This window comes from Nelumbo nucifera, chromosome 2, assembly GCF_055504915.1.
Source record: "Nelumbo nucifera cultivar China Antique chromosome 2, China Antique-T2T, whole genome shotgun sequence".
Lineage (NCBI taxonomy): Eukaryota > Viridiplantae > Streptophyta > Magnoliopsida > Proteales > Nelumbonaceae > Nelumbo > Nelumbo nucifera.
This window is the reverse complement of record NC_142650.1, coordinates 19840794-19912882: the sequence shown is the minus strand read 5'-3', so window position 1 is coordinate 19912882 and position 72089 is coordinate 19840794. Positions and strand designations below refer to the sequence as shown.

The 72089-nt window shown below is 36.7% G+C and overlaps 2 protein-coding genes across 9 annotated transcripts; both read right to left on the bottom strand.

Annotated features, from left to right (window-relative positions):
• Window positions 1-18335: 18335 nt before the first annotated feature.
• LOC104595074 (ruBisCO large subunit-binding protein subunit alpha) lies at window positions 18336-23819 on the bottom strand. Of its 2 annotated transcripts, none has more exons than XM_010255651.2 (8): window positions 23458-23819; window positions 22826-23000; window positions 22164-22285; window positions 20549-20756; window positions 20310-20455; window positions 19903-20209; window positions 19320-19771; window positions 18336-18974 (listed from the first exon to the last, which is right to left on the bottom strand). In XM_010255651.2, exons 1-8 carry the CDS (start codon window positions 23509-23511, stop codon window positions 18687-18689), a joined length of 1752 nt encoding a protein of 583 aa, XP_010253953.1. In that variant the 5' UTR covers window positions 23512-23819; the 3' UTR covers window positions 18336-18686. The 2 variants fall into 2 exon arrangements, with proteins under 2 accessions (XP_010253953.1, XP_010253951.1); XM_010255649.2 differs by having other exon boundaries at window positions 22826-23009; window positions 23458-23636.
• Window positions 23820-36912: 13093 nt separating this feature from the next.
• Window positions 36913-70639, bottom strand: LOC104595072 (OVARIAN TUMOR DOMAIN-containing deubiquitinating enzyme 12-like). Of its 7 annotated transcripts, XM_010255646.3 has the most exons (13): window positions 70383-70639; window positions 70223-70279; window positions 58932-59458; window positions 58667-58836; window positions 57536-57609; window positions 57292-57346; window positions 55008-55082; window positions 54801-54874; window positions 54644-54692; window positions 41216-41300; window positions 39285-39341; window positions 37301-37334; window positions 36913-37133 (listed from the first exon to the last, which is right to left on the bottom strand). In XM_010255646.3, exons 3-13 carry the CDS (start codon window positions 59266-59268, stop codon window positions 37088-37090), a joined length of 1056 nt encoding a protein of 351 aa, XP_010253948.1. In that variant the 5' UTR covers window positions 59269-59458; window positions 70223-70279; window positions 70383-70639; the 3' UTR covers window positions 36913-37087. The 7 variants fall into 7 exon arrangements, 5 of the variants coding, with proteins under 5 accessions (XP_010253948.1, XP_010253947.1, XP_010253950.1 ...); XM_010255645.3 differs by lacking the exon at window positions 70223-70279; XR_016082564.1 differs by lacking the exons at window positions 37301-37334; window positions 70223-70279 and having other exon boundaries at window positions 41216-41305.
• Between the last annotated feature and the right edge of the window lie 1450 nt (window positions 70640-72089).

Here is a 72089-nt window from a genome sequence, read left to right as displayed (position 1 = left end):
AGTGAAGGTTAAGGCCCTCTAAATATTCAGGTCAATGTTGACCACGGGTCGGATGGGTGAATGGTTCAACCACCCGGGTCAATTGGTCTTTGATTAAGTTAATGGTTTTTCTTAAAAATACATGTTTAACTGTCTGATTTAAATGATTTGAATTGTTCAACCGTCTGAATCAACATTAATTTCAAAGTATTGGTTTGAAAATAAGTGGCCCGGTGGTAACTTCAGGTCAGGCCGTGTCAGTCTGCCTTCTAATTCGGGTCACTAAACAAGGGACCCTAACCCGCTTTTGTGGTCGGGCTCCTGACATAATAAAGGTATATGGAGTTATGGACTTTGGGTTGTGAGGAATAGCTCGGGTTGGACTCTTTTAACAATTTTTCATATTGGGCCTAATTTAGTAATTTTAACCCAGATTGGAAGAACATGGAAGCTCATTAGTCAAACACTCAAAGTCTAGCCCAAACTTAACAAAATAAAGTAAACACGGTAATAAAAATATGTTAAAAGTCTAAAAGATCCAAAATCTATGGATGGCGATAATTGTTGTCGGATTCGGACCGGATAGAAGGAAACCAGAAAGCTGAATGGGTCATGGTCTGACCGGTTAATTGGCCAATTAGCTTGTTCAGACCGGGCGAAATGTTAAGTAACTAAGAACCGAAAAGTTCGTTGTTTGGTGCGGTCTATTTCTTCTAATCAGTGTTTATAAACCCGATTCAGAGGTTTGAACCGATTTTCCATCTCAATAGACAGGGCACTGGTTCATTCCTCTTAGCCAAGTGGTCAATCTATGGTGTCATGATAATAAAAAAACAAAAAAAGAAAACTGAAAACCCAATATTATCAGATGGAACAGGTTCTATTTTATCTTTTGAAAAGGGACGGAATAGGTCATTGATCCAAACTAAAACTGTAGCCGGAACATCGGGTCACTGGTCCAACCGATCAGGTTAATGGACAGGTTGAAAACACTAATATTAACCCATCACACTCAATCCACGAGCTTGAAAATTGATGAGAGAGAGAGATTCTCTCTTTGAAGGTCAAATATCCCTATCAAGTATATTCATTCATTGGTGATAAGGTGATGAATTAATAATAAAATAATGAAAGGGTTTTAATAGTTGAGTCCACCCCTAAAAATCTAGAGCTCAACTCTAGGGGTGGACTGAATCCTGACTATACATTAATGCTAAATTCATGAGTAAAATGCGATTTATAAAGAGGGACTGTAATATTTCAGATTTTTGAGAGAGATTGGAGTCCAAAAATCTCTAAAATGAATAGTTAAACTCACTGAATTTATGCATTAAATCCAGATCTCGTCCAATCATCTGAAAAATCGACTTACTTTTATTGATTCACTGTTCACATTTTATGAAATGGACAATACATGATTCACCATAGATTTTCCCTATGTCTCGCATCAAATAGGAATTGACCAATCATTTAATATGATTGTTAGAGGGGGCATTATGCGGTGCCTGTCCGCCTGATCCAAGAAAATGGCAATATGTGAGGGCCCTCACTAAAACAAAATCTATCTAATTTTAGAATTTTAGGAACATGGGGCTTCATTTAAGCCAAGCTCCTAAATACGACTGTTAAATGGGCTGGATATGGGTCCAATCCGATCTCGTTCAGTATGAATTCATTGTAGATGGATCTGGATCAGGTGCAATTCAATTTGATGAATACTGAAAGTTTTGGACTATTCAAACTGTTTACATTGGTTTAATAATTTTAATTTAGATTGTGTCAATGGACTGGATATTGGTTCAATTCGATTCAGTCCAATATAGACCCATTACAAATGCTTCAGGTTCATTCCAATCCAATATATATACTTTGGATCATACATTAAATCTGGACTGGTCCAATCCAATATATCTTATTGGTCTATCCAATTCATTCAAATTATTGATTTGAACGGACCAACCCAAACCCGGTCCACTGACATCCCTACTCCTAAGCTCAGTACTCTGTGGGTAGCCTAGGCTATAAAGTGGACAAAAACTTCATTAATTGGCATTTGGCAATCCTAACCAAAACCTATCAGCCAGATAAAACAACAAAATAAAATCCTTGTTCAGTATAAAAAGATGAAATCAAGGTTCAAAGTATCAATACGTATTGGCATGTATTGGCCGATATGTATCATTCTGGGACCCCTCCGATATGCCTTTTACAGTGGGTGTATCGGAGGTCTGACCGGTTTAGGGGGTAGAGGAGACCTAAACTGGCCCCCCTGAACCGGTTGCGGAAAAAAAAAGGCCTGAAAAACTGTATCGATTCGCCCGATACGCCCACGCACGCACCAAAAATGCATTATAGGTGTATCGGGCGTATCGATATTTTGAATCGGCGTATCAGGCATATCAGGCCTGAAAAAAAAATAAGAAAAAGGCCTGAAAAAAAAAGAAAAAGGCCTGAAAAATAAAAAACCGACGTATCGATATTTTGAACCTTGAATGAAATGGAAAAACTATTATAGGTGTCATTCTATAATACACACACACTAAAAATGCATTTACATGAACTAAAAAATCGACTTTCCAGTAAAGCTATTTTTAATAGTTTCTCCAAAATGAATCAATGAATGCAGCTTAATGAACACTATGGTTTTGAAAACTGGACCGGATCGGACAGTCAGACTAGTTGACCTGGGAAATGATAAGGTGACGATTCTGTTTCACCCTAAAACCGCTATTGGCCGAAAACCATTTTCAAAACCATAGTGTTCCCTGGGAACTGGCCGAAAACCATTTATTTGTTCAATGACCCGTTGACTCCTGCAGTTGAACAGTTAATCCGTCAACCCGGAAATCAGAACATACCATCCATTCCAACTGGACAGTTGGACCACTTGACCCAAGAACCGGTCCCGAGAATGGTTCCCGTATCCGATCTGATTTTAAAAGCTTTGATGAACACTGAAACCCTTAAAGAGGACTTTGTTATGCACGAAAATTTGCTCTTTCGTGAAGCAATCAGAGTTAAAAGAAAAAGAGGAAGAAGCAGGAAGCAATAAACACAATCCCATTTGCCTGCTTTTGTGGAGAAATTCAAAGTCTCAAACCGTGCACTAGGTAGAGTTTGAGGGGACTCATTTTTGTCCAAGCAAAGTCAAACTCAGTTTATATCTCAATATCAATCGTGGCTTCGTGAGTTATGGTCGATCGATATTCCAGAAGCCCAGAAAAAAAAAAAAAAAAAACAAAGTCAATTATGAAAAGCAGTCAGCATTATGAAACTAGCTGTCACATTGGTTTCCTTGTATTGGGCGCTGTGTTCCAACCTTCCAATCTACTTATAATGTACTTGGCGGAAAGAAATACAAATTCAGCTTTTCTTGGGTTGTGTTGGGATAAACTTCAGGATTAGACGATTTGTACTTTCAAAGGCCAAAAGCACAGGGTTTTGTGCTTGAATGTCTAAAAGTGTTTTCATTTCAGATTATCTATTCTATATGGAAAAATGGAAATTCTGTGCTGCCGGAAATATATTGTATCGAATCCATTTTATATACTTATTAGAGGCAAAGAAAAATAATCTGGTTATAGCCGCAAACCAAACCAAATTTACTCCCTTACTACTAACCAGATTTTAATTCTTTGATTAGGCAGGAGTTCAAAGTAGCAAACCAAACAATCTGGTTATAGAATGACTTGGCAGAAAACACCCTACATTTATTATATGTATAGAAAGTGATTACTTTTTTAAAGACTAATTAATTCTTTACTTTACAAACACTAAAGGGGATTCGGATTTAATATTAATCAGATTGGATTCAGATTTGATTGGATCTGGTTTAAATTTGACCTGATTATAGCTGTAGGTTTACCAGAAACATTGGCATCACTTCTTTAGAAAACTTTATCTCCTTAATTTCATTTTAAATTTGTTTGATTTTTTAGAGAATTAAAATGTTTTATTCATGATATTCTTTTAATTTTCTTTTCCCCAAATAATATGGGCATACTACAGAAGCAACAAAGTAACTTCATAAAATTGTTTTGTACTAATTATGTATGTGAACTGATCAAAACACTTGCTAGCATATATGCCGAAAAATTGTATGCTCTAGATTTTTTCACCAACCATAAATTAAGACTTTCCCTTTCAATAAATAAATAAACTACATGTTTCATAAAAACAAGAACATGCATGACTAAATAAAAACATATACTTGCCAGGTAACGTAGGTAATGTATGAAGCCAAGGAGTTTGATTCGTCCTACCCTACCAATAGTCGTTGAACTATGCTCTATCACCAACCCCAAATTAATGCATTCCTTTCAATAAATAATATTTCATATTATAATTGTCCAATAATGAGGTAAATGGCTTACATTAAACTGGATTTTTTTGTTAAAAGAAATCGAGAACATGCAAGACTAAATAAACACATGAACTTACCAAGTAATGCCTAAAGCCAATGGACTTGATTCGTCTTATCCAACCAATAGTCGTTGAAATGTATCCTAACATTGCTAATGGCGCTTGATTAGTGTTAAACAACCATCAATATATAGTAGAATAGTAAAAAATAAAACTAAATAGAAAGTAAACTTACCGAGTAATGGTTGAAGCCAAGCTGATGGGTCAGAGTCGTCCTTTCCAGCCAATAGTCTTGAACTGAGATTTACTGTCTCAATGGTGTTTGATTGATTTGTCCAGTCCTCTCACTGCCATGATACTCAAACCAGAGGAACACTTTGCAGTTCATCTCTGCCAAATGCCAAAAAAACAGCAAATAATTTTTTGCTGATTCCTTCAGACCTTCTGCATTTCTTCTATACTCAAACGAATGTTTAGGGGAAATAAGAAAGGGCAAAGAGGGAATGTTCAAAAGGAACCACCCTGTGAGGGGCGTGTTAAAAAGGGACAATCCTATAAATATAAAATGAGGATGTCTTGACCATTTCAAGCATTTCATCCATTTTCATTTTTATAAATGGGTAAGAAAATGCAGTTATGGACATCAACTTATCCCCCCCCCCCTCTCTCTCTCTTCTACCGCTTTAGAATTTTTTTCTTGATTTTTAACAAATTAAATAAAATTTAAACATGGGGCTGTTTAAACTAAGGGTGTCAATTGGACTGGATTTGGTCCAGTCCAATGTGAGTCCATTACAAATGGACCTAGTCCAATCCAGTCCAATGAATATTTTGGACCATTTTGGACTGGTTTAAAGACTGTCCAATTTATTCAAATTCCTGTTAATTTAGATTGGTTTCAAATCAAACCTGGTCCATGACACCTATGTCCTTATCTTCTATCAATGGACCAGAGATTGGCTCAATCCAATATAAATTCATTATAGACAGACCAGGTCCAGTCCAATATGTCACATTGGTCCATCTAGTTCGTCCAAATTCAATATGTCTTATTCGTCCGTCCAATCCGTCCAAATGGATTTTGATTTGGACGGAGTCAACCCAAAACCGGTCCATTGGCACCCCTCGTTTAAACTTGCCCACAACTAATTCATTTTATTTTTATTGGAAAACTGAATGCAATTACTCTCTTATAGAATATCAGAATGTTCCTTTTAACACTATCTCTTGCATTACATGGGTCTCTTCTCGTAATATTCTTGAAAGCAACTCTTATCAAATGCTTAAAATACCTTTTAGCCCCGTTCACTTTTCGGTAAGTTACTTACCCGGGTAAATGCAATTATCTGGGTAAGTTTTTCTTGGGAAACACTTACCCGGATAAGTGCATTTATCCATGTTCTTTTATTTCCCAGATAAATAAGGTAATGACCATTTTAACCATAGAAATCCATTATTAAAATGGGTATTTTTGTCCCATTCACGTGTTGGTAACTTTCCTTATGTGGGGAACTTATTTATCCACCTAGAAGATGGGTATCACTTTCCTTGATCCCCACATAAATCTGAAAAAAGAACATGAAATTCTTGATCAATGGGAACCAAAATCCCATTGACCAACTTTCCCCCATCTCAAAATCTACAAAAAAAAAAAAACACCCTTAGTTTAACTTTATTTCCTATGTGATATCCACGAATTAGGCCATTTGATCAACATTTAAAAAATAGTAAAAATGTATATATACTTAGACTGTGATGCTGCTATACAAACTATTGTTATTTTAAAAAATAATTTATTAATTAGGTAACAAGCCAAATTCTTGAAAACGAAGAATATATTGTTAAAATAATATTAAAATGTCAATGACGATTACAAGTAGCAACAATATATTTGTCTAGAAAACTAACAAATTAGGCCGTTTTTCAAAAAAACGGCGTTACGTCGGATCCACATAGGCATTTCAACAAACATCCATGTATCTCATTGTTTGGTTCAGCCGATTATTAAAAAATCGGGCATGCCTCAAAAATCGGGACCCCACAGATGCATGAAACGCTAAATTTGATGTTTCATGCATCGGTGAACCGTTTCCCCCAACGGTTGACTGATGTATATCCTGTGTGGTACTTACCTGTCAGTACATACATGAAAAACGGTGATGAAAATCACTTTACCATACAGCATAGTGTTGCTCACTACCTATCTGGCAAAAACATTTTTTTTTTAAAAACGAATCTAAAAAACATGAACATTTTTTCTTGAAAATCGATCCTAAAAAACACCCACGCTTTAAGAGTTCAGATATACTACCCACAGCCACAAGACACTGCCCATACCCTATCCACAAGACACAGGGAACATCTCCACCTTGTATGTTGACATTTGCAAATTAATTAAGGCTCCATTTTTCTAATGTTATTTTATTTAACAAAAAATTCTATTGTTATATTACTAAACAATAGAATTGTTAGTATTACTAATGACATTATAGTGTCATCATCAACACTAATAGATTATAATTAAGAATAATATAAGTATTTGGTTGATAAGATATTAAGGAAATGAGCAAAAATATGAAAGCTGATAAAGATATAGTATATTTTATGGGTTCCTATATACTTTGACTTGGGTCAAGCCCTCTAGCTGTCTTCTCATCTATGGTCTTATTCTTTTGCTAATCGCTCCCTTGGGGTTGTTATTAACTTTGTCATATTGTTTGCTAAGCTTGTTATTATTGACTTTGAATGTGTCAAAAGGAATTGGCCACTTGAGAGAACAGGTTAAATACTGTTTATTTAAACACACTTAAAGATGCACTAATTTATTTAATCTTATATAAATACTGTTTTAAATTATTTAGAAAATAAAAGGTTAAGATACTTTCTAATGAGAACAGGTGAGCATTTTTTATGGTCCATACTTCTTAATAGTTGTTCTAACACATACCCTTCTAATATGATTTAACATCATACATCTCACCAATAAGACTGTAACCCATCACTATAAAAGTGGGGCCATATATGAAATGTGCAATGTTAAATCACTAAAGGGTGTTGGACTGTATTTTGTTGGTAGGAGATTTAGACATTATATTGTATTGTACAATATGTATAGATTTTAAGTATCATCAAAATATTAAAGACTGGGAGTCGGGGCTGCTTAATCGATTTAAACATTAATACCCATCCTAACATATGTATTTATTAATCTACTTTAGAGTAAATTTAAGACCAATGTAATGCTTTATTTGATCAATAGAAGAAGTTTTGATCCAATTAGTTTGCTACTGATCATAGATCTTGTCTTGAAATTTCTATTTTTATCTTGCTAAATCATAGTCTTTAATGCCTAATTTCTGAAGGATAATCAAGGTCGTTAGCGGATCGGGTCTGGGTCGAGTTTAAGTAGAACCAGTCCTGAACCAATTATTAATTGGGACAAAATCACAAATCCAAAACTATCTTGGTTAATAATCGAATCCGATAGATCCAAATATACTAGAAATTATATTTGTTTATTTAAATAATAACTTAAAACTTAAAATTTGATAATATAATCTTAATAAAAATGAGAAAAATACTAAACTATTTTACTAATAAACTAGACGTTTTTAAATAATACTATCTTATTTATTTAAAACATAAAATGATAAAAATTAGGGTTTCTAGCATATAAGGGCAACTTTTGGGGTTTAATATCAATAAAAGTAATATATTTAAAAAAATTTCAAAAATAGATTAACTTTTTAAAAATAATATCAATAAAGGGCAAAACATTGTTCATCTTCATCTTCTTGCCATTTGTTCACCAGAGCCGCCGCCACCTCCGCCTCCGCCTCCGGCAACATTGTCGGGCCGGAGGCGGAGGCGGAGGTAGAGGTGGCAGCGACAGCGGTGGTGGTCATTCCTCTGCCCGCCGCCGCCGCCACCTCTGTCTCCATCCATCTCTGGCAACATTGTCGAAGGCGGAGGTGGTGGCGTTGGACAGAGAAACCACTAGCGCCGCCACCGCCACCTCTGGCAATGTTGTCGGAGGCGGAGGTGGAGGTGGGCGGAAGCGGCGACGGGTCTGGTGAACAAATGGCAAAAAGAAGAAGATGAATAGTGTTTTTGCCCTTTATTGATATTATTTTTAAAAAGTTAACATATTTTTTACTTTTTTTAAATATATTACTTTTATTGATATTAAACCCCAAAAGTTGCCCTTATATGCTATTAACCCTAAAAATTATAAGAAAAATAAGAAAAGATTATTTATATATAACAAAATAATTGATTTTAAATTTAAATAAATTGAAGAGAAATAAGAAACAAAACCAATCTAATTGTTAATTGAGACAAAATCCTGAAACTGTTATAATCGATTGGGATCCATTGGATAGACACAATGTGACAACCCAGGGTAACTAAAGCAAGAATTTAGGCCTCATTTGGCATGTCTTTCCATGCGATCTTTCAGCTGTTTATAAACTAGGCAGGCTACGCCATGGTCTTTTTCTGTTTGGTTCATAATAGATCTATTTGCTAAAAATCGGTGTGCCAAAAAGAAACGAAAAACTCATCTTAGGCTGATTTTGAAAAATTTTAAATAAAAATTTTCAAATCTTTCTCACTTGTGCGAAAAGACAGGAAAAGAAATACGATAATCAAACTACTTGAATCTTCATACAAAAACTCAATATGTCTTTTAACAATCAGAAATTTGAAAAGATGATTAATTAATTAATTAGTAAGTAGATGATTACTTAATTAAGCCACCCTTGAGTACGTGGCTTGAGTAAACAACAAATTAATCCAGATGATTAATTAATTAATAAGTAGATGATATTGATATACATAGGCATAACTTCTTTCAAAAAAATATATACGTAGGCATAACATAGCTGCTGGGGAATTTGGGGGGTGGGGACCAATCGAATGTGGTGGGTCCCAATCCGCTTCCCTTTTAGACATTCCTCGAGCTTGTTGTTTGGCTCTTCTCCCTCCTAGTATTATTAAAACCGCAGGTTTCAACATTTTCTCCATGTGCTAGGCACTAGGCAGCCTAGGCTTACAAAAACCGCAAGTAAGCCACCCCCGAAGCATTCAATAGGAAATGGCCCTTGTATATAACGAAATTACGAATGAACCATTGGACCGGTCACAGTCTCGGCTCTTGACGATGACCGATTATGTCCTCCGTCTACAGTGGGGTGTGAACCCACGTGTACCAGGGAGGCTGTACTTTGACGACATGTGCACCGTCCGATCCCATCAAATCGTCGCGGCGTTTTGGCGAATCAGTCAATTCATTCTGACAACGAGTTCGGAGTTGGACACGGTCTGTGGGCCCATTGAGTCTCTGCCGTTAACTTTTGCTGTTCGGTTAATCCATTGCAGAAATAGTCAAAGGTTGCAAAATCAAATGAAGGCAAAATGACAGGATGGTGTTCGTGTCATCATATTAAGGTGCTCCATCAATGAGAAGTCACGATTGAATAATGGAATCGGCAATTTGTTCAGATTTAGGGCCCACCGCACGTGGATGGTGATTGGGTCAGGCTTGGTCGAGGAAGGGCAAGCCCATCCGGTCCGGTTCAGCTGATCTGATTCAACTGGCCCAATTGTTACAATTATAGCCGTTGGAGGATTTCAAGATACGATCAATTCAAGCCCTTTCTTGTTGTCTAAATCTAAACGTCCCCATTCCAAAATTCGACCCTTGAGCACTATCCTATTTAGTTTTGATTCTACCAATGTGTCTGTCTAGTCAAAGTTCATCTGATACTTCTTTTTCTTTCCTTTGTTTAGTCAAGTAGGTGAGTCTGATACCAGTAAGGAAAGTATACATTCCCAACCTACCCCATAAATTGAGAAAGAAAGAATTCTTTTTCCAACTAGAAAGAAAAAATTATGTATTAATGACATTGGAATCTTGGAGATGGTGGCAATACATGTAATGGGTATTGCTGTGCTTTCATGGAGACCATGAAGATTTAGAGAATCCATGAAAGAACCCATAGTTTCATGGATTTCCTAAAACTTATCCTATAGTTTGCGTTTTATTAAAATACCCCCTTTATAGTTAGCAATTGACTTATTTAATCAACTTTTCATTAGATGATAGTGAACATGAAATTTTTGACTCTAATGTCCATTTGAATTAATTTAATAAAAAAATACAAATAAAAATACCACTTTTTCTCTTAATAATATATAGCCAATCACTCTATTTGGTCAATTTTGTTTTCAATACAAAAAAAAAAGTATTAAGAACAATTTTGGAATAAACAATAATGAATCCATGTCCTTGAACATTTTCCACATCATGTTATTATTTTCAGATAACAAAATAAACACTTCTTAATGAAAGATTGATTAAGTAAATAAGTTGTAAAATATGATAGGTTTATGTAAACCCAGGGGGTGTTCTACTAAAAGACCCTTTTTATTATATGGCTAAAAGATTGATTCCAATTGTAAAGTTTGGGGCTAAAAAAAAAGATCGATTCCAATTTCCAATATCAACATTGATTTCCATCTTGTTAATTCGAATCTCTTTGTGCCTCCCAATTTTCTTTTCTTTTTGAAATTTCTTCTGGAATTTCTGTATGGGTGTCGGTCTAACCCTTTAAAGTTTCATTCTTATTAGAAAGTCAAATGAGGCCCGATTTGGAATAAATACGTTGTGTCCCGTGGTATACACTTTGTAGTTTTTTTCATTGAATTGAACGGCTGGCCTACCCATGAAGGTTCCAGTTTTGGGTTCAGACTTGCAAATAAAGTAGCTTTTGGACTTCACAAAAAAGTTAGAGCAGAGAATTTGAGGAAAATGATGGATGAGAAAAGCAGCAGGTCTCCTATCCTATGAATGGATTGTAAACCGTCGAATTTGCGCTACAAAGAGAATTCAATCATTCTTGCTCAAGATCAAGAAAACTCTACGCTCAATTCAATGTAGTTGTTTTGTTTCTTTGGGAGGGATTAATTTTATGGGAATACGTGGATGTGTGGGAGAGTTAAATGGATTCGAATCTGATGCCTGGTTTTACAGCTAGATGGCTCTTTTTCCCGTCTAGAGTCTAGACGTTCTTTTTGAATTTGTGCGTGGGGACTAAAGTCAGGGAGTGTGCGGACTGGACTACAAGTAGGTAACACATGCGCTTAATATTTAAGCCATAGATATTAATTCCTCTATTCAGTATTCTTTCATTTATTCTATAAAAAAGAGCACTTTAACATAATTAAAATATTGATATATTTTATATCTTTAAGTGGGTATTGGTGTATATTGATACGTTGTGTTTTTTTTTTTATTTTTTATATATATATATATATATATATTAAGGAGTTTATTCATCATTTTAAAGTTTTACTTAAAAATACCTGTATCAATGTATTAAGTACATCAATACCATTATGATACATCTAATACGGGATGCATCATATTAATATTTTATTCCTTGTCCATAATCATTTCGTAAGGTTGGAAGATATTATCAATGGGCTAAGCCTTTAGGCTGCATTTGGAAGTGCAAAAATCGATATAAGATTTATATCAGTTTATAAGTGTTTGGAAAGAGCATGTAATTTTGATTGACGTAAAATTTTATTCCGGTATAGATTTATTGACATTTGAACGAAGTGGAATTTTATAAAGTTTTACATCCATAATTAGTGTAGAAACTACATCCATACTATTGATGTAAAACTTTACACTTTTGTATACTAATTTTCAAAATGTAACTGTCACCTATATATACGATTCAGTGTAATTGTGTAAAACATCATCTGTGTACTTATGCACTGGTGAGTTTTACAATGGATCCAAACGAAGCCTTAAGAATGCATAGAGAGAATTCAAAGTAAATTACAAGGTTGGAAGGCATCATAAATGCCAGAGGAAAGACCGAGTCCAATACATTCTTGGTTTATCTAGAGGAATTTTCTATTGTGTAAAATCAAGAGCTTTGGTGAAAAGTACGGCAGATTAGTTGCATTTGATGGCTGTTTTTGGTGCGGTATAAGGAATAATATCACCAGCGGCAGTGTTTTTAAATCATTGTTGATCTAGACGGCTGGACTGTTTGGCCCAGTAATAGTTAAGGTAATCAGTTTCATTTCATTCTTTAACTTGGTTTTTGGCCAAAAATGGTTGATATGATCAGTAATCTACTGATTCGGATGATTGAACTGTCAATTCATTCAACAGTTATGGCTGTTTTTTATTTTAATTTTATTATTTTTAAGTTAGTACAAAATATCCATTCAAACCAACCGTCAAACCATCAACCTAAAAACCAATGGTCAGAATGGTTATAATTCCAAATCGGTTTTTAAAGCTTTGATTATCGGTTACACAAAGTTCAGCTAATGATCAGCTCTTTGTAGGAATGACAGTGATGCAGGGCAGGGCTGATTTTTGCCTATCCTATCCCTGCATTGTACCTCAGCAACGTAGGAAATCCCAGCCCCATTCCCATCCCTGCAAGGACCGGGGATCCCTGAATTTGCCCTAACCTACCCTGTCCATTCATACTTGAAAACCTGTTTTTTTTTTTTTTTGAGAAAAACATTTTATACACATATTATAATATATTTTATACATTATGTAATGTAATATAAGACGTTATATATTATGTATTATTGATTTTATATATAAAATATAAAACAATTGAAATAACATATTATATATTAGGGTGGGTTCAGGGTAGGGTGGACAACTACCACCCCGTCCTGTCCCCCGTCATTAAAGTTCCGGGTTCCATCAACAGCCACCATGAACCTGGCCACCAGTCAAAAACCCTGCACCAACCCTAGCTCTTTGGTGCATGGAAATATGTGTATTTGTCAAGTAATAAATGAGAACTGGGTGTGAAAAATGATGAAAATGTGGCAAAGTTAGAATGAAGAATCTTGACTAATCAACAAAATTTATGGAAAAGAAAACCCACCAAAAATACTTCCTGACATGGAAAGGTATATTGCATTACTAGTTTTAGTAGTAATGCAATATAAAATGTTAGCATGCGCCAACTCAAATTGTATTTCTGATCATGTGGAAACCTTAACCCAAGAAATCGCGTGGCAGGTGGTAATGGACAACAAATCATTTTATTAAACATAAAAGCATAATATGTGAAAAACAAATTAATGAAATAAATAAATTTTAATGTGGTTGGTTGAGATATAGATTTAATATATTGCAGTATTAAGGTTCGTTTGATTCACAATTAGAATTAGAATGGTCTATTTCCTCCACCTGTTTGGTTCAGATTGAGAATAGAATCGGAATTAGAGCTGATTGAAATGATTTCTCATGGAGGAATGTCATTCCACCAGGAATAGAAATCGGATTCCGATTCCACCCAACCAAAAGGTTGAAACTGAAATATCGATTTCCCACAAACCAAACAAACCCTGATAAATGCAGCGTAGTTGAACTCCTAATAATTTCCAATTTATTGTAATTTCTAAGATGTTTTGCTTGACGATGCAGCACTGTATTGTAATGTTTCACATTGTGTACTTGCAATATTCAATATTGTGCTGTAATGCTGTATCCACCTCAAGCTGCAGCAATGCATTGTTCACTGTACGAGGATAGCTCAAGGGTGCATTTTTGCACTAGTGACACTCAAAATCTTTTTTTTTTTTTTTTAGAATAAGGAGGAACTATACAAGCCTAGGGTTACCTGGGCCCCAATTTAAAATGCAACATTTTTTTTTATATGAGAAAAATGTGCTACACAAGATGGGGGAAGCACAACCCATAAGTCACTAAATAAAATAAAGGTCCCTAGGAAGATTACAAGAATTAAAAGAAAAAACAGATTGAGGAGAAGACATGGCCCTGTGAGTGAGCTAATCCGAAACATATACCTCTCTCCAACGACTCCTTCAGCTCAGCTTTAAAAGGGAAAAATATGCAACATTTAACATCTCATTTGTTTAGCTTTGAGCCGATATATAATCAATCCAACCGGATACTAAATTCTACCCTACCCCCTGTTTGTTTTCTTTATTTTTTTCACTTAAAAATGGAATTTGGAGTAGGGATAGATTTTGGGATTTTACAACTCATTCAAATATGGATAGGGTGTGATATTAGGGTAAACCCGACCATCCTGACCTGTATATTGTTAGAAGGCATATGAACTTATGTCTTAGGTATTGAATTTAAAAATATTTTGAACTTTGTGTGAATGATAATTGATGATTTATGTGATTTTTACATGTTTTGATAAAATAATTGGAAATTTTGATGTTTGATCATATTATATTTATTTATTGTTTATATATAACATAAAAAAAATTAAAAAATTAGATGTAGTTTTTACCCAAACCATCAACTCAACCTGCCCTACCCTCAAATGTGATGAGGGTTTTGCATTTTCATGTACAGAACAAAAGAATTTAGGTTCTGAAAATCAGAACAACTATGAGTTTTGGAAAGGATATAGTCATAAAGATTGAAAGTCTAAGAAAGACAAGTAGGGTCTAGAGGTAAAATGCTCCATCAACCCGCCCAATTGCCACCCCTACTTAATTTCCATTGATTCGATGAAAATAGAATGGCTAGAGATGCTAGTCAATACTTAGGGGTGAGTAAAAATAAAATGAAAAATCGAACCGACCAAAAATGAATTGAAAAATCAGTTAATTGAACCGGTCAGTTCGGTTTCGGTTTGATATTCTTAAAAAACCAAAAATTTCGGTTTGGTTTCGGTTAACCTTGTACAAAAACTAGCGATTAACCGAACTGACCGGTGTATATATACAATAATATATTTTATAATGCATATATTATATATTATATTTTTATTTTTATTTTTTAAAATCAAATAAACCTTACCTGACGTGCGTCTATCACTCTGTCCGCTTGGCGCCTTTTCAGTTTTCCCAGTTTCCCCTTCTTGAAAACCTAAACCAGTAAATGTAATAGGCAGTAGGCTAACCCTTGGCTTTCTCACTCTCTCAGTCTCTCTTGTCTCTTTACTCTCTTCGTCTTCCCTAATCCCCAATTTTTCCTTTGGCGCCAGTCGTCCTCCGACCGATGGCCTCTCAAGTCTCACCTAGTGGCCAGTTTTCCTCTTGCTTCGATGTTTCCCTGTGCCTCTTTCTCTCCTTGTCGCTGGTCATCTCTGTCTCTGTCGTGCCAACCATCAAACAGACAAGCACGCAACCACACAGCAACACCGGTTGCCGCCTTGCCAAACAAGCAGCAAGCCAACTTAGCCAGCCCTAGCTACAACAACCAACCAAGACATCGGTCGTCGCCTCAATTCCACCAGGACCGCCACCTCCTAGGCTCTGTCTCTGTTTCTCTCATCTCTCATCTCTGCAGCTCCGCCACCTCTCAGGCTTTCACTTCAGGCGACAACAACCACCAACCAGTCCGGCACGAGTAAATCATTGGCCAACACATATTGGATTGGACCAATCTGGTTCAAAATATTTATTAGATCGGATTGGACCTGGCCTGTCCGTAAAAAAAATATATTAGATTGGGTTGGATTAAGCCAATATTTGGTCCATTGATATAAGATAAGAATATATGTGTCAATGAACCGGGTTTGGATCAAAACCAATCTAAATCAAAATGAATTTGAACAGATCGGACGGCTCAAACACTGAATTGGACTGGTCCAAATTGACCCAAAACATTCATTGGATTGGACCTGACTTAAACCATTTATAATGGACTCACTTTGGACTGGATCGGATTGGACCAAATCCAGTCCAATTGACACCCCTAGTCAAGACCCAACACTGCTTTCCTGCTTCTGACCCACCCACAAGAAAGTAATCAGGCTTCTTGTATTGAGTTCGGATCATCTGCCAACAAAACACGTTCCAACTTAAACTCCCTTGATTTGTAATATGGCATGCCCAGGTTTGGGATTTTGAGCTTTACATTCCACAATCAAATAAAAATAAAAAGTTCAGAAAAGTAATTGCTGACAAAAGCCAACGATATTATGAAGCCACTGATTTGTCGTACACCAAGCGTGGGGTGCTGGGATCTTAAACAACAAGGGCTTGATGTCTAGACTGCAGAGATAAAAGAAAGAAAATCTCTCTCTCACTCTCTCTCCATCTGGGCACTACACAGAGCCGTACTTGGTCTGGCCCCTGGGCCGACCCTTTAGGACCAGTCCCTGCTCCTAAACTTGGCCATATGCGAGTACATATAACTGTTTATGGGCCTGTCACGCTTAAGTTGGGCCCGATCCCAACTGCAATACCCATGTTCTGTAGCAAAGACATGTACTGTACTTTGCCAGCAATTTGAATTTATTCCTGAGTTTGCTCAATACTGCATGGCCCGGCTCCTATCAAGTGTCAACCTTAGCAAGGGGCAAAGACATCAGAAACTGAGTGATCCTGCCCCAGTCTCAGGTTGAATGCCAAATCAACTAAGGGTGAATGGGTGATCATTTCAATTTTCAAGCTTGACCTGTAAAGCCCACAACTTTCGTGTTAAGGCCCATTATGGACCTGAATAAAGCCCACAAATTTTCAGGCGAGCTTGGGCCCAATACTTCAGGCCTATCCCCAGCGCATATAAAAACACAGGACCAGGATCCAGGCCAGGCCTGGATTGGGCCCAAGCTATAGCACTTATCATAGGTGCTAAGCCGGGCCGGTCCATGATAATTCCTATTACTGACCAAGATGGCCAGCGGCAAGTATTGAATGCTGATCATGCAGTGATATTTAATATTTAATATTAAAGAAAGAAAAGGGAATCAAGAGAGAATGTTGCGCAGAAAATAAGTAACATGATTAAATAGAAGGAATGGTGGAATAGGATTCATGTTGCCCACCCCATCCCATATAGTTGGGATATAAGGCTTTGATGATGAGTTTCAACACTTCTAGTAGTTATGGCCCAAACTTACCTTTGAGAGCTTTTTGGAAGTCTTTTTAGAAGACCTTTCAGGATTTTTAAAGATTGTTAGACCAAAAAACAGTTTTTTTTTTTTTTAATCATTTGGCAATGACACATTGGAAACCAAAGAAAACCGTGTCCCATAAAAGCTCAGGAAAGTCCAAAATGACCAAAATATAGGAAACTTCCCCTTTTTTCACCTAAAATCTTTCATTTAACAGCCCAATAGACCATGGTAGACTGATATTTACCAAACAGTTTTGAAATTTAAAGGCAAGACCTCAAAACCTCAATACATTTTTTGCATTTTGACTGTCAAAAGATCTTTCTAAAAGACCAGCAAAGGCACCTTAATAACTCAAGAATTGTTAATTTTCTTATCCCTATAAATAAAAAGAGTTATTTTAAATATCTATAAATGAAAAAGCACATTGATTGTTTACCTCTGTAAAAGATATATGTACTTCTGCCAGATGCGTTTGTGTAAGTATTTATCTCCGTAAATGAAAGACAACTAGGTTGATTTTCGTTTTTCTCTTTTTATCTCTGTAAAATAGATTGAATTGGGTACTAAAAGCTACACTTATTTTTTTAATATTTGTAAAACAGATCAAACAGGTAATCGTTTGTTTTGTAAGTTCTTATCTCTATAAAGGGCATACCCTCTTGTTATCTCATGGTAAATGAAAACAAAAAACATGGGTAATCATTTGTCTTGTTTGATCAGAACAGGGTATAACAAATCATATCTGTACATCTGTAAAACAGATGGTTTCTTTACCTTTAATTGTAAATCTGAGGCCTTTAGATCAGAATCTTGTGCATGTGCATCATGTCCATGCATGCAAATCAGGAACAAAAAACCTCATGTGCATCATGGGCCATCTCGAACAGATGGCCCATTCTGACAAATTTAAAAAATAAAAAATAAATAAAAAAACCAAAAGATAGGTTATTGACCAATTCAACAGTTTTAATGGAACCAATTCAACAGTTTTAATGGAACCAATTACCTGAACGATTCCCAAACTAAACAGTCCAACCATCCGGGTCAACAGCAATTAAAAAACATTGGTTTGCAGTGTAAATTTTACACTGGTGTAAATGCACAAGTGGAAAGTGAATGCAAATTTTGGTTTACTTTTAACTCAGATTTGGAGAACACATAAATTGGTTCAAGATATCGACATGATCGATGATGCATCATATCCGTATCCAAAACCATATATCATTTGGAAAAAGAAAAAAAGTTACAGGCTTCAAATCGATGGCAATTGGAGAGAAGAAGCTCTAGAAGGTTGATTTTTATCCAGTTATTTTATCTTTGGCAACCTGGTTTTCATACAAAAATTCCCGCACGAATATGAAATTCCATGCCACATTCAACCAGAAGTGGCTGCCCTCAATAACCCTCAGCCTAATAATGCATGCTGCCTCTGGCTCTGACGTTTAACCAAAAAAAAGAGTGGAATTATACAGTGAGACCTTGAGGAGGTGCAGCGACGGGAGCCTTGGGCTTGGGCTTCTCCACCACGATGGCCTGAGTGGTAAGTACCATTCCTGCCACGGACGCAGAATTCTGAAGTGCACACCTCGTAACCTTAGCCGGGTCAATAACCCCTGCCTCCATCAAGTTGTCGTATTTATCTGTCATGGCATTGTATCCCACCTCCCACTCCGCTTCCTTGATCTTCTCTACAACTACTTCACCCTCCACCCCTGCATTGTGGGCTATCAAGGAAGCAGGTGCTACCAAAGCCTGCAAAACACATTCACATCAGAACCCACCAAGGAAAGAGAATTAAATCAAGCAAATGCCCGTCTCACAAGGACAATGGCATGATGGAAGTTCTTGATTGCCTACCGTCTCCAATATATATAGTATCTAGCTTTGGGTGCCTAATGGAAAGCTCACTTAAAAGGCTTCATTTGGGAAGAGTTCAAATACAAATATCCTCGGTGCAAAACCTTGTATATGGTCCATATATATAAACCTTGTATTTGCACTCTTCCCTTGAGGTTCTATTCCAACCCTAACAAAGCAGTTCCTCGTTAAGCAATACAGTATAGAGATGAAATCTTCTGTTCTCTGTCATATATTTACCTTCTGGACAATGTCTGCACCTAGCCGTTCATCAGCGTCTTCAATTTTGCCCTTAATTGCAGGGACATGTGTTGAGAGGTGAACCAATGCTGCGCCTCCTCCTGGTACAATCCCTTCCTCTATGGCTGCAAAAGTGGCATTCTTGGCATCCTCAATTCGAAGCTTGCGATCTTCAAGCTCGGTCTCAGTTGCAGCTCCAACCTTTATAACAGCAACTCCACCAGACAGCTTGGCAATTCTCTCAGCCAATTTCTCAGAGTCATAAACAGAGTCTGTCTCGGCCAATTCCTTTTTTAATTGTGCAACTCTAGCTTGAATCTCATCCTTGGATGCAGCATCAGCAATAATGGTGGTTGAGTCCTTGGTGATGGTCACCTTTCTTGCCACACCAAGTTGCTCAACAGAGGTATTCTCAACAAGTAACCCCAGATCACTAGCTTGGTACTCACCTCCTTAAGGTGGGAAAAACAAGGATTGCTAAATCAGTACTGATTATATATAAATGCATCACATTTCAACAGCCATTTAAGAAAATACCAAACTTCACTTCCTAAGTATTCCACACTGGAAGAGAAACAAGTACCTGTTACAATTGCAATATCTTGAAGGAGAGCCTTACGCCTCTCACCAAAACCAGGTGCTTTAATAGCAGCTACATTAAGAATACCACGTAGCTTATTTACAACAAGAGTAGCCAAGGCTTCCCCAGTGACATCTTCAGCTATAACGAGTAGAGGAGCTCTTAGCTGTGTAGTCTTCTCCAACAGAGGAATTATGTCCTTTATTGTTGAAATCTTCTGATCAGTCACCAAGACCTTTGCATTCTCAAATTCAACAATCATTTTCTCAGGGTTTGTGACAAACTGTGGTGAAATGTAACCACGGTCAATCTGCAGACAAGTCCAAAAAGCAACATCAAGGGGAAACCCCACATGCATCATATAATTAACAGAGACAAATGGAGCTTGGAACACGCTAAAAGATACAGACCCCCATTCCTTCTTCCACCTCTATAGTTGTCTCAAAGGATGATGAAGATTCAATGGATAAAACACCATCAGGTCCAACCTTATCAATTGCATCAGCAACCATAGTCCCAATGGTATCATCATTGCCAGCAGAGATGGAAGCAACAGCTGAAGAAATAAAAACAAATATTTGGTATAAGAATGAATCAGACAACATTAGAAAATGCAAAATAACTTGAAGAAATAAAAAATAGCAATTACCTTTAATATCATCACGCCCCTTAACAGGCCTAGCTTTCTTCTCCAACTCATCCACCAGGCCTTGTACTGTCTTGTCAATCCCTCTCTTGATTGAGACAGGGTTTGCACCAGAAGTAACACTCAATAAGCCTAGTTTGATAATTTCACGTGCAAGAACTGATGCTGTTGTTGTCCCATCACCAGCAGAGTCATTAGTTTTACTTGCAACCTTCAACCCAGAATAAACAGTATCAATACAGAGATCATCCGTAGGCTCCAAATCTCCAATAGTTATAGCATCCAACAATTTAGTTATGCCATTCAAGTTTGTTTCAACCACTACTAAAAGAAGCTCAGGATGCATCTGGATATCACCTTTAATAAAACTTAAATAACATCAAGAAAAGGAGCATTAATACAATTTTGCATAGATAAAAGTATGAAAACAGAATTAGACACGGACTCAATGACCAAAATTCTGTTGTGAAAAGCATTTGATGACTCTTATGCTTTCCTACTTCTAAATAAATACAACTTCAACCTTAATCTTTCCATTATGGGACTGCTCTCCCACCTGTAAATCAAGAATAATCAGATTTTGTTCCATTCTTATACCAACCCCTTCATTGTCCAAGTTGTCAGACTAACCAAATATCTGTTAATGTTCTTGCTTTCCTTTTTAATTGGCTTGGACCCACATGAATAGCCTGGGGAAATGAGGTGGAAATAACGACAGAAAAACAAGGTTGTCTAATTTTCAAAAAATCAGTTTCCAGTAAATTGGACAACCTTTTCTTTACCATAAATCAATTATCCAGGAAGAGTTGCAGAGGTGAACCCTATCTCTCTTTCTTGTCTTGATAAATCCCTTTTCACTCCCTACAAATAAAACAACCTTCTAAATGGCTCATTCCTTGCTGCCCCACCCACCTGTTGTACAAGCAACAGATTACAATGAACAAGGTGGTATCACATCAAAGTTTACCTCAACCTCAAATCAACAAAAAATGCAGGTTATCTGGGTAATCCAGTAGTTTCAAATTAGGCCGTTGTCAGGTAATGCCAATACGAAACCAACCTGCCTTAAACCAAGAAATGCTACACATTCCCAGAACCACCAAGTTGTTCACTTGACATTCTGATCCATTAACAACAGAAATATTTTAAGTTTTTAACTCCATTCAGAAACTCGACAGAATGATAAGGCAGAGTATCAGACATTATATGCCACTAAAAAAACATTTAAAACTATAAAATATTACATACAGTAAAAACACAACATAACATTTTAGAAAATAAAACAGTTTCCAACTAATACACTTGAAATTTTTCTTTAAGTAATCATCAAGTGGTATAAAAAATCAATTTTTAACTTGTCCTATTTTGATGGCTGCCACCAATGAACTTAAAAGGCAAGGTAGCGTTTATATTGTGTCTGATGAATATGAAGGAAATACATTTAAATCCTGCACAGCCCATCAGTCAATATGCATGAGATATGGACAAAACAACAGGCACACTTGGGCCAACCCCTGCCAATATTGTCTTTACATTCATTATAATAAAAAAAGTCGCTTATTACAAGTCATTGCCCAATGCAACATCTGCAAAGAAAAATAAACTGAAGAGACCATACCTCCCTTATGAGAGCGGCACCAGCATTTTCCATGGCATCCGCAAGCTCAATAGCCCGAGCAATTGTTACCCCATCATTCACTACTTTAGGGCTCCCAAACTCATCCAAGACCACATTCCTTCCTTCAAAAGTCAAAACATAACAAAAAAAACAGTAGTTTAATCCAACTGCAATATCACTGTCAAATACCATAAGGCTAAATAAGAAGGGCAAGCCACCCCACCATGAACAGACATAAAAAACTCAAACTACAGAGTTACAGAAATATCCATAGTTCCATACAAGATACCGTATACATCAATCCGCTATTAATAATAAAGATGGAACCTTACTATTGATAGTTTTATTAACCAATGCATAAACGACGAAATGCATCATCTGGAGAAAGAAGCAAAATCATGGACCTAGAATGGCAAGAACTTTCATCCGAGATAATATCATGCTTGCACATCAAACTAACCTATCCAAATAAAAGGGAGAAAGCATCAACCCCTCCAACGGGTAATCCACTCAAGTGCACCTAGCTCAATTAGCAATATATTTACAAAGTACTATGGTTTGCTAACCACCCTCGGTCCCACGCCCAAAATAAATAATTTTAGGGTAAATAAGACGATGAAACAGAGATTTGAGAACAAATAAAAACAGAATATAAAGAATACCTCTAGGACCAAGAGTAACTCCCACAGCATCAGCAAGCTTATCAATACCGGCTTGAAGTGCTGTCCTTGAACTTTGATCATAAGCAACTTCCTTTGCAGCACGCACAACAAATCTACGGTTACCCGGCTTGTAGTTCGACTTTAGCCCCTGATTCACCCTCCTCCTCAAGCTCTCCTGCATCAACTTAACATAAGTAAACAAAGATACATTTTTGTAAATATCAAGTGACACCATGAACAATTAAACAGCATTCCAAACTCCAAAGCGAAGCAAATAGAACCACAAAAGCTACTTAAGAAGGCCAAGCAACAGGACCCATATAAATGAGAATTGAATACATTCCCAACGTTCTTTCAAGACACTAAAAAAAGCCCCGAACCAAAATATCTCGTAGCTTCAACGTTTAATCAAAACCAAACATCTTAGAGGGTTTTCCATGCCAAAACTAAACTAAAGAACGATAAAATTCCTAAAAAAATTTGCAAATGTTAAGTCAGAAAGATAAGTTCAACGCGAAAAAATTTGCAAATGTTAAGTCACAACAATTATATCCACAACTAAGGTACAGAATTCGTGCTAAATCATTTGCAGAGGGAAAGAAAAGGAGATAAACGTGTTAGAGATGGAATACCTGTTTAGGAGAACCAAGAACTGATGCAGTCGAGATGGCATTTGCTGACGCCATTATCACTGAATCAATATCTCAGAAACGGGAGGAAATTAGGAAGGAGAAGGCTTATGAAGGTTTCTTCAGCTCAGGAGCTGGTGAGTTGTGTATGCTTGATAGGAGTGTGGATAAGAAATGCAGGCTTTCGTATTAGGGCTTTTATATCGCGACGACGGAGTTTCCAGAAGATTCCTCGCCGTCGATACTTCGAGAACCGTTCACCAGTCACCACACCACTACACTACCAAATCTGCGCCCTTATGTTCTCTCTTTTGCTAAACTGCGCATATGTTGTGATCTTAACTTTCAACGCACGCCATTTACCTTGCTTGTTTTTGGTTTTTAATTAGGCTTCGTTTGGATCCGGTGTACTGATCACGTTTTACATTCAATCGTATATATAGGTGCACATGGTTTTCAAAACCGAACTGGACCAGACAGTTGGATCGGAAAAATTGGGAATCGGTCAGGTCCGTTTTACCCTATAATCGTTATTTCCCTAAAAATTGTAGATTTGGTCAGCAAACCATTGATTTGGACGGTTTGAACTGTTCAACGATTTGGTCAGCTTTTATTTATTTTTTTTTAATTTTTTATTTTTTTTGTTAGAATGGAACGTCCATTCGATTCGAACAGTTGGACCATCCGACCCAAGAACTAGACCCCTGACCAGTTCGTTGTCCGGTTCGGTTTTAAAAACCTTGGGTGACCATTTCATTTTAAAAGCCGTGATAAAAAGTGTAAAGTTTTACATCAATAAAATTGATGTAGTATTTATTAGAGGAAATATCTTAGTAAATATTTTCTATACATTCTACAATCAATTGTAATCCCTTGTAATTAGTTGTAATCCCTTAACTTTAGGTAATCTTCCCATTATCTTTGTAATTTGGATAACTAACCAATACTCACTCCCGTGTATATATTTCTCACGTAATCAAAGAGAAAGCCAAGCCATTATTTCTTCCTCTCTGTATTCTCAATCTCAACATGGTATCAAGAGCCTAACTTCATCCTTGGGCCGTCTCCCCTCTTTTTTCAGAAAACCTTGCCTTCATCCTTTTTCTTTCTTAATGGCGTCCGACATGTCTTCCTCCTTCACCAATGATCCCATCACCATCCAAAACACTCAAGATCCTCAACATCTCTTGCTCACCATCAATCTTTCCAACATCACCAAACTTTCTTCTACAAACTACCTCACATGGAGTCTTCAAATTCAATCCCTTCTACAGGGGTATGATCTTCATCACTTTATCGATGGCTCGCAACCGACTCCACCGCCTACCATCACCGTCAATGATGTTTCAACCCCAAATCCAGCACATACCACTTGGAAACGTCGAGATCGCTTAATCTTTAGTGCTCTCCTTGGTGCTATTTCTGTTCCCCTGCAGCCACTCATTGCCCGAACCACTTCATCACGTGAAGCATGGACTACCTCGGCCACCACATATGCAACACCATCTCGTGGCCACATCAAACAATTAAAGGAACAATTGAAAAGATGCACCAAGGACTCCAAATCCATTAATGAATATATGCAAGCTATCAAGACTCGACCCGATGAACTTGCTTTACTCGGTAAACCGCTTGATGATGAGGACCTTGTTGATCGGGTTCTTGACGAACTTGGTGATGAATACAAGTCCATTGCAGATGTTGTCAATGCACGTGAGACTCCTATCTCCTTCGCTGAACTCCACGAAAAACTACTCAATAAGGAAGCCTCTCTTCAGTCTCAGCAATCTGCTTCTTTTTCCCTTCCGGTAACGGCAAATCCAACGGCATAGAGGAATCGTCACAATTGGCTCCCCAACTTGTCATCTTCCAGTTCCCCACAATATTCCACCACCACTGATCAACGCCAACCCAAGCCTTATCTTGGTCGTTGTCAAGCCTGTGGTGTTCAAGGACACACTACCAAGCGCTGCCCCATGTTTCGGCTCGTATCCCATCAACCATCACTGGCTCCCCATCCACAAGGCCACCAAGGACCTCACCCATCCATTCCATGGCAACCACGTGCCAATCATGCTGTTCTTGGCACCGACCCTACTCCTACTTGGCTGCTGGATAGTGGAGCATCTCACCATGTGACTTCCGACCTGAGTAATCTCTCTTTGCACAGCCCATACCAAGGCACTGATGACGTCATGATCGGCGATGGCTCGGGTCTTCAAATCACCTACACCGGTTCCACTACTATACCTACTTCATCTCGTACCATTACATTACATAATGTCCTTTGTGTTCCCTCCATGAAAAAGAACTTAATTTCTATTTATCAACTTTGTATCAGTAATCATGTTTCCATTGAATTCTCGCCCTCTACTTTTCATGTGAAGGATCTCAACACGGGGGCAATCCTACTGACGGGTCAACCTAAAGATGGCGTATATGAGTGGCCGGCTTCGTCTTCCTCTTCCTCACCATTACTTGCATTCTCCAGTGTCAAGACCACTTCGTCCGAGTGGCACTCTAGATTAGGACATCCATCGTTTGATATTATGAAAAACATTGTCTCTAAGTTTTCTTTACCACTATCAAATTCATTTTCCTCTCCAAGCAATTGTATTGTTTGTTCATGCAATAAAAGTCATAAATTCCCGTTTCATTCTTCAACCTTAACCTCTTCTCATCCTCTTGAAATTATCTTCTCCGATGTATGGACTTCCCCTATTTATTCTGTTGATGGTTTCAAATATTATGTTATTTTTGTTGACCATTATACACGATACACGTAGTATTATCCACTCAAACAAAAATCCGGTGTGTATGATGTGTTCATACGCTTCAAAGCATTAGTTGAAAACCAATTCAAACATCGGATTGTCACCCTCTACTCCGATAATGGTGGTGAATATCAAGCTCTTAAAAACTTTCTCTCCACCAACGGCATCTCACATCTCACCACGCCACCACATACACCGGAACACAATGGTATCTCCGAACGTTATCATCGTCACATTGTTGAAACCGGTCTATCTCTCCTCACTCATGCATCCATGCCTCTGTCTTACTGGACCTATGCCTTTGCCACTGTTGTTTATCTCATCAATCGTATGCCCACACCCACTTTAAATCTCTCTTCTCCCTTTGAGACAATCTTCGGCTCTCCACCCAACTACACCAAACTTCAAGTATTCGGTTGTTTGTGTTATCCTTGGCTTCGCCCTTACTCTCAACATAAACTTGATTCTCGTTCCACTCCGTATGTTTTTCTTGGCTACTCTCTCACACAAAGTGCCTATATCTATCACGACCTGTCTACCTCTAAAACATACATTTCCCATCATGTCAAATTCATTGAACAATCCTTTCCCTTTGCCTCTCATCAATCCCATCTCCCGCATCCCACACAAGATGATCTATCACAATGGCTTCCACCGGTCACAATTTTTCCCACGACAAGACGCTCACTTATTACGCCATCCCCTGCGGATTCCCCGTGCAACAACCCATCTTCCCACACCAGAACAGTCAACCGTCCCCACTCACCTATAACAGTTGATCGCTCTTCCCCTGAACCAAACACCATTCCGCCCTCTCATTCTTCTACTATCCTTCCCTCTCAACCTGCCCACCAAAACACACATCCCATGATCACTAGAGCCAAAAACAACATTCAAAAACCCCTCACCAAAATGAACCTTTCTACTATTCTTCATCAATCCTCTACCCTTGAACCTTGTACCATTACCCAAGCCCTCAAAGATACTAAATGGCGACAAGCTATGTATGATGAGTTTGATGCTCTTGTTCGAAATGGCACCTAGAAGCTTGTTCCTCCTACTTCTGTGCAGAATCTTGTAGGATGTAAGTGGGTTTTTCGTACTAAACGACTTCTGGATGGTTCTGTTGACAGGTACAAAGCCAGATTAGTTGCCAAAGGATTTCATCAGCGCCCTGGAGTAGATTATCATGACACCTTCAGTCCAGTTGTCAAACCTACTACAATCCGTCTAGTCCTAAGCTTGGCTGTCAGTCGTGGCTGGTCGTTACGACAGTTGGATGTTAATAATGCCTTTCTTCAGGGTCATCTTTTGGAAGATGTCTACATGGCTCAACCTCCAGGATTTATTGATCAAGACAATCCCACGCATGTCTGCAAATTAAAGAAGGCCATCTATGGACTTAAGCAAGTTCCACGGGCGTGGTACTATGAACTTTGTCAATTTCTCCTTCAGTCTGGGTTCATAAACTCATTGCTATCAGCTCTCTGTTTTTTCTCCATTCCGGTGACTACTATATTTCTCCTTGTTTATGTGGATGGCATTATTGTCACAGGTAACAGTCATCATTCTATTCAATGCTTCGTTGATCTACTGGCACAACGGTTTCCGATGAAGGATCTTGGTGCCTTATCATACTTTCTGGGTATTGAGGTTCTCACTACTTCTTTTGGTATGGTTCTTACTCAACGTCGCTATATCACTGACCTTCTTGCTAGGACAAATATGTCCGGTGCAAAACCTGTGGCTACACCTCTTGCTACAGATGGTACTCTATCTCTTTACTCCGGTACAACTCTCATTGATCCCACTGAATACAGGAATATTGTTGGCAGTCTCCAGTACCTTTGTTTAACGCGCCCAGACATTGCCTATGCTGTCAACAAGCTTTCCCAATTTATGCATTGTCCAACGTCTAAACACTGGAATGCTGTAAAATGATTGCTTCGCTATTTGTGTGGCACATTGACTCATGGATTATTTCTTCCTAAGGAAAATTCACTATCTTTGCATGCCTTCTCCGATGCTGACTGAGCTGGCAACAAAGATGACTATACTTCTACAAGCGCTTACATTGTTTATCTTGGTCGTCACCCCATTTCTTGGTCATCCAAGAAACAACGTACAGTTGCCCGATCGTCAATCGAAGCTGAATATCGATCAGTTGCTGCTACTGCTTCTGAAATTAATTGGATTTGTTCTCTTCTTACGGAACTTGGTGTTACTCTTCCCACCTCCCCGATCATCTATTGTGACAATGTGGGAGCTACTTACCTCTGCTCCAATCCAGTCTTTCACTCACGAATGAAGCATGTAGCAATTGACTATCATTTCATTCGGGATCAGGTACAATCAGGTGCCCTTCGAGTTGCTCATGTCTCCTCTGAAGATCAATTTGCTGACGCCCTTACAAAACCGCTTGCTCGTAAGCGCTTCAATATGCTTCGGGTCAAGATTGGTGTCTCCTCCGGAGCTCCATCTTGAGGGGGCATATTAGAGGAAAGATCTCAGTAAATATTTTCTATATGTTCTACAATCAATTGCAATCCCTTGTAATTAGTTGTAATCCCTTAACTTTAGGTAATCTTCTCATTATCTTTGTAATTTGGGTAACTAACCAATACTCACTCCCGTGTATATATTTCTCACGTAATCAAAGAGAAAGTCAAGCCATTATTTCTTCCTCTCTATATTCTCAATCTCAACAGTATTTCCATCGATTATCGATGTAAAACTTTATGCTTGATGAGGTTTTACATTGATTCACGATGTAAAACTCCACTCCATCCAAACGCACGCAAAATTGAACCAAAGTGGAGTTTTATGTCAATCATAATCACACTCTCCTTCCAAATGCCTACAAAACCAAACCAATGTAAATTTTACATTGGTTCTTGATTTACATCGCATCCAAATGTAGCCTGAGGGGTGCACCTTGAGCCTTTTTTTTTCAAATTGAACTGGTAGTATCGATTTTTGGAAAACCGGTAATCAAAGTCGAACTAAAGTTGATCGGTTTCGGTTAACCATCAATTTGATTCGTCAATTTTTCAATTTTTTTTTATTTTCATAAATAATATAATAAATATAAAATATTATATTATAAATAATAAATAATATATTATAAATCTATATAATGCATATATATTCATTTATAATATATAGATAATATAAAATATATATTATACATATATAATATAAATATATGTATATTGGTCGGTTCGGTTAACTGTCGGTTTTTTATATTGGTTAACTAAAACCGGATCGGTATCTTCAATTTTCAAAAATACTGAACCGATTTGTTCGATTAACTGGAATTTTCAGTTTGATCTTGTCAGTTTGATTCAATTTTTCAGTTTTACATGATCACCCCTAGACTTACTAACCCACATTGTTTAGAAATTGCCTCAAAATACTCCAAGTTTTCTGATAATTGACTAAATTCGCCCCTACCACTAACCTTTATTAATGAAAAGATGGAGAAGACTATTTTGTGTATCGTTGTTTTTATATTTTCAAAATGAAACTTTTGAATAAACTTGCAACATTTAAATAACACCTTGTTGGTCTTGATTTAATAATAACACTTTGCTAGTTTTCTCCTAATGGAAAACTTTCTCTATTGGCAATGATTTCCAATGGATAAAAATGTCCAATGAAACCATCTACAACCCAAAAATTAGATAGAATCATCTTTCTTTTTTGTTGTTGCAAAGACCTCTGAACAGGTGAACATGAGGGGTCATCTCCCACCTAAAAACTGGATTTTGAGAATGTCATCTTAGCTCTAATTACTAGCAACATGTGCATCTGCTTCAATATTACAAGAAACTGTGGAAAAATTCCCTTCAACTGAGTAAAGGTTTAATGTTGTGTTCTTGTTTTAAAGGTGAATGTTGAGTTTTATTTTGAAATTTTGAAGAATAATGGAGGGAAAAATCGACCACCACAGAGAGTAATATTGGGTTTTAAAAAATTTTGAATGGATTGTGATGGAATGTTAACAAACAATAATAGCAGGGGAGGATTTAATTAATTATCATAAAACTTAAGGGTACTTTAAGACAATTTCTAAATAATAGGAGTAAAGTTAGTTAATTTCCTAAAACTTAGTGGTGCTTTAAAAGATTTTCCCTTCTATTTATTCATTTCTAACAATAGGGATCGAGTTGACCTCAACTCGAATCAGGTCCAAGGTTCGAAGTGTCAATATGATGTCGAACATATCATAGTGTATCTTTAGGTCTCAAAACAATTATTATAAAGGATTTTAATATTTTGGCTTTATAACATTTTAATGTGTGGTTTTACAAGTCTCTTATCAAATTATTAAAACAATTATAATTTTATTGAGCCAAAAGTTTCAAATTTTGCATACTTTGAACCATGATTAAACTCCCAATCCTAACCCTAATGTTCTCTTTGGTTTGGATTTAGCACGTTTTTTTTGTTAAGATCTTACTTCTTGGATTGAAAATTTGTAATTTGAAATTAAAGCTCACTTTGCCTCATCAGGCTTCAATAAAAGAAAGAAAAACAAAATAAAATAAAACTCACTTCATCATCATTGCATGTAAATGAATGGCACATATTAAGGAGAAACAAAAGCTAAATAGCAAAGATGGAAAAATCTATGATACCAGAAAGACATGATACTAGAAGAGCTTTGATCAATCAAAGCATCCTATAAATTTTGATGAATACCACTTGATTGATCATCTCTTTTATGATACTAATTGATTGCCTATAAATTTTTCCCGCATCATATCTTTTTGATATTATAAGAAGATCTAAGTAAAGATATATAGATATATAAAGATATAGTTTCAGGTGTTATAAGAGTATATACCATATACAAGATTGGGAAGAATGGAAATACAAATATATACCATATACAAGGTTTTGCACTATAGATGTATTTGCATTCTTCCCAAATTGAACTTTAAGTCAAAATTGTTAATATATAAGATACATGCATTCAATTGCATATGTACCTACATACATATACATAGATATGCACACTTATATGATTTTTATATACACAAAGATATATATATATATATATATATATATATATATATATATATATGCCTACATATTGTCGGGGGTATACAGACCTGGTGAACATGTGAAACTCATGTACATTCCTTCTTTCCGGGAGACCAACCCATCCTCTGTATTGACTTTTGACTTTTGAACCCATACAAAACTTTATGTCAATTGTCAAAAAATTCAATCATCAAATTCAGATCAGTTTCAATATCGCCTTACTTATGATCTAACACCGAAATGAATTCCAATCAGTTCAGCGTCCCGTGGAATCAATGATGAAGTGGCCAGTATTAAATTTATGAGCCCCACTGTAAAAGGAGTCCCCATCTCTTGCCCACGAGAAATCTACCCACATTTATCGTAACCATAAATGGAGACTATCTTATCCTCTGCATAGTATTATGTAGGGGGAGATGTTCCTAATTCACAGGGTGTAGTGTATTGTAGGTAGGTGTGGGCAAAAGACCCGGAATCTTATAGGAGATGTGAATCCCAGGTATTTAATATTAGCTTGGAATCTTATCATTGGTTACACAACTCGCTAAATAGTTAAAGCTTTCAGCTAAACTTTGTTCTTTATAGGGGTGTAAATGATTAGATTCGAGATCCGATCCTATTTGATTGAATTTGGATTACCCCTGATTGGATTTTCGAATGAGATTGGATACAGATCACCCATATCCAATCCAAGAAGATCTGATCTGATGTATCATATATTTATAAATATAAATATATTTGTTATTTATTTATTTATAAATATATTATTTATATTATATTTTTATAAATTTGTTATATTATTTATTTTTTATAAAAAACATGTATATATATAATGAAAATAATTAAAAAATACTTATATTTTTTGTTTTTTCTTTATTTAAATTGGTATGTTTTATTTTTTCTTTTAATAATTTATTAATTTAAAAAAAAACAAGTCATATCAAATAAAATCCGATATGATTCAAATTCAGATCAAGTCCTATCAAATCTGATTGAATCTTCAGATCAGATCAGATCCAACATGAACAATATCAGATCGAATTTGAACATACCCTTTTTTAAATCTGATCCGATCCGTTTACATCCCTAGCTCGCTCAAGATACTTATGAAGCTAAATGACATGCCTTGAGAGCAGACTATCAGAAAGACAAGAGGAGGAGGAAGATAAACAGTTTTGTATATGTTATTAGACGTGTGGAGAATGGTGCAGCTTGTATACACTCAGGATTTCCTACCCACTGTGAATTGAAGCCATACGTCTCTATTATGAATTGAGAGATGTATGACTCCAATTCACTAGGGATAAAAAGTGGGTAAGAAAAATGAGTAAGAAATCTGGGCTCGCTTGTATAAATAGGAAGAATACAAGCTCTTAGTCAGAGAAGATAAAACTAGATGAAGCTTAGAAAATATTTAAATTCTATCATAAACGTGATATAATGTAAACAGGTTTATGAATGTTTTGGCACACCGTATAGCGTACTGCATATTCAGTATTTCATGAGGGAAACGTTGGACAGTTTCAGCTCATTCACGAGGGTATGGATGTAAACTTGTTTCAGAATATAATTTTTCGTTTTTCGTTTGATCGTTTGAATCCAAATTTGAGAAAACGGTCATGCTTTACAACAATTCTCGGATCTAATGATGCCAGTGCGTAGTAAATTTGGAAGAATCCTCAACTCTATTTGTTCTCTTTTGTTTGTAGATTCTTATAAATTTTAACTCTTTTTTCTTAATTTTTTTTTTTTGGAATTGACAACAAGACGATGAAGCAATATCTCATTGAACAACGTTCCCTTCAGACATGCTGTACAACAATTTCTTCTTAAAACTTGGGTAATTCATCTTTAAAAAAAAAAAAAAAACAAAGTTAGATTTATTCATTAATTCATATTTGGGATACTAATCCAAGGGGTCAAATACACAGTAGAACCTGAACTAACGACAAGAGAAATATAGCCATTACTGTAAATAACATTGATCTAATCATCCAATCGACTATTACATTTGATACAATTATATATGGCCGAATTATAGTAAGCTATTTTTTATGACTACTAGTGGAATGGCCCGTGCAATGCACAGGATATTTGATAGTAATGGTAATGTTTGACTATGCTTTTACATCTCGGGCATAAATGAAAGTCCACATACCATTCAAGTCCTAAGACAATTATATAATACATAAAAAAGACTATTCTCACAAAATGCCAAGATATGAATTTTATAATTATAAAATGTTGGTTGCAAATGCATCAGATTGAAACATTAATGCACCAAATCAATTATAAAATTACATTCAACAACATTATATATAGATAAAGTTCATCTCAATGAAACACATAATTTATGGAGAATAAGAGATGCCACTCTTAACCGATCTCCTGTTTTGTAATAACTTAAAACCTAAGAAAATAATTACTATTAATGGTTAGAAGTAAACTAAGCTATTATGTTAATTTATTCAATTAACTATTGAATAGCAGAAGTCATTATCTAAGATTACTAATAAATAACTTACATTTAAGCCTAAAAACATTTTCTTCTTACATTTTAACTAAAAATGAAATAAAGAAATTAGTTGGAAGCAAAACTTATCAACCAACCACTAGAGTAACATGTATGCAAACACCTTTTAGGCACGTTGATCACGTCCGCACATTTGTCCAAGAATAAAACAATTGGACGATTCATAATGTGTCACAGTGTTACATACGACTGAGGAAATGAGTTGCAGGCCCTACTTAACAACCACACACATGATAACATATAGTCCCCGTGGCCAAATGCCCTTATAAGACGTGGGCCCAACTGACAAACATGTTTAGGGCCCATGGAATGAATTTTGTTTTGTATTTTTGTGTAATTTCTGTTATTTTTCATCAATTTTTATGATTTTCTAATTTTTTTGTGTATTTCTTTGTTTTTTGTAATTTATATTATTTTCCTCATTTTCTATGTTTTGTATAATTATTTTGCATTTTTTATTTTTTCTTTAATTTATGTTATTTTCTACATTTTCTATCTTTATTTGTATATTATGTATTATTTATAGTTATACTTTTCAAGAATTTATGTATTATGTGAAAATTTAATGGGTTGGGCAGGTTGGGTTGGGTTGAACCCAAAATGGGTCATGCACCCCTCATATAAAATTGGGATATGTTGGAAAAACAAAAAAACTAAAGGGTAGAATTGGTATGGAAAACCAAAAAACTACTATCATGCACCCCTCATATAAAATTGGGATATGTTGGAAAAACCAAAAAACTAAAGGGTAGAATTGGTATGAAAAATCAAGGTCTTTCGACCACACTAATTGAATCATTCTCATTTTTTATATATGGTAGTAGATATAAATTCTTATTTTTATTCTACAATTTTGGTTCATTTTTCTGTAATTTATGGTTTTTCTTTTTTTTTTGTGATTTATGCTTTGTTCTTCAATTTCTATGATTTTTTATATTTTTTTTGTAAATTTCTCTATGTTTCTTTGTTTTTATATATGGCAGTAGATATAAATTCTTATTTTTATTCTACAATTTTGGTTCATTTTTCTGTAATTTATGGTTTTTCTTTTTTTTTTTTGTAATTTATGCTTTGTTCTTCAATTTCTATGATTTTTTAAATTTTTTTTGTAAATTTCTCTATGTTTCTTTGTTTTTATGTAATTTATATTATTTTCTTCATTTTTTTGTGTTTTTTCACAATTATTTTGCAATGACAATATATGCAATGAGAAAAAAATAGAAAGTTGAGGGTAAAGTTGGAAGGTAAAATCAGGGTTTTTTGACCAAACCAATTACAACATTCTCATTTTTCGGTATGGTATAGATTTGTAATTTATGTTATTTTTCTTCAATTTTTATGATTTTCTTTATTTTTTGTAAATTTTCTATGTATTTCCTTGTCTTTTGTAATTTATATTATTTTTCATTTTATGTGATTTTTATAATTATTTTGCAATGACATATATATAATGGGAAAAAAAAGAAAGTTGAGGGTAAAGTTGAAAAGTAAAATCAGGGTGTTTTGACCAAACCAATTGCAACATTCTCATTTTTTTAGTACGGTACAGAAATTTCTATGAATTTTTATATTTTTTTAGTAAATTTTCCATGCATTTCTTTGTTTTTTTGTAATTTATATTATTTTCTTCATTTTTTGTTCTTCATAGTTATTTTGCATTGGCAATATATACAATGGGAAAAAATAGAAAGGTGAGGGTAAAGTTCAAAAATAAAATCAAGATTTTTAAAACCGAACCAAACAATGAACCAATCAAGGGTCTAGTTCTTGGATCGAACGATCCAACCGTTCAAACCGAACGAACGACCCATTCTAACAAAAAAAGAAAAATTTAAAAACAAAAACAAAAACCGACCAAACCATTGAACAGTTTGAACCGGTCAATTGGTTTGCAATTGACCAAACTAATTGCAACATTCTCATTTTTTAGTACTAAATTAATATTAATATTAATTCAATAAGAGGTGTCTTTTGTATTCTTTTCAAGTTTTAGTGTTTAGATGATTTCACATGCACTATGTTAATCCTATGTGAGGTTCATGAATTTTTACTTTTTATTCTAAATATCTGAGTGAATTTATAAAATAATTGACATATATATGATTGCAACAAAAACATAAATAACGACAGATTATTGGTTATGGGATCTCCAATTACCATTTAGCAGTCCTTATATTTCATGTGTAATTGATGAGAATTTATGAATGATTGCAATGAGTTAGTTGAAAATAGCATGTAGCAACAAGGTCAGCACCGGAGAGTGCATGTGGCCATTAATGATAAGATCAAATACTTGAATGATCAAAAAAGAAAACTGGAAAACAAAAATTATTGAGGGTAAAGATGAAAAGTAAAATCAAGATACAACCATGTTACCAGTTTGCATTTTCATTTTTTATCATTGGAAAAAGTTTGATGGGCAGCGTATGGCCTCATGAATCATGATAGTTAAATAAATTACTTGAAAAACAAAAAGTATAAAGGGTAAAAAGGGAAAATAAAATCAGGCCTTTTTACTAAAAATTAGCATACGGCCTCGGGAATCATGATAGTTAAATATATTACTAAAAAAACAAATATCATAAAGGGTAAAAAGGAAAAGTAAAATCAGGCTTTTTGACTAAAAATTGTTACCATCCTCATTTTTATAAATGGTATATAATAGATAGAAATTATAATAAGCAATTTTTGGCTTTCAATATTATCCCATCTAGATATCCCAATAATATAAACATTTCAAGGGTGCTAAATTCAGGTTTTACAAAAGTTTATCTGTTCAGCCTCAACCAAGAGGGCCACGATTTTATTTCTAGGAGCTGGAAAGAAATAATAAGATACATATTAGAAATCGACAAGAAATTGCAATGAGCCCAGCCAAAAACACAAAATCGTCAGTAACTAAGATTCTTAAATAAGGGAAAATCTATGATGCAGAAAAGATATGATAATGGAAAGAGTTTTGACCTTTATTTAAATAATCTAACCTTTATTTAATAACCCCCACCTAGGAGACATGAAAAATGCCACTGGCATGCAAAAATAAAAGCGTGCGTCAAGCAGGGAACAAAGAACAATAATAGGTGATGAGGTAACATTCTCACAAAGGGCGGGAAAAAATTGATAATTGCACTAGAAACCAGATAGATAAGAGTTTTACATTAAAAAGAATATAGAAAAAATAAAGTATAGTAGTCTACAAGGAGGTGACATGTACAAAGCAAGACAGCCAAACCGCAGAATAGTGGTCAGCAAGCAAATTAGTTGTGTGCCTGATCCGTCACATTACAGAACAGTCAGACTGCATCTGCTCCAGAAAATTCACCCTGAGATAAACCCAAGTAGTTGAATGTCAACACAGAACTGAAGCTTCTTCCACAGGCAACACATAAAAGTGGAACACAGAAGAGGAGAAATTGGTCTTATCCAGAACCATCATTCATTATTGCAACTCATCAATTCATCCTAATGTTTATTTCTAAAGATCCACCACCTTTTCTTCTTCTTAGTCTCGAATACAGGCACATCTGTAACCAAATCACAAGAAAAAAAAGGTGAAATATTACGACTACGAATCAAAGTAAAATGATGTCTCTAATTTGACAAGTAGTTCTTGCACTCTACAGGTTCAGTGAGAACCAAACAGCAGTGGATTCCGCCAATATTTTAAAACCTAACCAAACTGAAAGAAAACGGGCAAGTGAACCAGGTTCTTTAGGTTTGACCTGTTTAACTAATATTTATGTCAATTATGGTATATATACTTGCCCTGTTTCTGGTTTTTTATAGCATGTTATGGTGCGACTGATTGCATACAACACAGCATCACTTAAATAGTCAAACGAATACTAGTCACTTGGAATGTGTTGCACATACAATCAGAGAGAGTGAGCGAGAGAGTTGGTTAGACACAACTTAGATCATCATTTACATTTTCTCCAGAAACCATAACCCTCAAGAGTTCAAAATCTATCTTTGTTATCAGAAAAGCTGTATATTTTTCATTTACACAAGGAAAAGAAGAAAATAATATTATCTTTTTTTGTATTTTTCCTCGTATCAATGAAACAGGTCTGAATGTCCAGCCCCAGTTTAACCAAGTCAGACCGTCTCCTGTCTGGTCTGGGTTCTAGCTCTGGATCATTTATCATAACATATCTAAACCAAGGCACAGAACTGACAAGGGAACCAGGCCAATTTAAACTTAGTTCAATTTTTGTGTTTTCCAGATATGACACAAGCCGTCTTAGTTTGAGAGGATGATCTTTTTCCATTTCATGAATCAAGTGTGTCAACCTATTTCAAATCCAGATATTGGCTGCCTATTTATATTGATACGTGAGATGTATAGATGGATGGACAAGTTGGGTCTTTTGGGTTAAAGAATCTAAAAGACCCAACAATACTTCTATGTAGTCCAAATGGGACTCAATGTTCCTATAGCCTCCCTATACGCACAGTAAATTTCAGATTGAAATCCCTTGCCATATGGCCAAGATAAGCCCTTGATTGTAGTTCTGTTTTCAATTATATGGGGAAACTTGTCATAAAACCAAAAGACTATCAAGAGAGGTAGAGGCAACTTTTTTTTTTGAGGTACTACTTTCGAGTTTCGAGTGTGTTAACAGGACAGTAAATGCAATGCCTGATCCCTTAGCAAAACAAGGGGTCGCAAGGGAGAAACTATTTTGGGCCAATTTGTACTCATAAGTCTTATGTGGGTTGTCTCGGTTCATGAGCCTTGTACTATTTAATTTTCTAAGTTAATGCAAGTTACTAGTAACCAATCAATAAAAAATTGGTCATAAAACCAAGGAGTGTGCATATAAAGTCATGAGACCTAAATGCCCCTGAAAAGTTATAGCTTATCAGTCCAAAGAACAAAATCTGGGTGGATAGGTCAGTTGACAGAAAATAACCCACTTCTCTCCCATCTCTACCTCCTACAATCTGACTGACCAATCTGAGTGGAGAACTACTGGAGAACCCGAAGCAGATCCATCATTTGGTCCACTACCTGGTCGTTTAAGTGCCTTCTCAAGGTCAGGTTCCAAGAAATCACACTTTAACGAAAGCCTCCCTATTTTATGCCACCAAGAAAAAGGTCGGGTATGCAACCATTAGGGCTTGCTGTCCACACCACCTATCCACCCAGAATTTGGTTCTATTTCCCTAACCCACCTTGTAATAAATTCCTTGAGAAAGGTGGGAATACACCTTTTCAATACCTTTCCAAACTAATGTTCCAAACAATCGAAAGCTTCCCAGTCCATCAAATACAAAATTTACACTAAAAATTGAGTATCAGAGACGACAGAGAACTCATGTATAGGTATCTGGATATCATAGTTCCTAGTTTAAAAACTATTAATACAACCATCAACTGCACCAGCAAAATAGTTCTTTCCTTGTATACTTCTTTAGCCAAAAAATATATGTAAACTCATATAGAATATGAAGAGTGCATGGACTTTTACCTCCTTCTGGATATATGGAGTTGTAGTGCACCTCTGCCCAAAAGCTCAAGAAAATAACTGCAACAAATGCACATTATCAATAAAGTCTGTCCTAGCATCTTCTGAATAAGAGTCAGCATAGCTGTAGAGTATAGAAAACAACATAAAAAAAATGTAGCCTCCAATATGACCACGATTTGACAGAATAATTTTTTTGGTAAAAATTTCATAGAATAATAGGTATTAGGGCTATTAAAGCCCAAATTAATGGACTCTTTAAAATCAAAGATGGATCACACATCAACATTATGTGCGGAAACATATCCTGATAGAACACTAGAAGGGGCCATTCAGCCAGCCAAATCTGTAATATGCAAATAGAATAGCTCAATTTTTCTAACTAAAATGTAAGCATATATAAATAATTTTCTAGTAGTCAATATATATATATATATATATATATATATATATATATCAGTATAAGAATATTTTAGGGTAGATTAAAGACTGCCACACTCTACTTTGGGGGTAGTGATACATAGCCCCCCGAACTTTCATTTGGACAGACACACCATGAAAATTCAGATTCCGGTACTTTGTCCCTGCTGTTAGCATTCCATCAGTTAACTTCAAAAATGATTCTCATGTGACTGTCATGTGCATATTATTTCTAAATCCCCAAATTGCTCTTTTATCATTTTATGAGGTCATTTTGCAAAAAAAAAAAGATAAAATGCCAAAATAAATGAAGATTATAGTAAATCCGATTGAAGATTACAGCAGAAGAGGAGAGAGAAGAGAAGGAAGAAAGGAGAAGGATTAGAGGCAATGGAAAAGTGCTGGCAGCACCAGCTTCATTCTAATATATAGGGCAAAAAAAAATAAGAAGGGAAATGACCCTTGTGCCCTACTAAGTAAAGTTACAATAACAGATTAAAATAAAAAGGCTTTAATCACCCAAACAGACCCTAACAAAATAAAATCAATTATTTCAACAAAAAGCAAGGAAACTGAGAAAATATAACAAAAATACAGAAAATTGTAAAAAAATAAACAGAGGAAATACAGAAAAAACAAACAGAAGAATACCAAAAATAACTAAAAAACAAAAAAAAAAACTGAACTGAAAAATACCGAAAATGTCAAACAAGGACCAAAATAGAGTTCATTGATTAGACGAATTCAGAGGAAAATTGTAGGTAAGCACAAATAATTCTAAGGTTATAGACATTTTCTTCTCTCAGCCCATCAAACTTCAAATGAGCATTTTAGTAACTTTACCTTTACCACCAATCTTGTTAACCAGGTGGGAAGGGGGGGGGGGGGACTGTACTGATTTATGTTTATGCTAATTTGCCCTTATTTAAAGTAAAACAATAAAAATACCATCAACAACATCTAAGCCTTGTCCCAACTATATTGGGTCTGCTATATGAATCTTGTTTTACCATACCATTCTGTTTGGTGCCATATCCATTGTTAAAACAACAAAACTAAAGAGCCAGCCTAGTGCCAATATGTGCTGTGCAGCATCAACCACCAAACAAAATGATCTTCCTGATATATAAGTTGTGAACCTGTATCTTCCTTTAATACTGTGGTTTTATGATCACCAAAGTTTGGATTAAAATGGTTCCTTGAAGCTCAATAAAGATAAATAGATCAAACTGTTGAAAGTTCATCTTTTCATCCTAATTTTAGCCAAGCAATCTCTTAGTGGGATTGATCCAACAATAATACCAATGGAAAAAATAAAACCATCCTTAAAGCAACACTATTAACAATAACTTGCAACTGAAACCTGAGCATGACCATTTCAAGATATGTTACAATCAATCACACCTTAAAAAAATTTAAAAAAGGTCAGCAACCAATAACACAATCTTTAAAAATGACACTTGGCAAACAATCAAATTTCAACCTATTTTCCCATGGAGAAGATCAAGGTGTACCTCTTTTTGACTTCACAATGGTTGGAAGTATCTCAATATAACATGTGTCCCTGAAGGATGTTATGACAAATATTTTAACGCCATACTGCACTAAAGCAATAGCATCAGTTACAATGCAATACAAGCTCTAAACAAGATTACTAGTTGAGCTCATGTAACATTTAACTAAACTCACAATAAAAGAAATAAACAAAACGTTGCAATTTTTAATAGGTATACTAAAAATGCATGAAATAGTGTTACTTGGTAAGAACACTAGTAAAGAGTCTTTTCAGAAAATTCAAACATTGTTGGAGGATAGGTTGAAGCTTATCTTACAATTCAATATATGTTCATAGTTTGAGGTTCCAAATGTAACATGAGTTTTTTCAGTGAGTTTCTATAGACAGTCATAGTGTAATGACATTAAAGGGGCTTAGGTTACTCCCCATGATTATATCAGCTAGCATGGTTAGATCATGGTTTAAAGACACTAAGGGAGTTTGCAATTGAGTGTCCAAATTTTATTAGGATAATTTCTGCATTTTGTAACTGACTTAGCATTAATCCATTAGGAGTTCTTATGATGTTGATGTCTAAGATTACTTGGTTTTGGATATTAAAGTGAAGGAGCTGGTCTGGGTCCAGGTGGTTTTGAATTGCACCCGTGAGTGCATAGAGGTTGTTCAAGACACTTTAGTAAGTTTGCTCTCACTGTCTAGCGCTGTTAACAAATTATTGTTATCAATAAACTGACATGGCTTTTGGTAAATCAGAAATCTGATCTCTGAGAAGAAAAAAATATCCAAAGCAGTTACTGAACTGTTAAAAACAACTTTTCTTGAGTTTTGAATCTAGTGAAGTTTGGTATTCTGAGTGCTGGAACCTCAGAATAACATCTATTTTACAATTTTACCCCTTGAATATATAACATAATCATATTACACTTCTAGAATAACTGGCAAAGTTGTCAAAGGATAATATTATCCACATAACCTCCGAGTAGTGATGAAAGTGCTTAGAGGGGAGAAAACCCTGAAAATTTAGGAGGCTTTTTCAAAATTCAGGGGTGTATTCAGATGTTTAAACCAAATGTCCACTAACCTCTGAAAAGCAAAACTTTCAGAGTTCAGAGAACCGCGTTATGTCAAAAAAGGCAAGGATTGAAGAACTGCCAACAAGTCCCTCTATTAAAATGCCCCTAAACTACTTTTCAATTTTTTTTTATCAGCGACAAGAAAGATAATTTCATTCATTAATTAAAATAAGTACAATAAGAGGTTGTGATTACAATCAAAGAGAAAGATGTTTATAGCCTCTGCAATTCCACCTGATCCCAGATATTTTTGCATCATAACCCAAAATAATGGTTGCCTATTGAACCCCCTCTTTGGCCAGACCATCAGCCAAATTATTGGATAATCTTGTACCCATTGAATTTCAACTTGCATATCCCTTGAAGACATTTAAAACATCCCTCCCCCCCCCCTGGCCGCCCATAGCTCCATACAGCCCTTGTATCCTCCCTTAGCCAGCTGATAACTACCTTAGAGTCACCTTCAATAACCAACCTTTCAGCTCTCAATTCCTTAGAGCCTTCTGCACCCCAAAGGTTGATGCAATGATATCTGCCCTTATTGAATTTCCCTTTCCTATTCAGTGATTTAAAAGGTGCACCTAAGCGCACAGGCAAGGTGCATTTTAGGGTATGTGCCTTGCCTAGGTCCTAAGCGCAGCCTTTTCAAAAGGAACACCAGCATCTCAGCCCAAGCGTGTGTCTTTTAAAAATTTTGCACTTTTTGGCTTTTTTTTTAACCTAACAGCTGGACCGGGGTCTCCACTCTGATTCGCTCGCTTTGCTCACTTACCGAAGCTCCGAGAACCCCCTATTTGCTAATGTTGTTCATTCATTCATCCTAATAAAATATCTTCTTGAAAGGCAATTAAAGTTATAAAATCATTATTTTTTATGTGAGAATTAAGAATTTACAACCCTAACATGGACTTGTTTGGGCTTGCCTCGAGGGGCGTGGTACAAAAGCGACTCGTAGAATCAAGAATGCAATATGTTTTACATCACATTAGCTACTTGAAGTAATGCAATTGAGGAAAAAAAGAGATTGCGGGTTTTAGTGTTTTACATGCTTGAAAATGCTTTATATGTTTTGATTTTATTTTTAAATTTTAATTTGAATACGCTTTACATGTTATGTTTATGTATTTTATATTTAGATAATACGCTTTCTAAAACATTTATTTTAAGATTTAAATTTATATTTTTCATTAATATTATGTTTAATATTTTTTTTTCATTTTTTGGCATTTTTTTAAATTTTTTGACTCTTTATTTTTAGTGTTTTTTCATAGTTTTGCATCTTGCTTCAAAAATACGTGTGCGCCTCTCGCCTTGCGCCACAAGCACAAATTGGCCCTTGCACTTTTTTTTGCGCCTTGTGCTTTCAAGATACTAGTCCTGATTGATCCACATACATAGCAAGGATGTACCCACTCATCCCTTATTACTCCCCCAAGTCCATATGGCCCAGGATTACCCATACTATTTCAGTCAAAGTTCAGCTTCTACCACCCTCTCTACCTGGGGTGTGCCCACTCCCTTTTAACTTTTAGCATTTTAGAAGAAGATACCAAAACTACCCCCCAATTTCTAAGTAAATCATCCAGTGTAAAATCTGACCACAATCCCATTGTCCTCATCCAATATGATACTCTTAAGAGTAATGGTTATAATTATTGCCTCCCTACTTCTTTGTCCTAAAATATTCTTGCGTTCCTCAATTCCCACAATGTCCAAACCACTGCAGCTCTTATGTGTTTTCAGACAATTCTACCTCTTTTCAATTCTTTACCTATTTTCAGTAACATTTTTGTTTATTTTCTGACTAGTAATAGTACCCAAAAGTTCAGTAAATTTCAAGTCTCCACAATTTATCATCATCTAATAAATGGATATTAAAGTTTCAGAAGAAATGGCTGCAATATTTAGTTCTGTTTGCAAGACACATTGGGAAATGGTTAAATCTTGAGGCATTACTCGTTATAAGGGTAAAATCTCAGACCGGTGAGGATGAGAAGAGGGGTCCAAGTCTGGGGGCAGCTACTTTGTGCAATAAAACACCAAAGGTTAGGACCATACCCAGATCCCAAATAGCGGGAACCAACATTGCATGATGGTCCTTTTTCTGCAAGACACATAAGGCAGTGTAAAATGTTCACGGGCCAAGCCCAAAGCCCGACCTATGAACGGGTCTAGTTGCTACCTAAATAAAAAAGAAGCTCATCATTCACCAGCAAAAAAGGAGATAAAAGCACTTAAAGCCCTGGGCTGGAAGGCAGTAGAATGTTCAAGCCCCATCGGTTGCTTTTTCATTTTCTTTTTTTGAGAAAGATAAAGTATATTCCATATAATCAAAAAACGTATAGCCCTTGCAAAAAAGGCTGTGTATTACGGTGTTTACAAGCATCTAAAATGTCCTATGTATACTGTTCTCTGAACATGTCTTCAAAAACCAAAACAGAACCATCATCATCATCATCATCCAAGCCTTATCACAACTATATGGGATTGGCCACATATAATGTCCCAAAAGAAATTGTATCAATGCCCAGGAAATAATTGTACATTCTGTCTTTGCCACTAATTCCTCTTCATTATATTCCTTGTTCTTGAATATGAGTGAGTTTTGTTCTCTCCAAACATAACATAGAATTGCTTCGGAATGCAACTGCAGACTACCTTCCCTTTCTTGGACAATCCCTTTAAATTCCAGCACTGCAACACGGATTTCAGTTAGATAGGGAGCAATCATTCACCCTAAAGAAACAGGTGATACAATGATTCCCCTGTAATCCCACACATCACACACTGCTCATTGTCTATCCGTAAGGCTATCCCTGGTTAGGCACTTTTCTAGAATCAATGTTTCAAAAGGCATGGGAGACGTGTATCAGGCGTGGATCCCTCAAAACACCCCGAGGCATTTGCTGGACAGCTGGAGGAGCTGATACTTCTGAGGCGTAAAGCCTCATACAAAAAGAAAGAAATAAAAGAAAAAAAGAAGAAAACAAGAACTCCTCCCCCTTCCTCTACTTATTCCTTCTCTTGTGGAGGCTTACGCCTCTTGCATTTTGATCTACACCTCCAGATAACAGAATGTCTCGTATCAGGCTTCGGCATTTTAAAATGTTGCCTAGAATACTAGTTCATACTAGGAAAGAAATCTTTGAAGTAGGGGTGATCACTCTTGGCCCAGCCTGGCCTAACCTGAAAATTTCCAGGCCCAAGCCTAGGTTATTGTGTGCAGGCCCAGCCCAACCAGGCCCATACCAAGCCCGCAATATAATATAATATATTATTAAACATGTAATATATAATATGCATAATATTTTTATATTACTTAATATTATATATATTATATCTACATTATATATATTCTATATGTTATATATATACATATATATTATTTTGTATTCAATATTTTATATAATATACAAAATTTTAACATATATTCATGAGTTGACACGTGCCAACACATGAGTCAAGTCATCAACTCAAGTATGAGAGTTGTCCTCCTAGGCAAGGCCTTCATTCCCTTTCCTAAGCAATATGGGACTTGGGACAACAATCAATAGTACGGGAAAGAAGGCCTTGCCATAAGTGCAAAGCCCAGCCCATGATCACCCCTACTCTGGGAAGTCAATAGTTGTTTGATCTGCATGGTTTATCATTTCTGTCCAATATCTATTTCCATTCAAGTTTCTTCTTAGCCCCGGGTTCCACATCACTTTCTATAGCATAATTCAAAGCAATCAGCAATCATGGCATTCCTGTTTCTGACTAACAGAGTAACAGGTACCAAGCAGGGAACTCTTCCATCAATGGGGAGTTGCAGCCATAAGGGCCATTTGCTTATCCAGGGTCCCAATCCACATTTCTCAGTCCATACTTGTTCACAATCACCTTCCTCCAGAAGCAGTCAGGTTGGGTATTGAATTTCCAATACCACTTACCAAGGAAGGCTATATTTACAGCTTTTAACCTTTTAATCCCCAGGCCACCCCTTTTTTTGGTAAACATACTCTACTCCACCACATGAATTTTGATTTTTAACCTTAAAATGTCCAGCCACAAGCATTGAATCATCGTTCAATGTTAACATATCTTTACATTGTCAATGTTTTAAAACGCTGAGGCATGATGCAAGGCACTCCACTACCTAGAGGCGTGAGGCGTAGTTCAGAAAATAAGAGGCGTAAGCCCCGAACACAAGGAGGCATAAGCCTCCTCAAGAGGAGGGGTTTAGGAGGAGGATGAAGAGGAAGGGGGGATCTCATTTTTTCTTTATTTTTAATAAAAATCTTTTATGTTAAGAAGCACAAAGATGCATAACATTAGTTGAGGAGTGCGGAGTGAGGTGCCACCTTTCACATATTCAAAGTGATTACACTACAAAAGTACAAATCTATTGCAACCGAGCGCAATACAAATTATCCCTATTTGATGAGCCCAAGAAAAAGAGGAAAGAAGAATTAAAAAAAAAAAGGAAAAAGAAGACAAAAAAAAGAGAAATATGAATATATTCAGACCTTTTTTGTAGTAGAATTCCAAATTGTTGTTCCTGGGTAGCTTTGTTAGTAGTTGTGTGCACATCTGTTGGATGTTGGCCTCTTAGGTCTTTTTGTAACAAATATTATCTTTTGGGTGTTTGTTTGAAGTTAGTTTCATTCTTAAAGAGTTGTTTGTGAAGGGGAAACATTATAGGGTCTTATGTATAAATATTTTAGTTGGCTTCTCTACCAAGCCATTGAGTCTTATAAAAGAGAAAGGGGTTGTTTCTGTAGGGGTATTTTTGGTTCTCTCTCTTGTTTGAGCTGTTGCTCAGCTACAACTAGGGTTTTCAAGTATTCAGAGCTTGGGTTTTGAGAAGTTGACCCATTTTGGCACCTTCCAATCCCTCTATCACTGCATGTCCACATGAGAGGCCAACTTGACTCCATTGTTACTGTAGCAGAACTGTTCCAAGAGGAGTTCTACTTCAAGTTCAGGTCTGAAATCCCTAAGAATCCAACTCATTTTGTTGTATTCAGCTTGGTATTTTTGTGCTTATTGTTGTACATTTAAAGTGTTGCATATATCTTGCTTTTCAGTCCACATCATCCTTGCTTAGCTAGAGTGTCTGCCATCCCATTAGCTAATCTTCTAACCCATGTCTTTACATTGAATCATTATGGACAATACAAGAATTTATATCCACAAGAGGACAAGAACAATCTCAGAGCTACCAGTTCTCAGAGGAATGAAAAACTACAGGTTGTTTTTTAAAGATAAATAACAATTCAAACAAAGGCCCAGGCCCCTTGACAATTTAAGGCCCAAGAAAACATTAATAGAAAGTTTACAAAGGAGAAAGCTTGTCACTATAAAGATGCTCTAAGAACACTCCACATTTAGCTAAGCCATCTGCTGTATGATTGTATTCCCTTGGAATCCAAACTAAATTTACATTTAGGAAGTCCAAATAGTCCCTGGCCTCATCAAGATAGTGACTTAATCTCCAAGGCCCTCCCTCTGTCTCTTAACCATTTTATAGTATTGGCTGAATCACCTGCAATGGTTACATTTTGATGTCCCAAATTTTTTATTATTCTGATTCCTGTGAGGGCAGCCATAACTTCAGCCTTTGTGGAATCTGCCACGCCAATTGGGCCGCTGAAAGTCCAACAGATGTTTCCCCTTTCATCCCTTAAAGTTCCTCCAATACCAGCTAATCCGGGATTACCTAGAGCACTGCCATCAAAGTTTAAGATCATCAACCCTTCACTGATGGGATCAGGAATTCTCAAGGGTGGTTGATGGAGGTGAGGGAGAAATAGAAAGGGGAAAACATCTCTATTGAGGTCATTGACTGAGACTCCTTTGAAAAGATCTGGATTCACCATCCAAAGGTTACAAAGGTAAGAAATGTCTGAAATTAACTACTCCAGGGACCTTAGTTTGTTGTCAAAAAGCCTTTTGTTTCTTTCGTCCCAAACACCCCACAGCACTCCGTGTAATGCTGATTGCCAGTAAGTTTTACCCCTCTTACTTAACCCTGTTCCTTGCCACTGATGTAAAGGTCCTTGACATCATTTGGTATAGTCCAACTGTAGCCTGCCATTTTCAGAAAATGGAACCAAATCTTTTGGGTGAAATTGCAACGAAGGAAGATGTGATCTGCTGATTCTCCTTCACTGAGGCATAAAATACAAACATGAAGGGAAATAGACAGTCTTCCCAAAAACTTTTTTTGCAAGAGATCACAAGTGTTAACTTTCTGGAGGCAAGCTTCCCAGACAAAGAAGCAAACTCTTGAGGGAATGTGGCTGCACCAGATCTTTTTAAAAGGAAAGGGGGGATGCTGATTATCAGTAATCAAAGCCTTGAACATAGACTTAGAAGAGAAATTGCCAGTGGAGTGCAGGGTCCAGATTCGGGTGTCAGACTTGGAGGGGGAGATGTAAGCTTCTTTAAGGGTCTGAATTAAAGATATTAATTCAGAAATTTCTGAATCCCTTAGGGGTCTTCTGAGTTGAAGGTTTAGGGTGTTCTCAACAGTTTGGTCTGGAAGGCAGGCAGAAATGGTGGCTTCTTGGTCAAGGGTAAGGGTAAAGAGTCTAGGGAAGGAGGCAGCAAGAGTAGAACCCCCCCACCAAAGGTCTTTCCAGAATTTTATTTGAGCCATTTCCTACTTTATATCTTATGAAAAGAAAGAAAGAAGAATAGGTGGAGACGATACCTTTCCATGGATTTGTGGATTTTATCCTGTTCAAATGAAGATTGCTATCCCACCCGTTTGCATTTAATCCGTATTTACTTGATATGACAGCAGTCCAAAGAGCATTGGGTTCTTTAGGGAACCTCCACAACCATTTACCTAAAAGAGAAGAATTTTTCTCTTTTAAGTGTCCAATTCTCAGGCCTCCTTCCTCTTTAGGCGTACAAACTTGTTTCCAACTGACTAGATGACTCCTCTTTTCCCCACCTCCTTCCCAAAGAAAGTTCCTTTGAATCTTCTCAATCTGATTCCTGATTTTGTTTGGAATCTGGAAAGTTGAAAGGAAGTAGACCGACAAATTTGCTAAGGAGGCCTTCAAGAGTGTAAGTCTTCCCCCTTTTGAGAGATAGCATTTCTTCCAAACTGAAAGTTTCTTCTCACATTTTTCCACCACTAGTTTCCAGAAATTGAGAGACTTTAGATTCCTTCCAAGATGCATCCCAAGGTATGAGATAGGAAGACTCTCCTCTTTACACCCCAATAAAGATTTGAAGCTCTCCAAGAGTTCCACTTCCACTGAATTCAGAGGAACCATAGAACTTTTGCAGAAGTTGACCCTCAAACCTGTGACCATTTAAAAGCATTCAATTATCCTTTTAGTGTTTGTGATGTTATTCAAGGAGGCATTCAAGAACAAGATTATGTCATCAGCAAACTGTAAATGTGAGATATGAACCTTGTTCCTTCCCACTACGAAATCTTTCACCAAGTTGAGGAGTGTTGCCTTATTGAAAAGGTAGTTAAAGATATCCATTACTAAAGTGAACAGAAAGGGAGAGAGTGGGCAACATTGTCTGAGACCCCTACTATCCTTAAAGTAGCCTTTCGCTTCCCCATTTATCAACACCGAAAACCAAGAGGAACCAATGCAACCCTTAATTCACTTGATCCATCTGTTACCAAAACCTCTCATCTTCGGGAAATCAAGGATACAGTCCCAATCCACTTTATCATACGCCTTTTCAAGATCTAATTTCACTAGGACCCCCAGATTCCCAATGGATTTTCTGTCTTCCACACACTCGTTTGCAATTAGAATGCTGTCCACGATCTGTCTCCCTTTCACAAAGGCATATTGATTTGGGGAAATAAGATCTTCAAGGACTTCTTTAAGTCTATTGGCCAAGACTTTTGCCAAAATTTTATAAATACTCCCTATCAAACTTATTGGCCTAAAGTCTTTTGCTTCCAAGACTCCCCCTTTCTTTGGGATGAGACAGAGAAAGGTTGAGTTAAGGCCTTTGTTAACAATGGCAAGTCTCCCCCTTTCTTTGGGATGAGACAGAGAAAGGTTGAGTTAAGGCCTTTGTTAACAATGGCAGAAGAGTGGAATTCCCTGAAAAAATCCATAATATCTGACTTTACTGTTTCCCAACACTACTGGAAGAAAGAGATGGGAAAGCCATCCAGACCTGGAGCCATATCTCCATACATGCTGAAGACAGAATTCTTAACTTCCTCTTCAAAGCTTCCTTCCAACCAATCCCTTTTTACAGCTGATAAAGTTGTGCCTTCCCATCTACTAAATGTGAATTGATTACTGCTATCCTTGGAGTAGAGGTTGTTGAAAAAGGAGAGGAAGGCTTCCTTAATTTTCTCGGGATTTTCCTCTTCCCTCTGGTTCACTTTCAGCTTGGAGATGAAGTTTTTCCTGCTCCTTCCCGAGACATAAGTGTGAAAAAATCTGGAGTTATTGTCTCCTTCTTTCAGCCATTTCACTCTTGATCTTTGTCTCCAGTAAATTTCTTCTCTTCTGATTAGTTGTTCCCATTCCTTCTTCAAATCTGCTCTTCTGCTTTTGTTAAGAGCATCAAGGGTCCCGTTTTGTTCTCTGCTATCCAGCTCCTCGATCTCTGTAAGAACTCTTTTCTTCTCTTCTTCAACAGTTTTGAATACCTCTCTCCCCCAAACTTTCAGGTTTTTCTTTAGAGTTCTTACTTTTTGAAGGAGCCTAAAGCCAGCCCAACCCTCTACTTTGCAATCTTCCCACCATTCTGCAACCTTTTTATTGAAATCTTTGTGAGATAACCAGAATTTTTACAGTCTAAAAGGTGTCTTCCTTCTAATGATTCTTTCTGTGTTTAGCAAAATAGGCCAGTGGTCTGAAGCACATCTGGGATGAAGTTCTTGGCAAAGGTTGGGGAATCTTTCCAGCCACTCCTGAGAAAGCAGAAATCTGTCAAGTCTGCAACTTATGGCATTTTCTTGCATATATGACCAGGTGAAGAGTCCATTAGTAAGGGGGAGGTCACACAAGTTATGCCTGGAGATGAATTTTGAGAAGTTCCTCATACTTCTTGTTGGGGCTCTACCATTAGAATGTTCCAAACTGAATCTTGTGACATTGAAGTCTCCAGCAAGCACCATGGGATATCCTCCTCCGCATGCAAGGAATCCAGTTCTTCCCAAAATCTTTCTCTATCGGAGGGAGAGTTGGGGCCATATACTCCGATAAGAATCCAGCTGAAATCATCTTTTAAGTTTGTGAACAAAAGACCAAGACTGAGAACTCACCTTTGTCTCTCTCTAAACTTGAGATTTCATCTTCCTTCCAAGCTAAGATGGTGCCCCCACTGGAACCCACTGCTGGAACAACAGTCCATTTTCTACCCCTTATTCCCCAAATTGCTTTCACAAGTCTCCTATCAATGATTTCCTTTTTAGATTCCTGGAGGATAATTATATCTGAGTTTTCTCTTTTCAAAGTTTCTTTCACTAAACTTCTTTTGATCTGCCCGCCCAAACCCCTGACATTCCAACTTAATATCTTCATTTGCTCACTCTACCAGAATTCCCCTTCAGCTCTTCTTTTAATTCCCAACACTTCAGCAATGTTGCCATTTCTCAAATTCACCTCAGTTTTACTGCCACTGCTAAACGAAGCAATTGTCTGAGGACCTTTCTGCTTTGGGTGGGATGACAATACATTTGAACCTGAGAATGAAGAAGAAGATAAAAAAAGATGAGAGTTAGCAGAAGTGACAGGAGGTTGAAATTTAGACACAGAAGAAAGAGAGGAGGAATATCTCCCTGAATGCTGATTACGAATTTGACTGGATATGGGAGAAGGGATTGGCGATTCTCTTCCTTGTCTATGATCAGGGGAGTCTGATTCTGAGATTGTTCCGTAGTTTGCATCAACCAAGTGAGCCTGTTCAAGTATCTCCACACTTCCCCAAAACTTTTTTCCAGTGAACAGGTCTTTTGCCCTTTCAAGAGCTATCTCTCGAGGGTCTGGTTCTGCTTCTGTTGTATAAGGACTAAAATCTTCCCGTGTCTTCTTCTTCTTCTTCTTCTTCTTCGCTGGCAGGAGGGGAATCCGACCTTACAGAAGGAGTAGGAGCCTTGAAGACATTTCTTGAGAGTCAGCCAAGTTGGGAGGGGGGGGGGGTGTTCAGGGATGGGCTGACCAGAGGAGGGGGTTGCTGGAGGGCTTGGAGAGTTTGGGCTTAAACCTGGGCCCTGGGTTTGAGGGTAACGGCCCAAGATTGTGGTTGCTGGAGGGCTTGAATAGTTTGGGTCTAAAACTGGGCCCTGGGATGGGCCCAAGATTTCAAACCTGTTAGAAGGTTGTTTAGGTTTAGAGGGTCGGCTTTTGGGGGGGGGGGGGGGGGGGGTATTTTTGAAATTTCTTTAAAAGGGGGTGTGCCTGTCCATCTTCCTTGTTTCTTTTGTCTACCTTGAGAGCTATAGGTTTTATGGGGAAAGAACTCTCCTGCACTGCTGCATGGGCTCCCGTCGCCGACTTTTCATTTCCCCAACTTTATCCTCTAGTCCGATCAGGTTTCTGAGCAGAAAAGTTGCCACGTGGATAGGTGCTGTTAGGACGAGTCAACTCGGAGTAAGAGGGAGGTGACTCGTTCATCTTCTCAACCTCCACTGAGAGGTAGAACCACACTTTCCTATCCAGTACTGGGATTGCTCTGGGAATGGCGTGAATACCACGATTCTTTACCTTGATTATGGCGAAGTCTAACTCAGAGAGGTTTACGGATCTGGGGTCTATTTCTTCAAGGCCTCCACAAAGATCTCCTATCAGTGAAAGAGTTTCCTTCGTCCAGAGGTGGAAGGGTAAACCCCGCAGCCTTAGCCAGCCTCTGAAGCTCAACTGTTCTGGGACTGCATTGATCTTTGGCCACCAGCACTCGATTTGAACCCAGTCGCCAAAGACAAAGAAAGATTTAATCTTGGTCCAGGCTAAAATCAGTTCTACCGAAGGAGAAAAGCCCACTGCTATATTTTGTTCGAAGGGGCACAATTTCAGTAGGGATTCTGAGTGAAGATTCGCAGACAGTCCTAACTCAACTTCTTCCCAATTCAACGAAGGTGGTTTCGAGAAGACAAAGGCCATCTTCCAGTTACCGAATGGCTTGTCTTGGTGGGCAATAGACAGGAACGCAGAGCCTCCAATCTTAATAATCCTACTTTTGGCTTCCAACGAGGGGAAGTGATCTTGCTTGAAGTTTTCAGGACAGGGATTCACTCTGGGATTACGGGTACAATCCAAAAACTTGATGAAAGAGTTCCAGCCTCCAGTAGCTGGTTCTTCTGGGACGCAAATAGATCTAGCCTTGTCTGATTTTTCCCATCTATTGAGGCGAATGAATCTCCCCCAGGTGTTTTCTTTGAGCTGCAAGCATAGTATTCTTCCCTTATTAATTTTTTTACGGTCTGCTAAATATTTTCGTTTGTTTTCCAACGCTTCCTGAATATAAGTTCTGATCCAGAGGATGTCCTCTTGAGCAAGGACTATTCGTGTCCAAACTCCCTTGCCCCTTTTGGTTAGTGCATAGTCGTCTCCATGGTCGAAACTTCGTCTGAATTCAAAGGACTTTGAACCAAATGTCATAAATCTCCTTTCCATCTTCCAGCTTTCCTTTTCAACTCAAACTGATTCATGTCTATTCCTGGTGTTGCTTTGTTCCGGTGACTGCTGACTGCCGGTGTGAGCTTCTCGACAACGTATTCATTTTTTTCAGTTCGTCAAGTTATTTCTTTTCTGCAATCAATTTGTTAGCCAACTAATCTACAAGCAAAGACCTTCCTCCATCAAGGGTCCTGTTTTGTTCTCTGCTAACCATTGTGCATAGCAGTAGAAGCTACATGATGTCGATAAATATTTGATTCTTGAGAAGTATGTATAAGATGGTCAGACATATATAGCTCCAGTTCGCTCTTCAGAAGGTCCAAATCATTTACCTGCTCTTAACTATTCTTTTTTGTATGCAACTGTAGTTAAAATTTATAATAGATAACAAACTATTTGATGGAAAAAAAAAACAGGCTTTATTACTCCATTCAATGTTTTTGAAATATTCCTATTTGTTTTCATAATGCTGTTAAGCATTATTTCTAGTGGTCTTACAATATGAATAGAAAAAATGGTGAACCAGACGTTTACATATATTCTTGGGAACTAAATCTAATAACTGGACCAATGAAACCATGACCATAAGCTCATGACTCAGGGTAATATCATTTAAATATTAAAGCACAAAATGACCAAAAGGCTTACTCAAAATCATGTCACAGAATCAATCACAACCATTAAATGGGGGCAAAAGAACAAAGTGGCAAGAGGGAGAAGAGAGACGGGTGCAAAATTGTAAGTCCATACCGAATCTGCAGCAGCCTGTAATGTGAGATGATCACCCCATTCACCAGTCCTAATTTCATCAACATAAGTATGCAAAAACGTGTTTGAATCTTAGATTGAAGATCAATAGTTTTTTTCTTTTTATTTAAGTGAACCAAATGAGAAGTAGAATCCTTACTGGGACATCTTCTTCAAATAGTCACCATAGGCCATAGGAACATATCCTTCATACATCTCCCAGTGAGACTTGAGCTAGTGATATTAGTAATTGCAATACAAACAACAAAACCCAAGTTCATGAGAAATCATAGCTAATAACATGTACACCAATGACATTATTCAAACTCACTGAGAAGGAACACCAATACACTAAATGACGACAAACCTGATGAACAACTTCTTGTCTAACAAACTGGTGGTGCTCAGGAGTGCGATAGAATTGATCTGATAAGGCACGAAACTGGGAAAACATAGAAGTTAATAATATGGAGAGACATAATGGAATTCTAAGAAACTTTCCATCTCTGCATTAAAAAACCTAAGTTGCAAAAATGGATTAAACCAAGACATGAAAATCTTGAGGTAAGTTACAGAAGTTTGAGATTTCAAGTGATTGAACAAATACAGTGCAGTATAACCAACAAGGTGGGAAACAATGGTATTAAAATACAAGCATCACAGAAATAAATAACAAAATAAGAGCATTAATGAGTTTAAACGGAATATAAAATATCACCAGACAAGCTACAGTTAAAATGGCTAATAATCAAATTTTAATTGAATCAATCCCCAAGGAACCAATAGTATCCAGCCCTGTATTTAATTATTTATATAGTAGAGTTTTGCATTGTATTTACATTTGTGTACCTTAGTACTTTATTTATTAAAACGTCATACCTAAATAAACCATATAACCACCTACTTCATATCAAAGCCATTACTTGGTGTAATGGTAAAACCTCAGGCTGGCAAGCATGAGAACACAAGTTCAAATCTAAGAGAAGCCACTTTGTGCCAAAAACAAAATGCCAAAGGTTAGGACCATAGCCAGTCTAACCTACCAAGAACCAGAGGGATGAGACCAATATTGAGTAATGGCCTTTTTAGGTGCCTACTTCATGTATAAACTAAATGTGCCCCAAGAAAGTAAAGGCTAATCTTCTTGCAGATTGATAGCATACACATGTAGCAGTGGAAACACAATTTTTTTTAGTTTATTTTATTAATCCAAATCTGATTTGAATCCTATGGATAGGATTTGGTTCAATTCCAAATATCATTAGGACCAAATTCAGATCTTGCTATGTCTAAACTGAATGACAGCCTTAATTTTTTTGATAAATGAATAAGATTTTATTAATGAAAAGAGCAAGAGGTTAAATCATTACAGGCAGCCCATGGAGAGGCACGAACTGTTACCTCTCCTAAAAACAAAAAGAAAAGATTACAGAGCTGCCCAAAAAAAAAGGACCAAAAAAATAGAGTGGCTTTCCCATGTTGAGTGCCTCTATGCTTTCTAGGGCTTTGAAGCAAGGGAAAATGTGGTTTCTCAGGCTAGAACAGCCACATGATATTAGAATTCAAAACAGAAAGCTTATTTCATTTGATTCACAAAATAGCCCCACTTCAAGTCTTCTGGTTCCAGAGAATCAACACTTCCCAAAAATAAGACTCAATGAACAATTTCCAAAGCTAGAGCTGACATAACACAATAACAAATACAAATTAGATAGCACTACAATTCACCTAATGAATCTTATGGCACTGCTTTAGATCCCCATCAAATAGTAGCACTCGAACAAAGGTATGGTTTTTCTTCTTTTATTGGTAACTTCCAAATTTCATTAACAATAAAACAGTGAAAAGTAAACATACACAATGAAAATTACCCCCCTGAATTTCACTTGCAACAAAGACCCCCTGAAAGTTCAGGGGGGTATTTGTCACTAACCCCATAGTACAAGGGCGGTCTTTGTAACTTACCCTTCTTTTATATATTCTGCTTGCTAATGCTACTGACAACCCACTTCAGCAATATGGATAGAGATAGAACAAAATTAAAAACTATCCCAAGTTCAGCTGAAAACCTAGTTAGAGATACAAGTGTATGAAGGTTCATTTAGTTTCACTTCAGATCAGAAAGGCCTCTCACTGCATAAACTTGAGAAAATGAAATCAGATTGATAGTTGACAGTCTACGTTACAAAATATTTGATAACATGGTTCAAAATGACAATAGACTTGATACTAAAAAATCAAGTATCAAGCCATATAAAGCATCAATATTTTCTGTTTTATAAACATTTCTTGAACGCCCATCATTCCACCATAACTTAACACCTAATATCATTATTTAAGCTTGTCAGATGTCCCTAATTCCTTTTATTGTCTCAGCAACCTCAAAAACTGACATCATATGATACAGTACGATACATATTGATACTTTGAACCATAGTTGATAATAAGAACACACCAGTAAGATTCGGTAACATTGAGTTCAATTCACCTAACTGCAATTGGTTGGGAACAGTTCACTCACAGAATACTCACAAACTCTCTAAAGATCTGAATTTTAAGGTTTTATTGCTAAAAGTGAAACTTCTAGTGTCACACAAAAATAAACATTGCTAATACATGATTTCCATGGGAAAAAAGCCAAACTAACTAACCTGGCAGTTGCCATCTCCTTGAACCTTGAGCTCAACCAAATCATATAACTGCAATCTAAACAAGATGAAACAGTCTGAACATAAATATAGTACATATGGAATCATGCTAAACAGGATATAGACATGTAAAGCCTGAATAGAACACTTAATCCCAGAAAGAAGAGCTAACCTCTCATAAGTCAATCACTTGGTAAAACTAAAGCATATTTTCAACACAGTTGAGGAGAAAAGCTATTGGTAATACCTGTCCAGCAGCCTTTGATGATCTGAAGTTGCTTCATCAACAGAAGGTATTTCTCCATTAATTCTAGGAACATGCTGTAAAAACAGTGAAAAAAAATTAAGGTTGTTAAATTGCAATTCATTGAAGGCCTAGAACCAGTGGATAGCATGAAACAGAAAATGCCATCCTAGCATAAAACTACACTTCAAATGGCATTCTACCACCTTGAAGCAATGATGCAGGTTTAATGTCCAAATAATTTTCTGATTAATCATTTGTTCAAATTCAAGATAAAGTCAGATAGTAAGGTAGTAATATAATATTATTATAGCCAATCAGGAGTACTCAAGAAACAGAATCTGAACATACAGATGGCCCTTTTTCATTTTTATATGTTAAAATATTATGACTTTACCCTTGTTCCACAACCAGTGATGCAGGTTAATATCAATACAGTACACAGTTGACTTGTCTAATTATTGATGTTTTTCTTCAATTGATGAATTTGTCATCAGCAACAATATATTCAGTGATCAAAACATAAAATGGATGCACCAAAATGTGGTAGCACAAAAAACAAAAATGACAATCACTCCACAGAATGTCTACAAGTCATAACAAAAATAACAGGATACTACAGAGGTACTTCCAGAATACATTTTTTTCGATAAATTACTTCTAGAATACATTTCTATCATTTAGACAACCCATTCCCCCCTTTTCTCTTATCTCATAAAAATTCATTTATTTCTTTTATCAGAAACAGTATGTCACTCATGAAAATCTTCATAAACACTAGAACTTTCATTTTGCACAGGATACAAGTAGAGAAATAAGCAATTTAAAGACTAGAAGTGAAAGTAATATAATCTAGAAGAATTGTATCCCAATCTCCCCATATTAGATCTGTGCACGGGTCCATATCTTAGGTAACTTACCCTAAGAAATTAAAGATAGTGATTCAGTTACTTCCTTAAATATTTGTCCGATCAAATTAACCAGATGCTAAAACAAGAGACATTAAAAAGAGAACAATACATGTAAACCATGTAGAAAAAAGGGTAACAAATAAACATTCAAATATTGATGGAAGGAACTTCATATTGATTTTGTAAAAGGTATAAAATGGAACTAAAAAGAATCTACACTTACAGGAATAGGAACCATCTGGTTTAACCTCTTCCCCAGTTCTCCATCAAGTGCATACTCATCTGTTAACTCTAGTGAATATGGGCACTCCTCATTATATGCTCTTTCATCAGGGCTAGAACATGAACTAGAGGCCCCAACACCATCTGTATCTTCATGGCCACTTTCATGCCCTACACATTGGAGATTATATGATCATTATAGATAAAGGTGACTCAAAACTAGTAAATAAATTAAGAAAGTTCCCAAATTTCAAATACAACTATACCAGAATTGTAATTTCTCACGGATGGTCCAAGCCAATCTTGTGCAAGAATTGATGCTTGCAAATGTTCTTCTTCCGCATTTGTAGATCCAGATGCTTCTGCAATGGCAAGTTGTGACAATTCTTCTTGAAGAGCATGTGCAATAACCTCATCATTCTCTACATTGCTACACTCTATTTCTATGTCATAATGACTTTCTCTGCCATACTGCCCATCATAGTAGTCCGAATCATGTTGAGTGACAGTTCCAAAATACACAGAGTTGGGAAATAAATAATCACCAACAAGATGGTGGAGACCCCATCGAACAACATCAGGATCTGGCTCGTGTGAAATCATTGGCTTTTTACAAAACTTTCAATGCAATAGTTGTTTTCTCCAACAGACAATTTGATAAAATCCTAAATTGCAACTTCAATGGCTTCACTTTGAAAATGTGGTCAAGGAACACAAGCATCCACTAGAAGATCCAAGAATGATCAAGCAACTTCTTCTATGGTACCTGAAAATTTAAACACCAATATTTGACCTGGAAAGACGAACAAATATGTCAATCATTTCTTACAAAATTTAGAGAAACTGTTGCAGAAAATATGAACATGGTTCAAATGAGAAGCTGCTAATGTGATATTCATATAGTAAAATGACAACTCTCAAAGAACCATTCAACCTAAAAACTTAATCTGTTAGGTGAGGTCCCTGAATAGGTTTTTCTTCTCGAACACTTCCCCTCACGCAAAAGCCCATCGAGCTTGAAGTGTGGAAAAGCATAGGCCCACCCATACCTTGTGCTGAAATTTAATTAATTATCATGGGGTAATAAGGATTGAACATTAGACCACTTTGTCAGACAGGCTCTGATACCATCTCAAAGAACCATTCAACCTAAAAGTTTAAGCTGTTAGGTGAGGTCCCTGAATAGGTTTTTCTTCCCCAATAATAACAACAAAGGATTGTCCGAGAAAAAACAGCATATTTGCTCTATAATGCATTGATAGGACTGTAAATAAGAAAAATAGAAGAAATTTTAATCTAGGAATTAACACCTAGGCTCCTCTAGCAGTCAACACTTAGAGAAACTATTAGCAAACAACACCTAATAGCTTCCTGAAGGAATTAAGACCATTCAGAAAATTAAATAACTCCAATGTTGCATGGAAAATCCACGCTTACATATATTTATAGGCAAAGATTGGAAAACCAAGCTAATCCTTTCTCCCCTTGTTTCACACTTTAGGACCACTAAGAAATACTAGTAAAGCATTAAGGATCAGTGATTTAAAAAGGTGCACCTTAGGCATGCCTAGTGTACCTTGTGCCTCAGCTCAATCATCCAAGAAGGAAAGAACCCCTCCCCCCCCCCCCCTTGTTATGTTGTTCATTCATTTTTCTTTATATAAGACTTTTTTTAGAAGACAAGGAAATATATTTAAATTTTTTTTAGCAAATGTAACTTTTATTGAAAAAAGAGATTGAAAAAAGGCAGCTCATAGAATTAGAAATGAAAGATCTTTAACATCACATTAACTATTTGAAACAATGCAATTCGGAAAGAAATAGAGAGATTGAAAGTTAGACATGCTTGAATTGTTGAGTGCTTCATTATGTTTTATATGTTATGTTTGATATTATTTTTGTATTTTCACTTTGAATATATTTTATGTTATGTTCATATATTTTACTTTGTTTTAATAGGCTTTTTAAAACATTTAGTTTAAAATTGAAGTTTGCATTATTTAATTAATATTATTTCTAATATTTTCTTCATTTATTTTGAATTTTTACACATTTTGCATTTTTCTTGCATTTTTTGTTTTTTAAAAAGTTTATGCCTTGCTTCAAAAAAGCATGTGCCTCACCTTGTTCCTCAGGTGCAAAAAGCTCTTCACACTTTTTTTGCACCCTACACTTTTAAAACACATCTAAGGATAGGACAAATCATAGTTGACTTAGAACTAATAATTTGACTTGAGAATAAGATAAGATCAATATTAATTACTTAAGACTATGGATTTGACCTACTAAATAACTTTTGACTTGCTAAGATAACTTTTTCACTCAATTAGGAAAAGCAAATAGTGTAATTAGGAAACCAACACCTGATACAATAAGGCAAACCACTAAGGACTGAAATAATGAAATATCAAACTACTAGAATACTTTAAGAATGGAATACCCTTCCCATCCAAAAGTACAAACGAAACTAAAAATTCAAAATATTCTAGATGTGGCTTATTAGCTCTTTCATCATTCTCTCCCGTTCAAAAACTTGAAGATGGAAATTACCTTGATTCTCTTAGAAGAATCTTTTTTAAGAATAAAGACAAAAGATTTCATTAGAAGATAAAGAAGCATTACAACCCAGGTGGGTGTCAGGGTCACATGCCACTAATACTCTAATCAACAAGATAACTTTCAGCATTACAGGCTTGAATTTCAACCACATACCAAAAACTTTCCCCAAATCTGCTCTTCTTTCAATATGAGCAAAACTGGAAGGACCCAAACCCAGTCTGTCACTAGTTTTCCAACTGAAGCAATGGGACACCTCAATACTGTTGGACTTATTCTCAAATATCCATCTGTTTCTTCCATTCCAGATAGTCCAACAAACTGCAAAAGGGATGCAGCTCCAAACTATCCTAGCCTTTTCACTCCCTCTGACCCCGAAGAGTGTAGAATAAAACTTCGGGATGAAATAGTCAACCTTGCATTAAAAAAAAAAGATGGCAGATTGTCTCCTCTTCCATCTTGCACATATAACAGAAGCTTGCCATGTTGAAGCCTCTATTCTTCAAGTGGTGTGCTGTTAAAATGCTGTCTAGGAAAACCAGCCATACAAAAGCTTCCACCCTCTTTTTTTGATAAATGAATATGATTTTATTAATGAAAAGATCAAGAGGTTAAATCCAGGCTACCCATAGAAAGGTACGAGCTGTTACCGCTGCCACCCTTGGTGTCTGGATTCCCCCATACACCCTCTGCCTGTACTGTGGTCATACAGTCTTTGATAAGGGTCAACTAGAAAGATTTCACTGAAAATTTTCCATTCCTGCTTTCCAGCAACAAAGTACATTCTTGCGATTCATGATCCCTAGGGGTGCTCACAGTTTGGTTAACCGAACCGTGGGCTTATTTTTGAAACCGAAGCCGATCGGTTAACCGGTTGATCGGTTCAGTTCGTCAGTTTTCTATTATTTGCAATATATATTATAAAAAATAAATATAAATATATAATAAAACACTAGAAATATATATAATATTATATTTTAAATCATAAATAATATATTATATATTATAAATATATAATGCATATTTATCAATTTATAATGTATAGAAAATATAAAATATATATAATATACATAAAAATACATAAAATATATATAAATAAATGTATACCGGTCAGTTTGGTTAACCGCCGGTTTTCTATTTTGTTTAACCGAAACCGAACCCGTACCATCAGTTTTTTAAAATACCAACCAAACCGATCGGTTCGGTTACCCAAATTTTGAGTTTGGTTTTGGTCGGTTTGGTTTTTCATTTTTTCTTGCTCACCCCTAATGATCCCTCAATGGTCTTCTAAACCTTGGACACCGTACCACCTGATCACCTCTGACTTCATAGCATTGATCAATCCTTAATTGACGTTCAGACAACCTATACTAATTGGGCTCACCTAATACAACTTCCCCACTCCACTGCACTAATCCTCCCAAAACCTTATTACTCTAGGACCATCTCCCACCTTGAATCTTACCAAACTCCTAAAATCCTGATTAAAACCTATTATACCATTCCATACTCACCCCATAAGAATTAGACACCTCCCTTGATTCCCATCCAAACCTTACCACCTCATACTTCCCTACCACCACCACCCTCTAAAGAATAATGTGGAGGATATGTTAGTAAGTGATAGCAACTCTCATTATTGGATTTACACAAGATACACCAGTTGGGAGAGAGACAAGAATTAGGTTTTCTCTTTTGTAACATATCTAGAGTACTAATCTTCCCATGCACTACTTCCCAACAAAAGGCTCTTACTTTGGGTGGAATGGGTCTTCAGTAGAACTCTTTACAGGGAAAGGAAGGAGAACCTGACTGAATACACAGTCTTGAACAAGGAGGCAAAAGAGAACAAACCCTTAGGATGATGGGGGGCCCAAATACACTTATCAGACTTATCAAAGTCTAAACTAGCATTTTGAAGGATTTGTAAAATATTCGACCGAGCTGATACTTCACTGTCACTTAGACCTCTACAGAAGCCAAAGTCCCAATTGAGACCCACAGGGAGTAAGGGAGGAACAATAAAATTTGACACAGTCGCACACTCATTTTTATACGGGGAAACCGAATATAAAGCAGGAAAAAGATCCTTTAGCAAACAAGAGCCAACCCATGTATCCTCCCAAAATTTGACAAAAACCGCAGAGCAAACACCATACCTGAAAAATACGAAGTCAGAAAGGCAAAGTGCGGTGGATGGCTTTCCACTAAGAGGCCACAGTAGCCCTATTACATATTCCTGCACCCCAATCGTTTCCTAACCTCCCATGTATGCTTGCTATTACTTCATGCCACAATCTATCCCTTTCCTCTAGCCACCTCCATATCCGTTTCCCTAACAGAGCTGAATTCTTTCTATCTATATTTCCAATACCCAACCCACCCTCCTGGAGGCTTCTACACACCATCTCCCATTTAACTAAATGATCTTCCTATCCATCACTTGTCTCCCAAAGGAAATCTCTGATCACCTTTTCAATTGTTAGACTCCTTTTGGGGGATCCTAAAGACTAATAAAATATAAATTGGTAGATTGGAAGAGTGGATTTAATCAAAGTAATTCTTCCTCCCAAGGGCACATAATTTATCTTCCAAGTTGCCAACTTCTTTGCACACCTCTCAACAACTAGATTCCAGAACCTGCTTTCTCTAGGGTTAACTCCTAATGGAAGGCCAAGGTAGGTCAGGGGCCAACTAGCCGTGGAACACTCTAAGGTGTAGGCCACAGAGTTTACTTCCCCATCCTCCATGTTGATCCCCACTAAACAACTCTTCTCAAGGTTCAATTTTATATTAGAGACCAGCTCAAACTTCCTCACCACCTCCTTCAAGTTCCTCACCACACCTTGCTCTCTTCCTTCACAGAAGATTATGATATCATCCACAAAATGCAAATGTGTCACTGAAACCATATTCCTTAGGATTTCCCACCCTTCTATTTCATTCTCCCTATCATCCTTTGAGATCATTCTACTAAACACATCAGCTACTAGGGTGAACAAAAAAGGTGAAAGAGCATCACCTTTTTGTTCCATTCTCTTGTGAGAATTGTTAAATCAAGCACTATTGATCGTCAATCAATATATATTTTAAGATGAATTACTAGACTTTCTTTCTCATAATTAACACATCTATTTGGAATTTCTAGAGCTAGAGCCAACCCAATTGTATCTTAATCATTGGATTGCATCAACATTCAACTATGTTTTGTGATCTTGACTCTACATTTTCAACCTTTTCTTGAACCTCCACCTTGCTGATTTCAGATTATTTTTTATCAGATTCCTCAACCTTGACCTATAATGGTTGTTGTTGTAAACTTCAAGCTTTTCGATCTCAATTTTTTTATCTCCTTGCAAAATTCCATCTTTCTTCTGCCTCGTAAATCATAACTCTCTATTCGAAAGTATTATCAATTAGATATCATTTTCTTGTTACCTTAACTATCTACACACATAAGAAGTCTCCTTGGAATTTTTTATCAAGTCTTCTTATGAAGATAAGCATCTTGTTATCTCATTTTTCATTCATAAGATGTGCAAATAAAGACCGCATCCTTTTTTAGCAACTAATCTAGGCTTATAAGTTTGAATGTCCCAACTATATGGGGTCAGCTACATGAATTCTGTTCTGCCATACCACTTTTTTTATGATGAATGTTCTGCCATTCCACTTTGTTAAGTTCCATATCCATTTTAAAACTATGCGCCCTAAGATCATTTCTCACTACTTTAGCTCATGTCCATTTTGTCATATTCCTAGCTCTTCTAAAGCCTCCAACTTGCAACAGATAACTTCTTTTCATTGGTGCTGTAGGTGGTCTTCTCCATACCTAACTAAATTATCTTAGTCCATTTTCCTTCATTCTATAACCCATTGGAGCTAATCCTAGGTTCCTACAAGTATGTTCATTTTTTATCCTATCCCTTTTAGTTTTCCCACTCACATTTCTGCTACAATTATTTGATGCCAAAAGGAGTAGGTCTTACATGTATAGGCAAAGGCACCACAGAAATAATATTTGGTAGCAATCTCCCTACTCCACTCCTTACAATACTTTGACAAGATCTGTTAAAAATCTAAAAGCTAATTAAGACCTAAAGAATCAATCCCAACCATTGATTTAAAATAAATTGGGTAAAAAACTGTAAAATCCTATGAACAACTGAATTACTGAAATACCCCTAAGATAAAGAATCCCAATATAGACCTGTAATCTGTCCATAAATTGGCCATAATTTGCTCTCTTGCTCGGATCATACCAAAATCAGTGTTTTGAAAGCAAGATTTTGAAACTAAAGAGCATAACGCACAAGGAGCAAGGCAAGGTGCTAGATAGATAGATAGATATTCAGAGAGCACCATTTTACTAACATGAAGGTTGTAGCATTATACGATCAAGTCCAATATACCAGACATTTTAAGTATACCACCTAAGTGCTCATAATTTGACAATCGGTATTGCAGTGAACACAACCAACTGGCAAAACAGGATTCATGTAGTCAACCCCATATAGTTGGGGTAGGGCTTACATGATGATGATGACCTAATTCAAATATTGGTCATTGGCAGATTGGTTGGCTTCAAAAGGAAGAAAATGGGTTCTGGAAGTTTTCAAATGAGAAAAACGATGTATAAATGGCTAACCCTGGATATGGAAATTAAGCTTCAGTGGATTAAGAGAAGTGCCGAACTGCCAACTCCTTTGCATATGCACTTGTGAAACAAGGGGTGGGAAGAGTTATTCTTTCGTGGGCAATTTTGTAATTGAAGTTTTATTCTTGGGGATGGTTAAGAGATTTTACCCCTCCCCTCGCTCTATTATATTTGCTCCCCTCCATTTCTAATTTTAATAAAATTTCAGTTATTAACCCAAAAAATTAAATATTTTATCGTAGGGATGATCATTGGTCGGGCTAGCCCATATGAAATATATATAAATATATAAGATATTACACCATATATATACAACTTCCGAGCCAGGCTGGGCTGGCTGGACCTTGGACTTGTTTGGCTGAAGCTAGGCCTGGAAGAAATATGATTACCCATGCTCAGAAATTTCTAGGCCAGGGGTCATGTAGGTCTGGGCTGAAATGATCAAAACTAGAAGAAGAAATTTCTTCTTTCTCTCCCTTTTTTTTTGAGAAAGGTAAAGTATAATATGCTGTATTAATATCAAAACAAGGTCCTCTGTACATAACAATCCACTAGGAACCTCCAAAAAAAGTCCACCCTTAAAAAAGAAGAAGAAAAGTTTTCATTTCTGAATACATTATGGACAGGCAACCAGCTCTTTAAGAAACCTACTGCTGCATTGATTATACTGCTTCTGAATCCAGTTTCTATTCAAAAATTCTTAATTTCTTTCCAGCCAGCTGGCCCACAATACTGCAGCTAGAATTGAGGACTAGCATACCTTCCCCTTTTAGACATACCCTGGATTGGCCATCCTTTTAACAGGCCCTTCACTGACCCTGGAGCACACCAGTTCATGTTTATAGCATTAACAAAGTAGTTCCATATTGAAGCACTGAAGCTACAGTGCAGAAATAGGTGGCACGATGTCTCCACCTCTCGATTGCAGAGAACACAGAGCAAGTCGGGGACATTAAACCCCTTCTTCATCAACATGGCCTTAGTCAAGCATTTGTCCAAAACAGCCACCCACAGGAAGAATTTTACTTTAGAAGGGCCTTCTGCTTTCCATATTAATTTGCTTGGGTAAGATTCTCTTACCTCTCCTACAAGGCCCAAATAGAAGGACTTGACAGAGAACTCTCCAGAACTTGTCCATTTTCCAGCATCTTGTATCTTGGACTTGCAAGTTCATCTGCTGATTTTGAAGGATTTTGAAAAGATGGGCCACCAGAACCAGCTCCCAATCATTGAAACCTCTCCTAGAGGAAGGTGTCCAAGTCACAACAACAATCCAAGCCTTATCCCAACTATATGGGTCGGTTATAGGCAATTACAAGAATCATGTTTCACCATTCTATTATATTTAAAGTCATATCCATTATTAAACTATTGGCACTTAAATCATTTCTTACCACTCCTACTCATGTCCTTTTTTATCTAACGCTAACCCTTCTGGCCCCTAAACTTGTAACAAATCACTTCTTTTGAGTGCTGTTGATGGTCTTTTATGCACGTAACTGAACCATCTCTCTCTCTCTCTCTCTCTCTCTCTCGATCAATAACAAAAACAATATCAATAATAAAGAACAATTAAGTACAACGAATAAGGGGAGAGATAAACTCTCTTAGCTCTCCCCAAGGAAATATCAAGTTACAACATAGCCCAAAACAAATTGTTCCTTCCCACCCCTTGTTTAGCCAGTGTGTCAGAAAATGCATTGGCTTCTCTTCTCACCCAATTGAATGTCACCTCTACCCCTAATAATAACCTCATGACCTTCCTTTTTTCATAGATGTCGCACCACCATCCATCCTCCTCATCCTTTTGGAGCCAATTAATCACCAGTTTAGAATCTCCTTAAATTGACAACTTTTGGATGTTCACCTCCCGGAATATCTCTTTTTTTTTATGGGCAACATAGAAAAGATTTCATTAATTAGAAAAATCAGGTTACAATAAGAAGTTGTGAAAAGAAAAAACCAGCTTTAGAAGCTGACCCAATCCAAGATTACATTTGAGCCCAAAACATGTGTTCTATGTACCCCTTGCTTGGCTAAGCTATCTACCAAACTGTTGGCAGTTCTTCTCACCCATCTCACTCAGATTAACATCTCCCGGAATATCTTTAAAGAGGTCTAGTGTCTTCACCCATTGAATCACTCTAATGTAATGGCTTCAACAACCACATCCCTACTTCTTTCTTTATCCAAAAAGGTTCTCTGGTTCCTCTCCTCCCAAATCATCTAGCAGATTGGAACCCTTGTACACCTCCACAATATTCTTCCCCTCTTGTTTTGCTAGCTTACAAAAGTAGGAGCAAACACTTTGTAAATTAGATGGAGGGTTCCACCTGCACCCAAACAAACAGAGAAACCAATCCCAAATTGAAGAAGAAAAGGGCAAGAAATTAAGAAGTCATAGCAATTCTCACCATTAATCTTGCAAAGAGAGCACCAATGTGGGGAAAGGCACCATCTAGGTCTTGTTCTCTAAAGTAAGGCATAAGTATTAATTATTTCTAGATACACTTCCCAACAAAAACCACCCACTATAGGCGGCATAGGAATACTCCAAAATCCTTTTATTGAAAATTATAACCCAAGACTATCACTCGGCTGAATCCAAGGATGAGAAACATGAAGCAGTAGTAAAGATACCAAAGGGAGAGGGGGTCCAAACCCTCCTATCGCATTTTTGCCACACTCATTTTTTGGACCATTGTTTCTTGAATCATCATAATAATAACAAGAAGAAAGATATTTTTTATACAAATGGAGTGTAACAGTGTCATATCCATCTAATCTAAGCCTTGTCCCAACCATATGGTTAGCTACATGAATCTTGTTTTGCCATTCCATTCTGTTCAGTGTCATATCCATCATTAAATTATGGGTGCTTAAATCATTTCTTATTACTTCCACCCAAGTCCTTTTCGATCTGCCCCTAGCTCTTCTAGCCCCCTCAACTTGCAACAAATCACTTTTCCCAATAGGTGTTGTATATGGTCTTCTATGCATGTGAGATATCCATCTCAATCTACTTCCTCTCATTTTATCACCTATTAAAGTTACTCCTAGGTTCCTTCTTATGACTTCATTTCTAACTCTTTCGGTCTATCCTTTCTAGTTTTACTTTTACCAATCATCCATCTAGGCAATTGCATTTCTTCCACACTAAAAAAATAGCACTATTGGTGTCTTGGTGAGAGTAAACTATGTAAAACCAAATACAGGAAGATTTTTATATTTTGCTGCACTTGCTATACATTAAAAGAAAAGCATTAGGTGACAACAATAGTAAAAATAATGATTCCTCCCACACTTAAGCCACTCATACGGTCCTCATTTTATAATTTCTACAGAAATGCCCATTCATCTTTCCTTCACCTGCTCTTCCTTCATAAAGGCCCAGTGGTTTTCTCTCTTAATGCATCTAACATTATCCATCTTCATATTTTATCTACCCCGTTTTTAAGAAAAACATTTCTCGCCTTCTTAAGCCTCTTGATAACAGTACAGTTCATTAGTGGCCATAAATTTTCACCTCACTAGCTCCCTATTTTGTTTTCCTCATCATGCTTCCATATTAGGGGAAAAAAGGTGACCCCAAACCCTTTCCAAGCGTATTGTTACTAATGAGCTTTTGACCTCACTAATAACTCACAAGAGTCTAATCTTACTTTTATGAGTTACTTTTCTGTGTAGATTTTCCAAAAATTATTTCTACAGTGTTAACGCATTTAACCATATATTCCATATAGATAGAGCCTACATTGAGTTAGAGCTAAAAATAACTCTTGATTGTTTGGTCAATACCTTCCCATTTAATGTTTCATGTAACTGGCTCAAAATGCCACAAATTCCTTCCCAAGATATTTCAACCAATTTACTTGGGTAATACTAGTATTCCATATCAAACCCCCAAGGAAAACAAAAAAAAGGCGAAAATTCTGGTGAAATAAATAAAACGTTGTACTGAACTATTTATTTATGCTCTTTCGTATGTTTTTTATGTTTCGCTACTGTGCTCTTTCGTACAATTAAATGCTCTTTCTGACCCTACAAATAGAGAAACATCTCAATATCACGATATCTCCCAAATGAAATAGCTTTTCCTAATGGCAACCAACCGCACTCAAAATTCAAATGGAATTCAGAAAGCCAACGAATTTACAAAGCCTGAAGTGAACAATCTAGGGCTTTAAACCCTTCAAATCATCGAAACACCACAATAATAAAATCAAATTACAAGCTTAAGGGAAAGAGAAAAAAAACCGGCAAAAGAGTAATATAAAGAAGAACGAAAATGAATGAAATCCTAATGCATCAGAAACTGGGAACGAAGATGAAGAACTTCCGTACTTCATCATTAAGAAATCCCATACCCACTCGCCCATAAACTCCACCAACCGCAAAAACCTAAAATTTCAAAACGAAGAAAAAAAAATAAAAATGAAAAAAAAAACGAACTATTGAACCTAATTTGAAGCTTAAAAAACATCTTAAACGGAGAACGACCAACCTCTGGATCAAATCAAATATATTTCAATTTTCTTCTCCAAATTGCAGGACCGAAATCCTTCGAAACGGATCGCAGGGCTTCAAATCCGAATAACGAAACCAAGAGAAGTGAATTCTTCAAAGGTTGCGCTCGAGACGCCACATAGGAAGATAACGATGTACACAAGATTCCGTGAAAGCGAGAAAATCGAAAATCGCGGACGTTTGGAAGGTAATTCTTATATACGCTTCCTCAGGAGGTTAAATATCGAGCGACTTGCAGAGACATAACCAAAGATGAAACATATATTGGTGCATTTTGTTTGGATGGATGCGGGTCATAGTTGCCGTCCATTTAAGCATTTATTTTTGTTTTTTATTTTGATAAGATTAAGCGGTTGCCGTTTGAAATTCTACTTTCTCCGTTTTTCGCGTTATAGAATTCCGAGAATCCGCTGGCCAGGATAGCCGAATTCGCATCAGCGCCCCACTCGCACCTCACAAATCATCCCATTACCAGTCAGCCGTGTGTTGGGAGCATCTCCAGATAATTAAAGATGTTCCGAATGCACGCTGAGATGTGCATGTGGGGCGCGAATCTGATCTCAGGATAGCCGGCCTGCTGGGTATGATATGGGATCTGCTCCCAAAGAAACCTGTTCCAACACGCTTCTAGTACCCCATCTCCCATGGAATGGGATCTGCTTCCCAATGCATGATAGGATGTGTGTGTGTGAGGCACCAACTATGAGGAGCAGATCTAGTCTCATCTCCTATGTCGTTGGGGCCCATCATAAGAGTCCTGCCATGTATGAGATGTGTGGTGTTAAATGCTGTTGGTAGGGTATTGGAATGCCTCTTCTTGGCAGGTGATTGTGATTCCTCCCCCATGATCCACCATAAATTCGAGACCAATATGTACTATATAAATATGGGAGATGTTCTAGATGTGTGGCTATAATGGATTTATTCCTCACATCACATCCTAACCATGTATTGAGAATATTTCCTCACGAGTGATTATAAAGTATAGGAGATGTTCTCAATTAATGGCTTCAATGTGTGTGAAGTTGATGTAGTGTGATGAGCAACAAACCTAATCCGGATGCCGCATCCGTGCGAGTTCAAATCAACCCCCCCACAATATTCCATAGCACATTCCTCATTTGTATTGAAAACATCTCCTGATGATATCATTTCTGAGAATATCATGGGGAGATGTTTCCAATACACGGAGGGATGTGCTTTGGAACATTGTGGGGCAATCTTGTGGGGGGCTGATTTGGTCTCGCATCATCCTATAAAGTAGATGCAACTTGCAAGGGGTCACCATGTCCTACCAACAATATCTGACATCGTACATCTTATACATGGTGAATTCCACTTTTATGGTGGGCCCAAGTTTTATAACGAGATATACGGTGTGAGATCAAGTTGATAGGGTGTTGAAACTTGTTTTGTTGTAGATAATCCTCACCCAGGAGACGAACACCACGTCCATGAATAGGTAGGCGTGATGCGGCCGTGATCTCACCGGATTGACAATGATGTAAACCTTCCCTTGGTTTGACCGTGACAATTCTTTTTTTAAGCCAACCGTCACAAAAAATTACTCCCTTATAATTATCAAAAAAAAAATGTTGTGATGTTTTGTACTTTTTAATGTCAAATTCACCCTTGTAACCATCTTATTTTATACATGCATTTATTAAGGTTATATTTGGTACCT

What these genes read in the sequence shown, in the direction of transcription:
- LOC104595074 (XM_010255649.2), bottom strand. Translation starts at nt 23,511, where the DNA reads ATGGCGTCAGCAAATGCCATCTCGACTGCATCAGTTCTTGGTTCTCCT. An exon ending in AGGTGGAAGAAGGAATGGGG is followed by an intron (nt 20,210 to 20,309) that starts GTCTGTATCTTT and finishes ACTTGTCTGCAG; the next exon opens with ATTGACCGTGGTTACATTTC. An exon ending in AGATATTGCAATTGTAACAG is followed by an intron (nt 19,772 to 19,902) that starts GTACTTGTTTCT and finishes TCCCACCTTAAG; the next exon opens with GAGGTGAGTACCAAGCTAGT.
- LOC104595072 (XM_010255646.3), bottom strand. Translation starts at nt 59,268, where the DNA reads ATGATTTCACACGAGCCAGATCCTGATGTTGTTCGATGGGGTCTCCAC. An exon ending in CGTGAGAAATTACAATTCTG is followed by an intron (nt 58,837 to 58,931) that starts GTATAGTTGTAT and finishes TCCAATGTGTAG; the next exon opens with GGCATGAAAGTGGCCATGAA. An exon ending in CATCAAAGGCTGCTGGACAG is followed by an intron (nt 57,347 to 57,535) that starts GTATTACCAATA and finishes CATCTTGTTTAG; the next exon opens with ATTGCAGTTATATGATTTGG.